This window comes from Emys orbicularis, chromosome 2, assembly GCF_028017835.1.
Source record: "Emys orbicularis isolate rEmyOrb1 chromosome 2, rEmyOrb1.hap1, whole genome shotgun sequence".
NCBI classification, from domain to species: domain Eukaryota; kingdom Metazoa; phylum Chordata; order Testudines; family Emydidae; genus Emys; species Emys orbicularis.
The window spans coordinates 222957470-223029558 of NC_088684.1; positions in this window are offsets into that span (position 1 = coordinate 222957470).

Here is a 72089-nt window from a genome sequence, read left to right on the forward strand (position 1 = left end):
ATTTTAAATAGTTGATAGGGTGCGCAGAATGAGTGCTTTCTGTTTGTTCTAAATTGAAAAAAAGAAACAAAAAGATAACTTTGGTCTCTTGCTTCATCAAGAAGCAAATCCTATCTCCAGTGTCCAAACCTTGGCTGCTTGTGTGGGATCTCTGTGCACTGACACTAGTTTTTTAACATGGAATTATTATTAAATCCTACTAAATTTCAAACAGGGAATGTGTTGATCTTGTTTTTGTCAAATAGCTTCAATAGCTGCATGATTTCTTAATCCAAACTCCTTTAAATATGCTCAGCTCCAGAGAGTGTATAGTAGTGTGTGTTGATTCGTTGTACACTCAGGGCAATTTAGGTTATTTATGAAATCTATTCTGTTTCTTAGATGGTGTATAATATAAATTATATCTGAATGCTTTTATATAGCATATGAATATGATGTGCACAAATTAAAGTTGTGTGTGACTGAGCAAATGTCTTCAGATTCTGATTATAAAATGCTTTCACCTAAACCTTTCTCATGTAACTTTTGATTTTTATGGAGTACTTTGAAGTGTAGTAGTTTACCAAGCAATTGATTTTTGATACTGCTTTTTTACTTGCTCTCTCCAGTGTCCTAATTATATATCTGAAGGAAAACTAGAACTAGAGTTTTGAAAGGAGGAGAGTAAGAACGATGTGATAGTGGTATAAATATGTTGTTAAAAATGTCGATCTGGTGTTTCCCCTCTTCCATTATACAAAAGGCAACTCACCATTGAAAGAAATTAGAAGCAAGTCAATTAATAAAATGAATAAAAATACTTTTTATGCAACATATTAATTAGAGGAACAAATTAATTTCCACAGGATGTTTATTTGTGGCATATAATTGAAGTGACTTAAATTATACAGTCATAGGAATAAGTCCTATCCTGTTATGTTTCCAGGATAAATTTACAATGGCTAGCTAAACCTCATACTTCAGAATATAAGATAGTACAGTGCTAAGGTTATGGTTGCAGTCTCTCCTGAGTGCACCTTTTGGGGAAAGGTTTCACTATCTTTAACCTTCTCTGGATAGAACCATGTGGTCCTCCGACTGTTTGTCTGCATCTCTGGGCTGCAGCCCCCCAGTTTACCAACCATGCTAACACGACAGACCCAACCGGATTTGGCATCTGTAAACCCTTTTCCTGCAGGGATCTGTGACCAGTGAGATGATTGAAGTGGCTTAAACACAGCTTCTTCAAAACTAAGTGTTATTTATTCACACAAAGGTACATAGCACATAGAGCAACAGGTAAAAACAATAAAGGTCTGTACACATATTTCCTCTTCCTTTAAACCTTAATGTTTCTTTGCCAGCTTTATTGACTCCCACTCAGACCAGTTACCTCCATCTCCGAGCTGGGAGATGCAGACTGTTCTCCTGCAGAATGCTCTCTGTGTCCCTCTGAGTCTCTCTTTTTCCCATATGCCAGGGGACCCACCTTTTATCCAGTTCAAATATCTTTGTTCCTTATTTCCCCCAAGACTCCACCCTCCAAGTCCCATGGTTTGCTTTTGGTCTGGGCAGAACTGGTTTATTCCTCTGCATTAGAGAGATTTTCAACGGCCCCTGGGGTTGTTTGCCAGACTTCAGCTGGAGGTGAACTTCAAAAGAATTCATGTGTATTATATTTACAATATAATGATTGGGCTTATCTAAGATTCATTGTCTGCACTTCTTGCATATGGCCATACCCAGCTCAGGTCTGATTTAACTCTTTGAGTGTGGATAGATAGCTGTACAAAATTGAGCAGGTAAACTGAGGCACATATAATAGCTATAATATTTTTTATTATTAACTCCCTCATTCTCTACATAGGGCAAGGAAGGAAGTGTTTTACTTGCTATAGTATTGTGCAATCAGGTGTCTTAAGCATTCAGCATTAGCTAATGTCAGAATACACTGTTTGTTGACTTGTTCTGACATAGCCATTCCTATGGCTTTATATTCTTAAGCTGTCTTCCCAATGCAAATGTCTTTTCCATGATTCATCTGGCATATAAAAATCTTTGCACTCAATGTATTGGTTTTGAACATCCGTCTCTATTTAAATAATGTCCTTTCCCAATAAACAAATGAGATAAAATTGCCAAATATAAATAAATATCATATAGCCTTAATTCCTTTTTTCCCAAGGAAACCTGTCCTTCAAGAATTCATTCTAATTTAATTTTATCCAGACTTGAACTGTTCACATTAAACTTTCTGAGATCTGAACAGCTCTGCTCTCTACAATGCTCTTCCTTTCTTATGACTGAGGTTTTTGTTAATTTATGGTGCATTATTTTGTTTTAAAATAGCTTTAAAATGTCCTTGATTTTTGGATTATGCTGAAAAACATTTAATAAATATATATTTGATGTAACTAATGCACTGTAATGAACTTGTTTTCTTAAACAATAGAAGCCACAAACTTCTAAATCTGATAGTTCTCCTATGCGAATGGATTACATAATGTTTTTGCATAAACTGAAGCAAACAGTTTTGTAAATGAGCAGAGACCACAGGAAGATATCTGACTGTGTTACAGAGATAATGTGAGGTTTAGCCATCTTAGAATTTGTGTGTGAAACAGCACACACACTGATAAATCAGCCCGCATTACGTATGGAACTGCTCATCTTGAGGATGCATAAAATCAGTGGGTTGATTGGGTTTATGATATGAAGAGCAGGGAAGGATGAACCTATACAGATAACATGTCTGAAATCCTTGCCCAAAATTAAAAGTAAGCCTGAACCAAACATTTTTGAGGTTCAAAAAATATATGCCAATCTTTTAAAATTAAACTTTTAATTTCATATAACTCTTCTTAGATCTGGTCAGGATTGGAAGTGGAAGCAAGACTGCTCTTGTAATATGTCTGACTTGAACAGAAGCAGGAAGTACTTGCAGTCTTGCTAGAATGCCTGTTCCCATACGGATTTCAGTCCAGTTTTGTAGATCCAAGAGGTTTATGCAGTTTGAATGAAGTTTACAGAAACACCTTAGCTCCTTAGCTGCTGAACTGAACAGCAGAATTTTCTGAGAAGTATCTGTCACTATTATTTCCTAACTTTGGATAACATCATAAAAATTAGAAATGTAAACACAAAATAAATAATCTGGTCCACTCCATATCTCTGCAAGATTCTCCCTACAGTATATGTTTGAGAAGATTATAAAATATGGGGGAAATTCATTCTGATTTAATTCCACTCAGTTCAATTTAAACACTAAACTCAGTGACTTTACAGAAGGCATGAATTTGGTCCACAATCTTCAATCTCATCTTTCAATATGTAGAAGTTATCAAAACATACTTGTTGGTTGCAGTCAAAATATTTTTAATGCATTTAATTATAGTGACACTAGTAGTCAAATATCCTTTAAACATTTGACAGAAAAAGTTAAGAATTTCTGAAATCTAGACCGCGATTAGTAAGAAGACAGGATCTGTGTAAAATTATTTAAACCTATTTAGTTCAAGTGTCTGACAAATATTTGTCAGAAAAGTGCTGCCAAAGTACCAAACACCTTTCAGTTGATGGTAGAGAATTCTCCCCCTGCCTGTGCTCTCGTCCTCCAAGCAGTCCTTTAGCAAAAAGAGGAAAGCAAGACTGAGTAAGGTAAATAAAAAAGCCAGAAAAATGTAAAAACAAATAAACAAACTTCCATAATGAATAAAATATCAGCAAAGGAGGGCACAAAAGTATTTTTCTTCCTTTGTAATTCACCATTAAAGCAACTCCCTGAACCATCGCTGCTTCAGATACATGCTCTCTCCATAGAAGCTGCAGGTGTGCAGTAAAAACGTATAGGTTTTAGGATCATTTTCTGGGTATTTATCTTCATTTAAAATTAAATAACAGAAAATATAGACGTTAAACATTCTACCTACTATTTTTTGCCAAAAATTAACATTAGAGGGAATAATGATATTAGGAAGTTAAATTGTGTTGTTGCAATAATGCATAGCTTGGTGCCATCTCTGCCAGTTTTCCAGTCTGTCTTGTAAATTTCCATATTTATACACACATCAATTAATACTGTTAATATTTTTAGTGGCAGCTGTTCATAAAGTCTTTCACTTCAAGAAAAATACCACTATCAGAAATAATTCAAAATATTCTTTAATTAAAATTGTTAGCTATTACTATTTTGGAATTATTTAACAATTGTATAAAGTATTTCTCTCCCTTAGCTGTAAAATTTCCTCCATCCCCGTTTACATTTATGTGGCTTCTGTGAGACTCAGATTCTTTTAAAAATAATTTTAAAAGCAGATATGCAAGTTATCTGACCCAGGCTGTACAGCATATGGCTGAAGTGAAGAACATCTCCTTTGTTCAACAGATGATTTCCCTCCCCCTCTCCCCAAGTCTTCTACTTTCCTAGTCCTCAAATAAGGCTAATTACAAAAGAAAAAAAAAGTTGGAACTGCTAGAGAGATATCCTTTAAAGCCATTCCTTTTGCAGAATGGAACAAAGGAAAGTACCAAGGGCATGGATAGGCCTTGGAAAAAAAGAAAAGAGAAAAACCATCTAATGAGGATGTTGAGATAAGTGCTTGTGAAGAAAACTGGCAAAAAAGAGCTTTTAGTCTAAAATCCATAAATAAGTGGGCATCAGATGGGTACTAGAACATTTTTAACAAGAGAGGCCACCAAACTGTATCCTTCTATGCAAGCGCTACAACCCTAAAAAAAAATCTTTATCTTCGCAAGATTCTTTTTTAAAATTAATATCTGAAAGAAAAAAAGTAATACTTGAAAATTAAGGAGTTTTATTCATGTCTCTGAATCCTTTATAGAAGGGGACACCATCAGACCTGCTTTAGATATAATTATGAATGCTGTAGACTTTCTAAAGGTCAAAGATCTCAAGCAGTATGAAGAAATTGTATGCTAGCTCAGACAGGATTTGTCCTTTGATCTCTCTTTGGGTCTTAAAAGCTGGGGGAAAGAAGCAGCATGTACAGCATCAGCCAGATAGGAGTTCAAGAGTCAAATCATTTGCTCCTCCTCCCACCCTTTCCCTTAATACTCCTGGGTAATTGGGTACTCTGGTCTGGTTGGTATCCAAAGATGTGCAGGGCAGGTGTTTGAGACTCAGTCTAATTATCTGAGAACGACTGTCAGCTAAGCATTGTCTGATTCAGCAGTCACTACTGCTCTTGTAAGAAATAAAGGAGAAAAAAAAACAAACCTGAAAGGGAGAGAAGATAAAAGGATAGACAGAAGAAAAACATAGGGCCTGATCCAAAGCCTACAGAAATCAATGAAAATAGTCTTGTTAACTTTCACAGAATCATAGAAGTTTAGGGTTGGAAGAGACCTTAGGAGGTCATCTAGTCCAATCCACTGCTCAAAGCAGGACCAACCCCAACTAAATCATCCCAGCCAGGGCTTTGTCAAGCCAGGCCTTAAAAACCTCTAAGGATGGAAAGTCCACCACCTCCCTAGGTAACCCATTCCAGTGCTTCACCACCCTCCTAGTGAAAATTTTTTCCTAATATCCAACCTAGACCTCCCCCACTGCAACGAAACCATTGCTTCTTGTTCTGTCAAACTTTGATAAGCTTTGAATCAAGTTCCTAGTTTTTAACCATGTGAATTTTCTCTCCTACCATAGTTTGGATCCCCTACCTCACCCACTATTTGTCAAGCAATTGACATGTAGTACAGATGACTCTGTTATGGGACTTATGTACAGATAACTTAGTTCACATGTCAAATATGTGATGCCTAGACTCTAGTTCAACTTCTTCTGTGACAGAGAAATTGAGTTTCATAAAGTTTACTGTATGTGGATGCTTTGGGATGAAACCTTAAAAGCCTGAGTTCAGTATGACTGGTGTAGACATTAAAGGTCAAAAGTACATTTTTCCCCCCCTGTGCTAGATGCAGCCCACTTGTCAATCCTTAACACAGTACAGGGGCTTTTCTTATACCTGTAGACCTTCCAACTTGGAATAGTCTTCGACTAATGTGAATACAGACTGACATCGATGATATAATGCCATTGTGCCCTGGAGAGATGACAAAAAGCAGTATATGTAGCTATGTTATTGATATGAAGATTTTTTGCATACGATGCTTTCAAATTTATAGGAGTCTGCTAGAGGAAGCTGCCATTTTGTATTCTGTTCGGATACACTCTGTTATAGAGTGTTTTCTCATTTACCATTGTTTGTTTTCGGCTTGTTTCCTCTGAGTCTAAAAGAAATCATTCAGACTGAAAGTTTGTGGTGTCCTCCTTTCATATGAATCAACATTTCAGCCTACATAATTGCACCATCATATTGTTATGCTTTCATTCAACACCAGTGTCTTGTTCTGATTCTGATGTCGCCCTTCTGTGAGTAGTTTGACGGGTGTCTGGGGCCTTTCAGGTCAGCTTCCCAGGTCAGTTAGGGTTGCCATGTGTCTGGTTTTCGACCGGAACACACGGTTGAAAAGGGATCCGGGCGGCTCCAGTCAGCACCACTGACCGGGTCATTAAAAGTCTGGTTGGCGCGGAGCTGGCTGGCTCCCTACGTGGCTCCGCATGGCTCCCGGGAAGCGGTAACATGTCCCTCAGCTCCTAGGCATAGGTGTGGCCGGGGGTCTCCATGCACTGTCCCCGCCCCGAGCACCAGCTCCGCAGCTCCTATTGGCCGGGAACCGTGGCAAATGGGAGCTGTGGGGGCACCGCCTGAGGGTGGAGGCAGTGCACAGAGTTGCTTAGCGGCCCCTACCCCTAGAAGCCAAGGGACATGTTGCCGCTTCCAGGGAGCTGCCCGAGGTAAGTGCCATCCAGAGCCTGCAACCCGAACCCCCTCCTGCACCTCAACCCTCTGCTCCAGCCCTGAGCCCCCTTCCACACCTAAACTCCCTCCTGGAGCCTACACTCCAAACCCCCTCCTGCATCCCACCCCCTGCCCCAGCCCTGAGCCCCCTCCTACACTCCGAACTCCTCAGCCCCAGCCCAACCCCAGAGCCTGCACCCCCAGCCAGAGCCCTCCCCCTTCCCCCCTGCACCCCAATCCCCTGCCCCAGCCTGGAGCCCCCTCCACCCCGAACCCCTCATTTCTGGACCCACCCTGGAGCCCACACCCCCAGCCGGATCCCTCACCCCTTCCCATACCTCAACCCCCTGCCCCAGCCTGATGAAAATGAGCAAGTGACTGACGGTGGGGGAGAGTGAGCACAGAGGGAAGGGGGATGCAATGAGTGTGTGGGGGGGTGAAGCCTTAGGGAAGAGGCAGGGCAAGGGTGTTCAGTTTTGTGCCATTAGAAAGTTGGCAACCCTGTAATCCCAGTGGAGGAGAAATCAAAGTTGTAGAGTCTGGGTATATTCTAAATGTAACTTGCTTTATTTACACACATACACCAGTCCTGGAACAAGGTGTTCAAACAGCATGCAAGGCAATCCCTTCTTTCAGGAATCTCAGCTCAACACAAGTGTTAGACTCCCAGAGAAAAACTCTGCCTCAGGAACTAATCAGAGACCAAGGCAGAGAACAAACTCTCCTGCTCCTCACACAGCTCCTCCTACATAGAATCTTGAATAACCAAAAAGTAATATCAACAGCATGTCTTCCAAGTCTAAAAATATGTTCACATGCTAAGAACTTGAAACGCTCTGTGTAACATCAGGACTTGGTGCTGCTTGCCTAACAATATTTTTGCTGCTTGCGCTGCTTTTGCTAGCGGTGTGGTGGCTGAGTGATTAAAGTGTTTGATTATAATAATCAAGGTTGTGGGTTTGAGTGTTGTATGATTTCACACTAAAAATCACCTCTAGTTTACCACACTGCACAATGGGTACCTGAACCATTGGGTTAGGGCAGTCAAAGGTGGTCAGACTTAATGCTGGGTACAGCACTCCCTTGTGCACTATTGGCTATGAAACTGATGTCCTTAACTGTGTCAGCCAGATGAGCCATTAGCTTTGGCGAACTTTGATGCTATTACTGCTTCTTTTGCTGTTGTAGCTGCAACTGATTGCAGGCAAACAACCAACAATAAAATAACATCAAGGGCCTATGAGAAATATATGATGCTTTATGTATTTGCCTGACCTGCTCTCTGGAGCTGGACAAAAGAAGGTAGTGAATGGTATTAAGAACTACATTGTCATGACCCACAGGTCTCAAACATTTAGCTTTAGGGTTTATAGGAGCAGCCATACTCCAGCTCTCTATTTGGTAGCCTGCTGATGCTGGCTCACCTAGTACCCATGAAGCCCAGCCTCAGTTTGAGGCTCTGCCCCTCCAGTCTAATTGGTTGTCTCCTGACTCTGACCCCCTGGTATCCTGACCTGGCCTGACTCGTGGTTCTTTTCTACAGTTTGTCTCCTGCTTCTATCCTGCTAGTATGCTGACTCCTGACTGTGACTCTGACTACTAGGTCAGGCTGCTCACAACCTGGTTGTGATATACACGAGCTACATCATTTCACTAATGAAGAATCTTTGTAGTGCTACTGTGTATGCCCAGAATTAGCCATATTCAGTGAATTTTCAATATCCCTGTTCTCTTGAGGTATGTCATGTGTAAGTGAATTTAATCAGTGTATCATCAGTGCTGTGTATAATAATGGTGCTTTTCCTCTCTATGTATGATATATTGGCATCATTGTCTGATTCAAATAAAACAGAGGACTCAGAGAAATGGCTCTAAGCCACTCTCCACTGTAACTGTTTCCACATCAGATGGAGATCCTTTTCCACAAAGTACTGTATGTATCCTGATTTTAGAGCTAGGCAAGGTAGGAATATCAAACTGGCAGATAATCCAGCAGGCTGTAATGGACATGTAATTTACTACTGACTGCTAATTCTTATGTATGGTACTTTGAAGACCTCTTCTTCCCTTACATGAGACTGTATGATCTTTCATAGATTTTTAAATCTCCCTGCCATAATTTGACTCTATCTAGGATGCAGTTCATTTTGGCTGGAATAAGACAAGTAACAAAATGCTCAGTACTTCTCTTTGAAAACATGTTTCCTAAATGTAGTGTACACTTAGCTTCTTTTCTATTCACCTTAAGTAAAGAAGCTGGCATATGATGCATACTGCAGATGGACCAGCAAAATACACACATCTAGTGCTCAGATGTTTCAGCTTGACTGCCAACTAGCCAGCAGCTTTCATTGTGTTGGAAGATTCGTCCACAGGTGTCCCACACACAGGAGAGTAGTCTCTTGGCACTAATTTTTCATAACTGTCTCCATGCTTGGTCTGCAGCCACTACTCTAGTTTCCTTGGCCCTTTTATCTCACTGACTACAAGATTTTCCACCTTTATCGTCGCTAAGATGACCCAATATGGTACCACAACACTGAATGGCTTAATATAGCTCTTCCAAGTAATTCAGTTGTTTCTTCTCTATGTCACAGGGTGTACTCACCGCTTGCAGCACCTCCTGCTGGTCATCCTGGGGATTAGTACTGCCAGCTTACACTCTCCCTCTAGTGATGTCTTTCCCCAACCTTTCTGACTCTGCAGCCCCGCTCACTCCCTGATCTGCAGTTTCCTCTTCATGGCTTGGCTCTCCAGCCAGGTCACTAAAGTCCTCCCCTTCCAGGGACTGCTGTATGTCTGGTGTCTCCAACGCCTTTTGCCATTCTCCAGTGGCTGGTAGGGGAACCCAGGCCCGCCCGCTACACTCCAGCTCAGGGACCCTATAACAAGCAGCCATACAACATTGCTGCTGTTTCTGTGGGCTTCTTTCTATATCACTGTCCCCCAACCTCTCCGGGTTTGCCAGTGTCCAACTCCCTCCACTCAGGGAATGACTGCAGCCTACCTCCTTGCAGCCTTTCCCAGCAGCAGCCCTTAAACACTCCTCCCCCTTCCCAGGGAGTGACTTTCCTATTTCAGCAACAGCCACCCTTATCTGTAGCCAGCTACCTGACCTTATACAGGCCCTGCCAATTCCTGTACAGGTGACCCTGTGCCTCTAAGTAGGCCTTTCTTTCTAGCCTCCAATCTGCTAGGTTAATTGGCCCATCTGGCCTCCATTTACCTGTTCTACTCCTGTGTGGCATGGACACTCCATCACACTCTACAATAATTCTTCGTTCTTTAACTGTACAATCAGTGAATTTGGAGGATTAAGGTCATTGGTGGTTTTCAAAAATATCACTGGTTTTCTCAGCCTGGGCCATCAGCGCTGACATTTTCAAAGATTCCAAGGCCAGAATGGACCTGTGATCATCTAATCTGACCTCTTGTATAACAGAAGCCATATAACTTCCCCAAAATAATTCCTGCTTGAACTACAGCATATCTCTCTTTAAAAAAGAATCCAATCTTGATTTAAAAATTGGCAGTGATGGAGAATCCACTACAACCCTTGGTAAATTATCCCACTGGTTAATTACCCTCACTGTAACTAGATAAATTCATGGAGGATAGGTCCATCAATGGCTATTAGCCAGGATGGGCAGGGATGGTGTCCCTAGCCTCTGTTTGCCAGAAGCTGGGAAGGGCAACAGGGGATGGATCACTTGATGATTACTTGTTCTGTTCATTCCCTCTGAAGCACCTGGCATTGGCCATTGTTGGAAGACAGGATACTGGGCTAGATGGACCTTTAGTCTGACCCAGTATGGCCATTCTTATGTTATTTCTACTTGTTTCCTTTTGCTTCCTTTATCAATTTTCTACAATTCCTAGCTTCTGATTTATAAGCATTTTACTGGTTTTCAAGTGCATTTTATTTTATTGACAATTGCTGGACACAGTTGAAATCATCTCCAGTTGCAGCAAGGGTTAGAGTAATCTCTATCATACCTATCTAACTCAGGTTTGGCTTGATGTTACACAATCTGCCTTTCCTGTGAGTCAGACAGTTTTTTTGCTCAATGTAATACATACAATATTAATGAGGCATCAGTTGTAACCTAAGTTCCCTCTAAGCTGCGCAGCTGTGCAGCTGCATATTAAGCCGCGGCAGATCCCTCCTGGGGCTGGCGGGGAGGGGTGCCTCTCCCCCCACATGGACTTGCTGCACTGGGGAGAGGCACCCCTCCCCGCCAGCCCCAGGAGGGATCTGCCGCGGCCAGGGGAGAGGCGCCTCTCCCCCCACCCCAGCCCAGGTGCTGCAGCAGGGAGAGAGAGTTGGGGGGGGGAGTCCTCTCTCCCCACCATAGCCCCCGGGCAGCCTGAACCCCAAACCCCTCATCCTCGGCCCTGCCCCAGAGCCTGCACCCTCAGCCAGAACCCTCGCCCCCTTGTACCCCAACCATCTGCCCCAGCCCTGAGCCCTCATTCCCAGCCCCACCCCGGAGCCCTCACCCACCCACCCCACACCCCAATTCTCTGCCCCAGCCTTAAGGCCCCTCCCACACTCCAAATCCCTTGGCCCCACCCCACCACATGAATTTTGTTATGTGCACCAATATGGAGGTGATGTGTCACATCACCTCCATATTGGTGCACATAACAAAATTCATTCCGCACATGCGTGGGAAAAATTAGAGGGAACACTGAATTCATAACTCCTTGAAGCTGTGTTGAGATTTACACTTAAAGCAGGATTATAATCCCCATTTAATAATTGAGTTTAGTCTCCAGATTTGGCACAATAACTCATCAGATGCTGACTGAATTTTCTTTGTAATTTAAGAAAAATATTTACCAACTCTAGCAGAGAAAATGTGTAAAAATACTCCTTTTTTGATTTGTTGCCCATTTTCCTCACATATCTTTGAGTTTCTCTAGCTAAACAATCACAGTCTGCACAGACTTTGCACACTTACCTAAACTCTAAGAACATTTTGGCCATAGGACACTTTTTTTATAAACACTGTTATCTCCCTTATCCATCATAACCTAATCAAGTTTTGCCAAGATTAGCAAATGAAACTGCTCAGCTCTATTAGCTACTTCTGTTTTCTGTGAAAAATGCAGTTTCCATTTTTCATGATAATTTTGTATTCATAGAAGCTTAATGACCAGCTCTGTTCCCCACTCATCAGTGGAGAACAGTATGTGTATGTGTACTGGCGTATTATATTTAGCTGCATGTTGGTTATTCAGGATGAGGGAGAAGATATCTGTGCTGTAGGTAGTGGAAAGGAGGTGGTTGAGTAGTGAAACTGATGAGAAGAGTATAGATGGCATGTTAAATATATTAAAAGCTTATTCCTTTGCTTTTTATGTTTTGTGTTGGCCAGACAACCTTAAATCAAAGTTAGCAAAAAAAAGTTTGCAAAGTATACTACAACTTTTCTTTTGTTGAAATGATATGCTCTTTGTCCTAGTCACATTTCTTGGAGTAAAGATTGGCAAATATTACAGGAGGCTGTGCTGGAATCATTTTTCAATCCCTTTTCTCCTCACTGAGAGAAAAATAATTCATTTTATATTATTCTATTCCCTTTTCTACTTTTGCCAGTGCATAGTCTCTTAATCAGGGATATATTTTAGTGAATCAATAATATGGAACACAACCATTATGTACAGGTAGAAGCTGTCTTGTGAGTCATGCAGTAAAAAAATTCTAAAATACAAGCATAGTCTGTTACTGATATAATCCTCAGTCAATTTGAAACATGTTTTTTCAGCAGCTACATCTTTGTTAAAGCTGGGTATTTAATTGTGATGTATCCCATTGCAAGCTGTGTTCTACGTTTTATGCTACATTGTAGTATGTTTTCTGTCACATCATGTCTTGTTCCCTTCCTTCATCTTAGCTGACATGGTGGCATTACCTGGTGTAATGCAGCATGCTAACGCACACATCAAAGGAATAATGATTCACTCCATCTTTAGAGTGACTTTTTAAGGTCTGACTTGACAAAGCCCTGGCTGAGATGATGTTGGTTCGTCTTTGAGCAGGGGGTTGGACTAGATGACCTCATGAGGTCTCTTCCAACCCTAATCTTCTATAATTCTATGATTTCAGCTCAGATACCTGCTGTCAATAAAGAGATGAGAATCCATTCTGATGTGGAAAGTGAAACTGTATTAATGGAGGAAACTGATAAACTTGGTTCTCAAGACTGTTTAACTTATTTGCTGTTTCTGTTGTAAGCTAAAAAAGAACAATCAGTCCAATGATCATTTTCATCCTGGACTCTGATCATTTGTTTCTGTAAAAATAAATGAAAATGAGTGATAGTTATAGAAACATCCAATTGTTTCTGCTTGGGTTTTATTTGAACTTGGACTGGAATAAATGCAAGTCAAGAATTACTAACTTTGCTCTGATTTTGAAGAATGGGCTTTTTTTTTCTTTTTTGCTTAATTTTTCATTTAATTAAAATTCCATTGAGAGTGTATAATTAGATGACTATTTTAATTCTTTCCCCAGTTTAGCAATTTATCTAAGACAGTAACATTTTGCAAAAAAAAAAAAGAATAGGTTGCCACTGTATAGTGTGGCTACAGCCCTGCTGAGCTTGGGAGGCCCTTCCAGTAAAGCCCTTCCCTATGTCGACCATAGAAGAGAATTCCCAAAACAGTTAGAAATTGCCTACCTTTTTCCAGTGAAACAATGGCATTAATATTCTGTACTATTAAAATTCAGCTACTATTGCGTATTCATTTGGAATTTCACCCAAAGAAGACAAAACGCAGAGATAGAATGTGATTTCTAACTGTGTGTGGACAGCAGAGACACTGTGTGAACACCTTAGATAGTGCTTCTCCTTTTCCTTCTAACTGGAATCAGTTTCCTTTAAGGTCTCTTGTTGGAGACTAGGCTCCTTTTGGTCTGTCGGCTGGTGTTCTGCTGTCTAATACAGAATCCAGAGAAGCACTATCAGCTTCCACCATTGCTGGGAGTGTCTCTTGGAAATGCTGAACTTCTGTCTCAGGCTTCACTCTCCCTAGGTTTGTTCAACGATGAGTCCACTGCATTGGCAAATCCAGTTTCACTTATTAAAAATAATCTAAACTGTGTAGCACACAGTGTCACCTGTAAGATATCTGCAGCTAGTTACCTAGCTGGTGCTCAAAGTATGAACTGGGTTTTCACTTCCTGAATTCAGACTCTTCGAATGGTGCTAAGGGATTTCAATAAGCTTTGTTTCATCAGTGTTCAGAACCAGAGGTAAAGTATCAGTAAGGTAACAAAAATGAAGAAACAAAAACAAAAGAGAAGGGAGCAGAAAAATGATTCTGAGATCTCTCTAATGGATTTATCTCCCAACACACATGAGAGGTAGCAACTGGGAAACAATTGAGCTTTATTTTCTAACTAGTCATCAAGTAGACAGATTTATCCTTGTAGTAGAAGGAGATGGTCACCAACAGTTACTTCACAAAGAGAGGGAGACTTTTCCATGTCGTTAGCATTAATTATAATCGACCTGTATAACAGACTCAGTGCTTGAGCTTGAATCATAATTTTCACCCCTCTCCCCATGCTTTTGAATCAGATTCTGTTCTCCACTGCTGGATGGAAAATTATTTTTGCATTGGTATTAGATAGGCACACGTAGTACCAGCTGCTGCAAGGTCCGTTGTTAGTAGTTCTACAGTATCTCTAGGTCCTGATCTTTTAACCCAGGGGTGGCCAACCAGTGGGTCCAGAGCCACATGCGGCTCTTCAGAAGTTAATATGCGGCTCCTTGTACAGGCACCGACTCCGGGGCTGGAGCTACAGGCGCCAACTTTCCAATGTGCCGGGGGGTGCTCACTGCTCAACCCCTGGCTGTGCCACAGGCCCTGCCCCCTCTACACCCCTTCCCACCCCCTCCCCTGAGCCTGCCATGCCCTTGCTTCTCCCCCTCCCTCCCCCCAGCCTCCTGCATGCCACGAAACAGCTGATCGGGAGGTGTGGGACAGTAGGAGGAGGCGCTGATTGGCGGGGCAGCTGGTGGGTGGAAGGCGCTGGGAGCAGGGGGAGTTGATGGGGGGGCTGCTGACGTATTACTGTGGCTCTTTGGCAATATACATTGGTCAATTCTGGCTCCTTCTCAGGCTCAGGTTGGCCACCCCTGTTTTAACCATTAGTTAAGTGGAGGAGGAAGGGGCAGTGGGCCTGTGATGGAATGAAAACCTATCACAGGTTGGAAAAGGGTTAATTACCTAATTACAGCACTGGTGCAAAAGAGGTACTTAATCAGGTGCTTCTCAGCCGGAAGGGCCGGACAGCGAGGCATAAGGGGATAACTTAATGGACACCTTGACCTCATGAAAGGGCAGGAGACTCCAGGCTGAAAGGGAGAACCATAGGAAGCAGAGGGACTCCTGTGAAGGAGCCTGAGCTAGAGTGTGAAAGAGAGCAGACACCTCAGACAGACTCATGCTGAGGGGCTAGTGCTCAACGCCCTGGGGGGGGGGGGGGAGGGGAAGAGAGAGAAGACTCCAGAGTAGCCGATGAAGGAGATTAAAGACAGAGCCCAGAGACGGGTAGATTTGTTGAGAGACTCTGATTACTAGTTTTGAGCTTTTGTTGCCCTGAAAGAGGTTGGACTCTAGGCCTGGCCTTCACTTACATCTTAAATTGACATAGCTATGGCTCTAAGGGGAGTGAAAAATCCACACCCCTGAGTGCCATAACTATCAGGGCTGGCTCTGGCTTTTTGGCCGCCCCAAGCAAAAAAAAACAAAAAAAACGGGGCGGCCAGAACGGCAAAGCAAAAAAAAAAACCTGCGGCGCGGCTGGAGCGCGGGTGCAGGGGGACCAGCTGGGGGGGGAGGGGAAGGGAGCGGGCGGGAGAGAGAGAGAAGGGGGCGGCCAGGGCTACAGTGGGGCGCTGCCACACGGCCCCTCCCGCTGCGCCGCTGCCTGCCGCGAGGGCTCCGCTCCGGTCGGTGGGGAGGGAAGGAAGAGGACTGCCCTGCAGGGCGCTCTGGTTCTCTGCGCCACCACCCCCTACAGGGCGGCCGGAGCGGAAAAAATAAATAAATAAATAAATAAAAAAAGCGGCCGTGCCAACCTAGGATTGGGCGGAATGCCGCCTCCAACAATCTGCCGCCCCAAGCACCAGCTTGCTCAGCTGGTGCCTGGAGCCGGCCCTGATAACTATGCTGACCTAATCCCTGTTGTAGATGCAGCTAGATCAACATAATAATACTTCCATCGTCCCAGCTACTGTTGCTTGGAAAGATGGAGTTCCTACAGCAATAGAAAAACCCTTTCCATTCCTGTAGTCTGTGTTGACACTACAGGTTTACAGTGATATGTCTATGGCACTGTAGCTATGACATTCTATTCCCCATAGTATAGATGTGGCCTGAAACACATCTCCGCTGGAGGGCTGAATTGCACACAGACACAGACTACTTGCAGGTGGTGCTAGAGACACTGATTCCTGCAACATCACACCCCAATGCAAGGTGGAGCTCTAATGGTGTTCAAGCAAACTATGGGCCCAATTCTGAAAATAGTCAAGTATGTGTGTTAATCTCACTTGCAAGAGTAGCCCGTAGCCCCATATATTAAACACAATGCTGCTGAACAGAAAGTGTTATTCTGAGAGGCTGTTTTCTCCAACTTAGGTTTGGTTGATGACTCTATCTGACCTAGCTCTTATGAAAATAGAAGCATTAAATTAATAATAACAATAAAGTATCTTAGGTGCTTATTGTGCCATCCCTGCCTAGTGATTTACAGAAATGAGACAGATTTTCAGACTGTTCCATGAACAAATTTGCAAAAAAGTGCATGCATTTGAATGCTTTAAATGAGTATGTATTTACTGCAAATACTTGTTCAATTGATGGTGTAGGTGGGTAATTGTCAATTGCACATCCACCTGACTAAATATATTTGCAATTTATCCAAGCAAATTCAACTGCATTTCACATTAATATTTGCGTGTCTAATAGTTTGAAAATCTCACTTTCTATGTACAAGAAACATTTCAGCTGTCACTGAAATGCAGCTACTTTTGGGATGACACAATTCACATCAACATTACAAAACAGAGTAGGATAGGAAGCAAAGGAGAATGGCCTGTCCAATGGCTATGGAGAGCTTTCTTTTCTGTAATTTTCCATGTTTTAATTATGTATGACATATCCGGGAGTGAGATTTGTTTGTAGCCTATGGCAATGAGTTGGTAAGATGAGACATAGCTGAAATACAAAACAAAAATGTGTCAGCATATCAAATTACACAGATATTGGTAGTTATTTTAGCTTAGGTGTATATGCTAGTTCAGAGAGGTAGGTTTGGTGTAATGAACTTAAATAGTTGTCCACTGACTTTAGACAGCAACACCATGTTTAAAAATAACAATGAAGAAAGAGCTGGGATAAGGATAAAATCTGGTCTTGTAGAATTGCTACAAAAAGTAGTGAAATATATAAAACAAATTTCCTTGTCTTAAGCTATCCTCTGCACAGAGCTAACACAATGCCATGAAATGCTACACTACTGATTACACTGTAGTGAATCTCAAAAAGCCAGAAATCTTAGAACTTTCCTTCTCATTCAATAACAAAATGAGCCCATTGTGGTTTTAAGCTGCTGTTAATGTGTTTTCATTTTTCACACCCTTTTCCCTCTTTTGGAAGAGCTTCTCTCCAACCAGACGGCTAACTGCAGAATTTGGAAAAACTCTTTACTCACACAATCCCCAACCCCTTTATCAAAATTAATTGGTTAATTTCACGATATGGTTTTACCAACTGTTTGTTGTTGTGATGTGTTGGTGGTTCTTTTTCTACCCGATACCTTATTAGAAAAGTTGCCTTTCTCACAGCCAGAGACAATCTGAAATGGCTGCCAGCAGAGTTGTGAGATATTTTTAACACCACAACGCTGGAAGTGGTTAAGCCAGTGGGAAATCTTTAACATTCCTACTCTGTCAGTTTGGGTGCTAGCCTCACTCCTCCTGAGGTGTGAGGTTTCCGAATATTAAGATACCCACCTTACCAATAACCCAATTCCTTCTATCACCACTAATACTCAGAGGACTTAATATTTCCCCCACACCCTCTTCAAGGGTTCACATTGCTGTGATCTTTGTCTATTGAGGGCTGCATGGAACTCACATCAGAACCCATCAGTGCCTCTGCTTAGCTCAGCCGAGCGCACTGCAAAGTAATGCAAGATGATCCCTCCCATCAGGGGCTGTGCAGGCCTCCTCTGAAATACTCCCAGTCCCTGCCTGAGTGGTGCTCCTATTTTAGGGGTTATGCAATCCAACAGATCATCTCAAAATGAAATTCTCTGAGGACTGTTTCATTTTTAATGTAGTCAGCATTCCAATCCACACAATACACAAGAAACAATCCAGTTAGATTAACAAGGCAAAGGATTAGGGTAGGTATCATAGTTCTTAGAATACACATGAAGTGTGATTACCAACCTGAAGTCATGTCTGTGCATAATCTGCATGTTTTACAGTTTCTGCTTTCATTGGTACTTCTGTCTGGAGTACCCTAAACTGTGTCTTCTCACATTCAGTGTTGCTTTCAGGAGACCTGCTTAAAGTTTACATAGTCTGTTCTTTTAGTAAGAGTCCTTGAAATCCATGGGGTGACACTAATAACTTCCTCCTTATTGCCTCAGTTTTGTAGCTTTTTTCTAATTAGGCTCCACCTTTGCAGAATCTTCTCCAGGTTGACATTCCTCTTTCATTTTTAAATGTAAATTGGGAAAACTCATCATTACTGCTGATTTTAATTTTTTTTTTACATTTCTAAAGTGCTTCACCTCTTTTTCAAATGCAGTGTATGTTATGGAGATATACCTATCTCATAGAACTGGAAGGGACCCCGAAAGGTCATCGAGCCCAGCCCCCTGCCTTCAGTAACAGGACCAAGTACTGATTTTGCCCCAGATCCCTAAGTGGCCCCCCTCAAGGATTGAACTCACCACCCTGGATTTAGTAGGCCAATGCTCAATTGCATTGTATTGCTTTTAATGGTTATGTGAAAAGTTCACAAGTATTACAGGAACTATCACCACTTTCTATTTCAGTGACTGACTTGCTTTACATTAATCTGTTCTCTACTGTGCACAACACTGAGGGTTTGAATTTATCTTTTCCTCTGTCTTCACCTTACACAGTATTAACCCACTTCCAGCTCATTCATAGTGAAAATCTATACTGAAGTATTATATTCTGTTCTATTCTGTTCTGCTGAGGTTTTTGTACTGCACTCATCATCACAGTATCTGAGCATCTTCCAGTAGGGCATTAAGCAATGTGACTAACATCTGTCACATGTTTGTTCTGTCATCCTTTCCCCAGGGAAAGAAATGTGTGCAGTGGAATGTTTTATGTATATAATTAACATGTCTGTGTACATATTTGTTAGAGAAGGCAAGGTCAAAGAAACGCACCTTGCACTTAGAGCAGAAGATGGTGAGGTTTGTGGTGGTCCTTTGTTCCTTAGATACTTGACTTCATTCCACAGTTTTAGGCTGACCCCTGAGACAGATCCATCTCCTGCACAGACTAACTTTAGCTTTATGGTAGAAAGTCCCATTGTGCCAGAAGAGCAAAGTAGTTGACCTGGAGCTTTATTACATTTTCAGATACCTTGAATCCAGGCTGTTTGAGTGCCTTGAAGATCAGAACCAAGATTCTGAACTTGATTCAAAGTCAGTGTAGGGAGCGGAGGACAGGTTTGATGTGCTCACAGTTAGGGACGTATTAATCTTTTGTGGGCCCTGGTGCCCAGACTGTGGCCCCACCCCGCCTGCACCCTCCCCCAATGCCATGCCCCCGCTCGGCCTCTTCCCCCACAAGGCCCCACCTGCCACTCACATGGGAGGGAGAAGGTGGAGAATAGGGTTACCATATTTTAAAAAAACAAAAAGAGGACACTCCACGGGGCCCCGGCCCCGCCCCAACTCCGCCCCTTCCCCAAAGTCCCCGCCCCAACTCCGTCCCCTCCCCGAACGCTCCGCCCCCTGCTCCTCCCCCTCCCCTGATTCCCACGAATCAAATGTTCGCGGGAAGCCTGAAACCGGCAGGCAGCAGGTAAGCTGGGGCGGTGGCGGTGGTGGTGGCGGTGGCGGGGGGGCGCGAGGAAGCGCGGCCCAGTCCGGCCCCCCCGGCCGAGCGGCTCTGGCCCCGGCATCTCCGGCCTGGCTCGGCTTGGGCCCTGGGGCGCCGGCCCTGGTTCCGGCCGAGCGGCTCCGGCCCACCCCGGCCCCGGCGGCTCCAGCTCGGCTCGCGCCCCGGGGCTCTGGCCCCGGCCGAGCGGCGCCGGCCAGCGGCCGAGCACCCCCAACCCCGGTCCCAGCGGCTCCTGCCCGGCTCAGCTCGGGCCCCGGTTCCAGCCAAGCGGCTCTGGCCCGGCCCTGGCCGAGCAGTGCTGGCCGGCGGCCGAGCACCGCCGGCCCCAGCGGCTCCGGCCCCAGTGGCTCCTGCCCGGATCCAAGCCCCACGACCCCTCCCTATTTTCCCGGACATGCCCGGCTTTTTGGAATTTTCCTCCCGAACGGGCATTTGAGGACCAAAAAGCCGGACATGTCCGGGAAAATCCGGACGTATGGTAACCCTAGTGGAGAAGAGCGAGTGGTAGGGCCTTAGAGAAAAGAGGCTGAGCGGAGGTGGGGCTTTGGGGTGGAGTAGAGGCAGAGTGGGGGGCGGGGCCACAGTCCTGGTGCTGGGGCCATTGGCGCCATTGTAAACCCGGTACGGCTTACAGTAGCCAGCGTTACTGAAGAGACATGCTGCAGTATTATGTACTAGTTGGAGTTCCTTAAGTGTTGAAGACTTCATGCCTAGGTATATTGCATTGCTATAAACCAGCCAGAGGTAATAAAGACATGAATAACTGAAGCCAGGTCATTGTTCATCAGAATGGGATGGAGTCTCCTAGCTAACCTGAGATGATAGAAAGCATTACTCACGGATAGTGCTGTGTGAGAGCTTACTGTCATGAGGAATCCAGAAGCATACCTAGCTATGATCTGAATTGACCAATTGTGGATGTGTACCTTCAACCAAAGCAGCCTGCACCATGACTGCAAACACTTCAACAAGTAGAATGAAATTCCTGAATGGTTTAATTGTGCAAATTGCAATTCCCATTATTGTGGAACTCTGCTTATGAGTAATATTTTCTCAGGAAAAAATTAATTCAATATATGAGTTCCACAGGATTAATCAAATGTATCTATTTTAACAGGAGGAACTGTGTTCATGGAGGAAGGTACTACTCAACAGGAGCAAGAGTGGCAGAATCTGATCCTTAATTATGAAATCTAGCAAAGGAGCTAGGTGAGGTAAGAACAACTTTTAAGCATCTTGCTAAAACTGCAAGAATTTAGGAGTATGGTAAAAATTTTCTGTTAAAAATTCAAACAGTTGCAAATACTGTATGTGCTTTATAATTGTTTTAAAAGACCTATGTATCTTTAAATTAATGTGAAATGAAAGAAAAATTGGGAAAGTATGGCAAGCATCAAGGCATTTGGCAAGCGGATATGATCTCTCACTCTCTCTCTCTCTCTCTGAATTTATACTGTGGTCTGTATTCCACATAACAAATTCCAAAATGGAGCATGTTTTTGTCACAGGCATGTGGGATACAAAGACTATGCTTCTCCATTGCAGAGCTGGGAAAGTGGTTCTTGCTTACTCAGTCTTTCTCGTCCTTTGTGCCCCCAGGAGACACACACTATTTCACTCTTGTTCTCGTGTAGTCTTCCTCCTCTATTACTGTAAATGTCTTCTTGTGGTCTTATCCTGCTATGACTGAGCATTGCAAGATGTTTCATCTCTCCATGCGTAAGTCCATGAACCAATTAGCGCTCAGAGTCAATGATACGTTTAGTTTGCAGAGCACTGGGTTCAGACTCAGGTCAGCATGCTCAGAGCTTTCAGTCAATACGAAAAAAATATAGGCCTGCATTATCAGCCATATTGATTGGGAGAGAGGGTTTTTCATTGTTATTTCATTTTTAAACTTACTTCCTGCTGTGATCACCATTGTCACTAACTTGGTATCACTGTTCACTGCAGAGTTTCTCAATAAAACAAAGGCTGGTTTTAAATAAGCACTTGAAATGTTTAAAAACCGGCATCTCCTATTGACTCTTTATGGAATGTTTTTTTCCTATACATATGTGCATATCTGTTTTTAAAGAACTTGAGTAACGTATTCAGTAGATGAATCTAGTCAGCTTCTATTTTCTCCTAAAGTAATTGCAGTACTTATTTGTAATTTTCTGTTGTTGACCAACCCTTTTCCCCAGGTGATAAGCTTCAAAGACATGTCTAACAAACAAAATTTGTTAAAAATAAAGACAACCAATTAACTTTGTATACGCTATAAAAATTACTTGAAAGCTGGAAAAATAAAATAGGACATTTGAAGTATAAATTACTCTACACCCAAATGGATGTAAATGGGAATCAATTAAATGTATTTAATTTGAAATATGACATTGTTGGCCAAATTATGCCCTTGCTGACATCCAGTGAAGGCTGTGAGGCTATGCAAATTTACTGAGGGTAGTGTGGGTGAGTGTGTATGTGTAGGTGTATCTATATCTATTTATACTGGTTGAAAAAAATTGAATTACTTTTCTCCAAAAATGTGTGTCCTTTTTTCCTCCCTGTTTTCTGTTCAAACAATTTTTGATTCCCCCCCCCCTTTTTTTTTTGATTGCTGTAATCTATATTGTGCAGTATGCAAACAACTCACTTGGTCATGTTTCTGCCTTCTCAATACCCAAATAATCCAATTGAAACCAATGTTAGGGTGGCAGAATGTGGCTCTGTACAAAGGGTGGGTCACATTCATCTCTGTTGCACTGGCTCAACCGTATTGACTTGGAAAATGAGACTAGCCATAAGAATAAGTCATATGATGGATATTTGAACATGTAGTGGGATTAAAAGGTCAGCACTCTTTGTTAAAATCCTATGAATTCCCATTTGTTTTATATGATGATGTTTTACATTATACTGTTCATTATTTGTGAGCCCTCCCTCCCTCTCTTTCTCTCTCTCTCTCTCTCACACACACACACACATTACCTTGATATTTTCTTTTTCTCACATGCAATCTCAGTTTTATTCTTTGTTTATGACCACAGTTAAAACATGGCACAAATGTAAGTGAAAGGAGAATTTATCCCAGTACTTATGATATATAACTATTTTAATTTTTAAGTGTTAAAATCAGCAAACAGGACTCCATTTGCTACTATTATAACAGTGCAAATCCTAAATAGCTCCAGTGGCTTCACTGGAACTATGCCAGATTTACGCTGTTGTTTTCTTGTCTCATGATAATCCTATCAGGCCATGGAGTTCAAGAATGAATTCGGCAATTCGTACTTGGGCCTCTGCGAGAGCTTGATACAAGGTGTCCAATCTGAAAAGCTTCCCTTTCCTTACAATATTACATTCAAAAGCATGGGGAAGTGTTAAAGCCTGCTCCTGACACATCTTGCAGAGTGGATATATCTTGGTCTTATCTCTGTTGATTTTAATTCCTGCAGTGTGCCCCATTCATAATCTCACAATAGCGGATATTATTTTCTGAGATGCTTTGATATCAATCAAAGTCTGTTTCATCTTTTGACCATTTATTTCAGCTAATATTTCTCTTCATAGGGTGTCAATATCCTCAATTGTTGTCATTCCAACCTGAGGGTTTCGATCTTCTGATTTGGCCAAGTCATCAGCTACCTCACTCTTACATACACCACCATGGAATTCAATGAAAAGTCAGTTTATTTGTCCAATTTACTTATTACTTCAGATTTATACTGGTATATATGAGAGCACAATCTGACCTATAATTCCTGAAAGAAAACAATTGCACATAGCTGAAACATATTAATATGAAGACTGTTCCAATGTATGTGACAGTATGCTATTATTTATAATACTAGTGTTTTAATATTATGAGTATAATAAAGATCCACAAGGGGTGAAATCTTAGCCCCATTGAAGCACTGCAGTGACACCAGGATTTTACCTTAGGATGGGAAACTCTTTAAAAATCTGTGATATTTTATTATTACAGTGGTTAGTGTTGTTGTTGTTTGTTTGTTCAGACTGAGAGTGACTTATCTTTTAAATTTTCAGCCAGTGTACCCAAGGAAAATATTTCCTCTTTAAACTGCATGAAATATCTGGGAGCAGAAGTATTACACAGTGTCTAAAATTAATTAATCTAATGTAATAATACCCGTCTGCCACAAGCTGCCAACATTTTACATGGAAGTTAAAATCCTCCATCGTGTGTCCCAAATCTGTGTAATATTGTTGATTGCAAATGTTTGCAATGGGATATCTCCATTAAGAGAGAGAGAGAGGCTTACACATATATTTATTTGTTGCTTTTCATAGTTAACTTTAAAAACATGAGTAGTTCCCCTGGTTTCAATGGGTCTATAGAGGGACTTCAGTGATGCTTGGTTTCAATGGGACTATTCGTGTGCTTCAGATGAGGCACATATCTAAGTACTCTACTGAATCAGAAACTTACTTTGGACTAGGCTTAGAAAGTGTCATCAGAAGACTGGCCAGATGTGATGTTTTCCTCATGTTACAGCCCCTGCCCTTGTTACTCCTTCCTTCAACTTAGCCTTGGTCTACACTACGAGTTTAGGTCGAATTTAGCAGCGTTAGATCGATTTAACCCTGCACCCGTCCACACGACGAAGCAATTTTTGTCGACTTAAAGGGCTCTTAAAATCGATTTCTGTACTCCTCCCCGACGAGGGGATTAGCGCTGTAATCGACATTGCCGGGTCAAATTTGGGGTAGTGTAGACGCAATTCGATGGTCTTGGCCTCCGGGAGCAGTCCCAGAGTGCTCCATTGTGACCACTCTGGACAGCACTCTCAACTCAGATGCACTGACCAGGTAGACAGGAAAAGCCCCGCGAACTTTTGAATTTCATTTCCTGTTTGGCCAGTGTGGCAAGCTGATCAGCACAGGTGACCGTGCAGAGCTCATCAGCACAGGTGACCATGGAGTCCCAGAATCGCAAAAGAGCTCCAGCGTGGACCGAACAGGAGGTACTGGATCTGATCGCTGTATGGGGAGATGAATCTGTGCTATCAGAACTCCGTTCCAAAAGATTAAATGCCAAAATATTTGCAAAAATCTCCAAGGGCATGAAGGACAGAGGCTATAACAGGGACCCGCAGCAGTGCCGCGTGAAACTTAAGGAGCTCAGGCAAGCCTACCAAAAAAACAAAGAGGCAAACGGCCGCTCCGGATCAGACCCCCAGACATGCCGCTTCTATGATGAGCTGCATGCAATTCTAGGGGGTGCCCCCACCACTACCCCACCCCTGTTCGTGGACTCCTGCAAGGGGGGAGTCTCACGCAACAGGGATGAGGATTTGGGGGATGAGGAAGATGAGGAGGAGGAGGGTAGCGCACAGCAGGCAAGCGGAGAAACCATTCTCCCCGACAGCCAGGAACTGTTTATCACCCTGGAGACAATACCCTCCCAACCCTGCCAAGGCGGGCTCCCGGACCTTGAAGGCGGAGAAGGCACCTCTGGTGAGTGTACCTTTGTAAATATAAAACATGGTTTAAAAGCAAGCGTGTTTAATGATTAATTTTCCCTGAAGACTTGGGATGCATTCGCGGCCAGTAAAGCTACTGGGATGCATTCAAGCAACATCCGTTCTTTATCTCTCTGTGTTATCCTCAGGAGAGTGATATCATTCATGGTCACCTGGTTGAAATAGGGGAATTTTATTAACGGGACATTCATTCCCACATGTTATGAAGGTTAAAGAAGCCAAACGACTGTGGCTTACCATGGCTGCCTGCAAGCCAAATTCTGTTGCCCGGCCCTGCGTGTGTCTCTCACACCAAACCGGCAGGCCCTCAATATAAGAGGCAAAATGCGACCTTGTACCGAAAGCACATGTCCTATGTAATGTTAACAGCTTGGTTCACCACCGTGAAAGAGTCTACCCATTGTTCTCTAAAATGTGTCTTTTTAAATACTACTCTCCCTTTTTTTTCCTCCCACAGCTGCAAATGTTTCAACACTCCCCCATCATCTCCATCCCAGAGGCTAGCGCAGATAAGAAGGCGAAAAAAACGCACTCGCGATGAAATGTTCTCTGAGCTCATGCAATTCTCCCGCACTGAAAGAGGTCAGCAAAAGGCGTGGAGGCAGACAATGTCAGAGTACAGGAAAGCACAAAATGAACGCGAGGACAGGAGGGACGTGTGACGGGTTGGATCACAGAAACCCCCTTGGGAGCTGCCACCCAATGTGCAAAGACTACCCCTGCTTCTGTTTTCCCTGCCAGCTCAGGACTCCAGCACCCTGTCTTACTGAGCCAGACACTCCAGTCTGCTCTAACAAAGACTCAGGGTCTGAATCACTTGCCCCAAAGCTGCAAGTTTACCTGAAAACAGCGTACAGTAGTGTGCTTGTCTTTAGCACTCAGATGCCCAACTCCCAATGGGGTCTAAACCCAAATAAATCCGTTTTACCCTGCATAAAGCTTATGCAGAGTAAACTCATAAATTGTTCGCCCTCTATAACACTGATAGAGAGATATGCACAGTTGTTTGCTCCCCCAGGTATTAATACATACTCTGAGTAAATTACTAAATAAAAAGTGATTTTATTAAATACAGACAGTAGGATTTAAGTGGTTCCAAGTAGTAACAGACAGAACAAAGTAAGTCACAAGCAAAATAAAATAAAATGCGCAAATCTATGCCTAATCAAACTGAATACAGACAATCTCACCCTCAGAGATGCTTCAGTAAGTTTTTCTCAGAGTGGACACCTTCCAGGCCTGGGCACAATTCTTTCCCCTGGTACAGCTCTTGTTGCAGCTCAGGTGATAGCTAGGGGATTCTTCATGATGGCTCCTCTCCCTCTCTGTTCTCTTCCACCCCTTTATATATCTTTTGCATAAGGCGGGAACCCTTTGTCCCTCTGGGTTTCCAACCCCCCCTCACTGGAAAAGCACCAGGTTAAAGATGGATTCCAGTTCAGGTGACATGATCACATGTCACTGCAAGACTTCATTACTCACTTGCCAGCACACACATATACAGGGAGACTCACAGGTAAACAGCCATCTGCAGATAACGGGAGTCATCAAGATTCCAAACCATCATTAATGGCCCACACTTTACATAATTACAATAGGCCCTCAGAGTTACATTTTATATTTCTAGTTTTAGATACAAGAGTGGTACATTTCTACAAATAGGATGATCACACTCAGTAGATTATGAGCTTTGTAATGATACCTTACAAGAGACCTTTTGCACAAAGCATATCCCATTTGCATTATAGTCACTTATTATCAAATTTTTTATAAAACTATCCCAGTTACATTATATTCACTTATTATCATGTTTTTATAAAACCATGTAGACTGCACAACGTCACAGGACATGCGAGAGGACAGGTGGCGGAAGCAAGAGAAGAGGTGGCGGGAGCAAGATGATAGGTGGCGGCTGCGTGATGAGAGGAGGCAGGATGCAATGCTGAGGCTACTGGAGGATCAAACTGATATGCTCCGGCGTATGGTTGAGCTGCAGGAAAGCCAGAAGGAGCACAGGCCGCCACTGCAGCCCCTGTGTAACCGACCACCCTCCTCCCCAAGTTCCATAGCCTCCTCACCCAGATGCCCAAGATCGCGGGGAGTGGGGGCCTCCGGGCACCCAACCACTCCACCCCAGAGGACTGCCCAAGCAACAGAAAGCTGGCATTCAATAAGTTTTGAAGTGCAGTGTGGCCTTGTCCTTCCCTCCTCCCGCACCCCACCTGGTGCTTCCCTCATCCCCGACCCCTCCCAGGCTACCTTGGCAGTTATCCCCCTATTTGTGTGATGAATTAATAAAGAATGCATGAATTTGAAACAACAATGACTTTATTGCCTCTGCAAGTGGTGATTGAAGGGGGGGAGGTCGGCTGGGTTACAGGGAAGTAGAGTGAACCAAGGGGGTGGGTTTTCATCAAGGAGAAACAAACAAAACTTTCACACCATAGCCTGGCCAGTCATGAAACTGGTTTTCAAAGCTTCTCTGATGCGCAGCATGCCCTGCTGTGCTCTTCTAATTGCCCTGGTGTCTGGCTGTGCATAATCAATGGCCAGGCAATTTGCCTCAACCTCCCATCCCGCCATAAACATCTCCCCCTTACTCTCACAGATATTGTGGAGCACACAGCAAGCAGTAATAACAATGGGAATATTGGTTTCGCTGAGGTCTAACTGAGTCAGTAAACTGCGTCAGCGCACTTTTAAACATCCAAATGCACATTCTACCACCATTCTGCACTTGCTCAGCCTATAGTTGAACAGCTCCTGACTACTGTCCAGGGTGCCTGTGTATGGCTTCATGAGCCATGGCATTAAGGGTCCCCAAGGATAACTATAGGCATTTCAACATCCCCAGCGGTTATTTTCTGGTCTGGAAAGTAAGTCCCTTGCTGCAGCTGTTCAGACAGACCAGAGTTCCTGAAGATGCGAGCGTCATGTACCTTTCCCGGCCATCCCATGTTGACGTTGGTGAAACGTCCCTTGTGATCCACCTGTGCTTGCAGCACCATTGAAAAGTACCCCTTTCGGATTATGTACTGGCTGCCAAGGTGGTCCGGTCCCAAGATAGGGATATGCGTTCTGTCTATCGCCACACCACAGTTAGGGAATCCCATTGCAGCAAAGCCATCCACTATGACCTGCACATTTCCCAGAGTCACTACCCTTGATAGCAGCAGCTCAGTGATTGCGTTGGCTACTTGGATCACAGCAGCCCCCACAGTAAATTTGCCTACTCCAAACTGATTCCCAACTGACCGGTAGCTGTCTGGCGTTGCAAGCTTCCAGAGGGCTATCGCCACTCGCTTGTGAACTTTGAGGGCTGCTCTCATCTTGGTATTCTTGCATTTCAGGGCAGGGGAAAGCAAGTCACAAAGTTCCATGAAAGTGCCCTTACGCATGCAAAAGTTTCGCAGCCACTGGGAATCATCCCAGACCTCCAGCACTATGCGGTCCCACCAGTCTGTGCTTGTTTCCCGGGCCCAGAATCGGTGTTTCATGGCATGAGCCTGCCCCATTGCCATCAGGATGTCCACATTGCTGGGGCCCATACTTTGAGAGAAGTCTGTGTCCATGTCCTCATCACCGTGCTGCCATTGCCTCCATGCCTGCTTTTGCAGGTTCTGGTTCTGAACATACTGCAGGATAATGCGCAAGGTGTTTACAATGCTCATAACTGCCGTGGTGATCTGAGCAGGAGAGCAGAGTTGCAGCAGAAGCGGTGGCTGATGACGGATGCCACGAGAATAGATATTTATAGAGAATGACGAGAGGACCTGCGAGGTGGATTCATGAGAGCAGGAGAGCAGAGTTGCAGCAGAAGCGGGAGCCCATGACAGCCAACATGGAGAAATTCGCTATCGATCGAGACAAGAGCAGGAGAGCAGAGTGGCAGCAGAAGTGGTGGTTGGAAGACCAGTTTCACAGACCTATTGCACCGTCTGCTGCCAGCAGCACCAGGACACAACAGCGGCGGTGTCCATTAGCTGAGCTGAGTGGGCTGCACACTTGCCGTGGTATGGCGAGACAAGATCAGGAGAGCAGAGTTGCAGCGGAAGCGGTGCATGATGACGGTCATATAGAGGACCTGCAAGGTGGATTCATGGCACCAGGAGAGCAGGAGAGCAGAGTTGCAGCGGATGCCATGAGAATAGATATTTATTCAGAACGATGAGAGGACCTGCGAGGTGGATTCATGGCACCAGGAGAGCAGGAGAGCAGAATTGCAGCAGAAGCACTCATTTGATGACGACGGTTAGCAGTCCTACTGCACCATCTGCTGAAAGCAGTATGGCGTCCGCACGGAAAAAAGGTGCAAAACGATTGTCTGCCGTTGCTTTCACAGAGGGAGGGGCGACTGACTACATGTACCCAAAACCACCCGTGACAATGTTTTTGCCCCATCAGGCTTTGGGAGCTTAACCCAGAATTCCAATGGGCGGCAGAGACTGCGGGAACTGTGGGATAGCTACCTACAGTGCAACGCTCCGAAAGTTGACGCTAGCCACGGTACTGTGGATGCACTCCACTGACTTAATGCGCTTAGTGGGGACACATACAATCGACTGTATAAAATTGCTTCCTAAAAAATCTACTTCTATAAATTCAATCTAATTTCTTAGTGTAGACATACCCTTAAGCTTCTACCGGCTTGAGAGCCAGAGTATACTACTCCCACATCTGGACATCTGTGATGGCACTGTACTAGGCCTTAATCATCCAAGGAGCTCTGTACAGTGGACTCCTGCATGCATGCACAGCCCCACTGATGTTAATGCCTACAAACTGCTCCTGGAAGGACTGGGGTAATCAGTAATTTAAAAGACCAATTTATATATAATATACTTAAGTCTATCCGTTTTTTATAATAGTCTGAGAACAATTATTTAAAAATGAAGATCTTGCCTACATACGTAAATAGGCATTAAATTCAGTTCTTCCTGGTTTATCAAATCATCAGAGCATTTTGATGGTTTTAATCTATTTTGAAATTATTAAAGAAGTTATCAATAAGGTTTTTTTGAGAGTGAAGAATGATATGAATGTGTTAAAATAGTGTAAATGATATTTACTGTGTGTGGATTGCCTGCCCTCCTCTAGGCCCATCAAGGAAGTGAGGTGTTATATCTCGTGAGATTCTCTTGCTGAGCCAAAGTTTTAAATAAATAAAATCTGAATAGAATCCAGCACATCATTTCAAAAGAACCTCAGGCCTCATGCACAACTATACTTTTATAGCAGCCAAGTGGTAAAGATGCCTTTAGAGAAAAAAAGCCCAGACAGTAGTAAATCATAGCATAGCATAAATCAGGGGACAGCTTGTCTAGTTAGAATTAAAAGTGAGCATCACGGTCAGATAAACAGCTAACAAGTCAAAATATTTCTGGAAAGACTTTTTCAATTGCAATTGTATCCACTCATCATCAAATATTAGACTGTTACTGTATTAATGAGTAACTGCAGTGCAAACAGATAAGAGCTGGGAAAAATATAGCATATAAATAAATCATAGACTTTCAGGCTATACACAAGAAGCCCAAATAAGGGCTACATCCATAAATCTTAAAGAAAAATACATCCCACAACTTCCCAAGCCCAGAGCAACATTATCCAGATCATAAGTCCACCAACCTCTCCAACCAGAAGCCCTCTCTCCTTTCCACCTTCTTTGAAGGAGACTGAGATGTTATAAATGAATATAATAAGCCCAGTGAATGTCCTGAAATAGAGATTACCCTGTTTAAATACCTCTGATACTACCTGAAAAATCCATAATTTCCTTTAGTTTATTTTAGTTTAATAAGGATCATCACTAGTTTGGGAGGATGAAGGTTAGTAAAATGCATTCTTTCTTTAAACCTTTTTGGCCAAGATTTTCAAAAAATGGATGCCTAGGTTTAGGGTCATAAATCAATATTTAGGCACCTAAATAAATTACCTGATTTTCAGAAGTGCTGACCACCCAACAGCCTCTACTGAAGTAAATGGTAGCTGCTGGTTGCTCAGTACTTTTGAAAATCAGACCACTTACTTACGTGTCTGCAGACAAACTTAGAAGTTTACCTTTAGACACCTCTTTTTAAATAATGACCGCTATCCCACAAATCTCCCTTGATTTCCAATTCCAGTAAAGTAGGTTGTTGTAACTAGCTTCTCTCCCACCCCTTTGAATATAAAAAACCTTTTCATTCTGTGTGTATCTTCGTTGATTTCAGTGGAATGACACCAGGCCCAGTCTCTTTAAAATCATGCCTATAATTTTGAGCTGGTGAGGGCAGCTTTATGGGAAAGGTGGGCTACAAAAGGTTGGGGAGGGTTTTGTATTTCTTCTTTTTTCTTGGTTTACTTTAATTGAACTATTGACCTCAGAAAAACATCCAGCTTTACATGAGTTAAAGAGTGGCTCTTGGTGACTGAGCTTCGAAACATATATGGTAGAACCCCAGTTTATCTTGGAGGCTGTTCGGTTTTTTTTAACTCACTGTGCTGGAAAACACACCAATCTTGGGAAATCAAGCTAATGTCTCCCAGCTGTGCAGAGAAAGTGTGAACAGCTCTGTCAAATGAGCTACCCCCATCTTTTTTTTCAGACAGCATCTTATACTAGAGCAGTCACTTCACATTTGCCATTTGAGCAGTTGCGATATAACTGCTGTTTTATTGCCTATAGGAGAGTTTCTGTGAGGAATCAGACACTGGTCTTTCAGCTACCCTGGCCAAAAAAGGTTTTAGTCACAGGACTCTATTACTGGTGAATGAGTAAGGAATGCTGACAGGATAACAACAGAATATGCACATATATTTGTTGCCTAAAGGTTGCTAATTGACCAAGTGGTAATACGAGGGGAAGTATTTTCCAGCCTTGAAACTCTTTACCCAGATAAGTACATTAAATGCCATCAGTTAACCCTTTGAGTCCAATGACCCAGTGCTGCCAGGGACATGTCTGGTAATATAGACCCTCATGCTTCCTAATCGGTGGTGATATTTAGAGTACAGTCATAGGTGCAGACAAGTGTTCCTTTGTTGGATGCAAAAGATGTCTCTGGGTATTTAAAAGGTTAAACACAACATTTTAAGTGCATAACTATAGCCACTTAAAACACTTGAAAAATAAGACCTTTTATAATACAAAAGCAAAAGAGCAGTCAAGGAAGAGATTAGAACAATTTAAACTGAAATAAGTACATATTTATGGAGATATACCTATCTCATAGAGCTGGAAGGGACCTTGAAAGGTCATTGAGTCCAGTCCCTTGCCTTCACTAGCAGGACCAAGTACTGTCCCTGACAGGTATTTGGGGGGTTTTTTTTGGGGGGAGGGGTTGTTTGCCCTAGAACCCTAAATGGCCCCCTGAAAGATTGAACTCACAACCCTGGGTTTAGCAGGCCAATGCTCAAACCACTGAGCTATCCCTCCCCCATGTGTTTTAATATCAGTGACATCATAGCAGAATTTTTGGAAGTCTTTGCCATAGATTGCTAACTTTGAGCACTCAGCAGTGACATTCCAGTAGTCTGCCACATACCATCCATCCATCTCTTTTGTGGTTGTCCCCTATTACAATGACTCCCTACCATTCCCTCCATAATAACATTCTCAAGATTATGTCCATCTCTACACTTATGGAACCAAAGTATGTAAATTAGCATCTTTTGATTTCGGACATCAAGGTCTGTTTCTCTCCAATAATACTTCCAACATAAGCATGTCTTTTTTTCCATCCTGGAGATGCACAAAGGTCTTTGACAGCACCACATTTCAGAAGCTTAAATTTTCTTCTTGTCAGCAGCTTTAACTTCCCACAAACAGAGGAATAAAATTCCAGAAGATTAGAGAAATGTACTTTAACAGTAAATATTTCTCATGTTCTATCTAATTCTTTTCACATTGTCACAAAACCACAAAATATATATTCTGAGGCAACTCCTACATAGTATGTAATCCTATACCTACTCTCAGATCATAGCACTTACCAGGTTTAAAAGAAAGATCTCAAAACCATGATACCAAGTAAGGATACATATTTAAATAATAAGATAGGAAAGGTGAAGAAATGCAAGCTATCATCAGACTTTAAGCATTTTCTGTACTTTTTTCTGCAGTATCCATTAGTTCAGTTTGTTTTGTGATACCTGGTATCTTACATTTTAACTTGCAGGCAGGATATTTCTGCTATTGGGATTCTATTTTTTGTTAGGGTTCCCCGAAAACCTCTTCCACTTGATTCCCCAAGAACTCAGTTCAACTCCAAACTCATCATTTAGGTTCCTTTATTTGGCATACAGCAAAGCTATTCTGAGTTGATCAAAGTCAAACATCAGCAGTGGCAGGGCCGGCCCACAACATTTTGGCACCTGAGGCTGGGAGCTCAAATGACGCCCCCATACCCCCTCGCTTGGGCCAAAACTTTGAAAGGTCTCAGTTCTGCCTTCTTCCTGTTCTATTCCTCTCATGGTACTGCTCTGCCACATACCCCAATAAAGGAGAACTAACAACTTAAAATGCCTTATTCAAACATTTTAAGTAACACTTAACTTTCAAATGCCTGAACAGCAAATGTAACTTTTTTTGTCTGCATAGTAAACACTGGCATTTTTATCTGTTTGGTGCTTTCCGTGCCTTCTTGGTTGCAAAGTTTTGAACTGCTTCCTGAAGGTCCACAGTCTGGGCCAGCACATGCTCTATGGAGATGGTTGCAAGGCCGACCAGCCTCTCCTGTGTCATTGTGGAGCATAGATGTGTTTTTATTAACTTCAGCTTGGAGAAGCTGCATTCTCCACTGGCAACTGTTACAGGAAGTGTTAGAAGTAAGCACAGAGCAACAAAAGCATTTGGAAAGAGGGTGGTCATCTTATTTGTGCACATATATTCCAGAACAGCCTTTGGAGTTGATCCTGCTGAAATGTATCTTGAAAGGGCTTTCAGTTCATCACCTAAATCACTCGCATCAATATCGCGCATGTCATCATGTGTCAACACTGTCTCTAGTGCCGTGCATTGCTAGTGTAGGTTTTCTTCAGGTATAGTGAGGAGTTTTGGAATATCATACAACATCCCAAATATACTGCTGTGTTCCTTGAGCTGCATGAAACGTTCTTTAACTGACTGTATTGCACAATCTAGCACCTGGTTAAAGAATTCAACTTTGAATTGTTGTTTGGGGTCTCTTATGGGATTATCCCATGCCTTGTAATCAAAATGTCATCTTCTTCGGTGACTCTTGTATTCTTGAATGGGTGGGAAAATAGCTTCAGTGTGAAGTTCCTCTGCCAACTTCTGTGCACGCTTCAGAACGTTTTGAAATCCCTCATCTGACCGGTAAGACTGTAGGTATGACTTTGCTTTGTCCAGTTGTTCCATTGCTGCAGATATATCAAGGTCAACACCTTGGAGTCTCTTGCTTACAACATTTATTTCAAACAGTATGTCATGCCACAACACTTAAGCCACACAGAAATTTGAAGTTATGTATGTTTCTGGTGATTCCATTTCCCTTTGTCACTGTTCTCCCACAAACAGTTCCTATCACAGCATTATCCTCCTAATGGCAACTATGACATCATCTATCTTCCCAATTTGGTGTTTGATAGGCTTTATCGCCTCCACTCGACTTTCCCATCGTGTGGCACTCAGTGGTTTCAGTGTCAGAGAGGATGCTCCCAAATGTTGCTTCAAAATTTGCCATCATTGAGTTGATGAGAGAAAAATACATAGATGCTTTGAATTACATTAAAAAATTCAGCACCCTCACTAGAAGCTGATGCTGCATCACTGACCACCAAGTTCAATGAATGAGAACTGTATGGGACAAAAAAAGCTCAAGGGTTTAACTCTCAGATCCGTGTCTGCACTCCTCTGTTCTTTCCTCTCACGTTGGCACCATTATCGTAGCCCTGATCTCTCATGTCAGCTATCGCAATTCCCATATCTTCCAGCTTTTTAAGAACCACATTTGTCATACCAGCTCCTGTAGTATCATCAATGTCAATAAATTCTAGAAAATGCTCTCTGACAGTCACCATTGCAGGGACATTTTCACTAGGTTCTGTTGTTGTTACAAAACGCACCATTAAAGTCATTTGTTCCGTATGGCTGATGTCAGGTGTGCAGTCCAGAATAACAGAGTAATATCTTGCTGACTTCAGATCTGCCACAATCTTCTGTTTGACTTTTGTTGCCAGTAACTGTATGATCTCATTTTGAATTGTTTTTCCAAGGTAGTGGTGTGTGTACATTTCTTGGGTGGTGACTCTTCTTAGATGCTCTTGGAGTACAGCATCAAACTCAGCCATCAGCTCCACAATTTTAAGGAAGTTTCCACTGTTTGGCACATACAGCTGATCTGAAGTGCCATGCAGTGCTAGGTTTTGGGTAGCAAGCATTTTCACAATGGCAATGAGCCTTTTCAGAACATTTTGCCAGTAAAGAGACTCTGATGCAATCTTCTCTTGATGCTGATCATCTATGGTGGCCTTTAACCTTAGTCTCATCTCAAGCTCTTTCCACCTATCGAATGCTCTCTGGTGATTTGCTGCCTTCTCATGGCATCCCAGATTTCTAGCCAGATTTTTCCAGTCCTTTGTTCCTGTAGAACCCAATGTGGCTGGAACATTAGACTGGAAGAGTTTGCAACAAAAACAGTATGCAGCATTCTGGGTTTTTGAGTACATAAGCCATGGCCTCTCCACTTTGACAGCATTGGGGATTTCACACCAGTAATGTGTTAGATGGAAACTTCTATTTTCATTGTCTTTGGGGAACATGAAGTTTTTCACTTGCTGTGGCCCATGCAGTATAAGGAAGTCCCTCAGGCTACTGCTCAAGTGGGTCCAGTCCTGGATCATCTAGACTTAAGGAACTAAACTCAGCAGCAGCTGTTTCTTGCGCCTCCACCACACTCTTCTCTGATCTACACTTTTCTTCAGGAATGTACATGGTTATATCCATTTGAGATGGAGATATGGATGCTGCAGTAGCTGCCAGGTCACCTGCACTCTGACTAACTGGAAGATCAGGCATCTCCTCCTAACCACTCACATCCTCACTGGGGCCGGAAGGCTCACCGTGAACATTTGTGTCTATGTATCTCATGAGAGCTCCTTCCTGCTTAGATAGAAAAGCTTCCTTTGCTTTCTTTCTTTTTCTGAATGCTGCCCCAGAGGGGCGTTTTCTTCTTTCACTCATGACTGCTGTTCTGTGCCAGCTATAGTGGCTCTCAACACTCAGTTGAAGGGGACAAATAAGCAGGCTGGTAGCAGGGCCTGAGTGAGGGAAGATATCAGCGTCTTAAGGGCCTAACTGGCTCCTACTACTTCAGTTGACTGCCTGTTCTCCTCAAGTGGGTTCAGGGAAGCAGCAGGAAACAGGAAGCTCCCTGAGAAGCTGGTATTAATCAGTCCAGGCTCCTGGGGGTGCTAGAGAGGTACATAAGAGGCTCCTCCTCCTCTCTCTCCCTGCAGCTCCTGCTGCTTTCTGTTATTCCCTCTCACCTTTTCTTCTGCCTGCCTGTTATGTCTCTTGTGCCCTCCTTCCTCCAGCACAGCACTCCACCATCTCTGTGCATCTAGAGCAGAGAGAATACCTATGCACCAGCAGCAGACACAATTTTCTACACTCTGGGTCCTAGTGGTGCCCCCCCCACAGTCTGGCGCCTGAGGCAGCCGCCTCAGTTCGCCCCATGGTAAGGGGCATATGGCTATAGGGTGTACCACACATCCAAAGTCACATGGCAAAACTTTTCCTTGCATACATTTCTACCAATACTAAGAATATATGCATTCCTAACTATGCATTATATCACACACTTCATTATTGGCTTGGTTATTTTTCAGGAATCAATCCTGTACAGCATGCTCAGTCTATGCGCTGTTCATATTTCAAGTTTATTTTTTTCATTGTCCCTAATACCAGGGTGTTCCCCCTTATCTCAGCTAGTACAGACATTCTGTCTCTAGCCTACTGATTCATGTACCTTCCTAAACATGCCCACTAAAACATGAGGCATGTCACTTATGGCAAGTTACTTATGCCCAGGCCTACATCGCTAACTTTCTAAATCTAAGAAATAAGAAATCTGCACCAATGTGTACAGAGAAGAACATATGATCATCATGTGTTCTTTGCTTCTTGTTGTCTTGGAAAGGGTCGTCAAAAGACCAGCCAGCCACTGGAGGAAAGCATTACCACTCAAGTGTATCAAGGCCAGATTCTGCTACCCTAACTTACACTGACCAGTACATTATTCTATTGTTAAATTCCACTGAAATCAATGGGATTACTGATTTAGTAAGGTACTAAGCACATGTAGTAAGAAAGACAGAATGTAGTCTTATGAACGTTGTGATCAGTTAACAAAGGCTTTGTCTTCAGTGACCCAAAGTTAGGGGGGGGGGTGCATTTTAATAGTGAGATAACTAATTCTGGTGTTTAGAAGCAAAGTCTTAGGAACAACATATATTAGGCTATCGTGAAGCCATCTCAATAGCCCTAGGGCACCCATTACCATAGTATTTATGGATAAAAAGTGAAAAATTGGTTGTTTTCCTCCTACTCCCAATGAAAATCTCGGAAAATGACATTTATTACAATGCTATAGTGTAAAAGGGGATTGCCCCTATTGAAAATTATTGCAATTGAAATAGATCACAAATTTTAGGGAGAAAACATCATTTTAAAATTACAACTTAAATTTTAAAGGTCTTTCTATTGAAGCACCAAGTTTGGTAACCTTAAAAGCCAGCAAGTTTTAAGTTACAACTTAAAGTTGCTGAACTTTAGATGTTTGTTACCCATATGTTCATCCAACACCATGATACTTCCAGTGGCGTAGCCAGCTTCTCAGTGCAGGGGGAGCAACCATAAAAAAGGCGCCCCCCCCCCTTGGCTCCTCCGGCCATGCTGTGGCCATGCTGTGCCCCCCCCCCCTCGGAGGGGCTCGGGGGTGGGGAGGCCGGGCGCGGGAGAAGGGGTGGCGAGCGGGCGCTGCTCGCTTCTCCCGGGGACTGGGGGGAGCAGAGCAGTGGGGTGGGCAGCAGCTGGCGGGCAGATCCCCTTTCCCCGGCAGCTTCCTGGTTCCCTCGCCCGGGCAGCCCAGCAATTTTTTCAAAAGCGGAGCCTGCCGGGCCGCCGCTGGGCTCCTGCAGGCAAGGGGGGGGGGCAGCACGGCCAGACTCCAGAGGAGCCATTTGGGGGGGGGGCGGCGAGCGCGGCCGGAGGAGCAAAGTGGCTGAGCTCCTCAGCCGTCACACCCCACGCTCAGCGCGGCCGCCGCCTGTGGCGGCTCAGGGCTCAGCGGCCGAGCGCTCCGCAGCTGGCGGGCAGATCCCCTCTCCCCGGCAGCTTCCTGCTTCCCTCGGACCGGTAGCAAGAAGCTGCCGGGGAGAGGGGATCTGCCCGCCAGCTGCGGAGCCCTCGGCCGCCGAGCCCTGAGCCGCCGCAGGAGGCGGCCGCGGCGGTGATGTTGGGGCCGCGCTGAGCGTGGGGCGTGATGGCCAAGGAGCCCGGCCCCTTCGCTCCTCTGGCTGCGCCCGCCGCCCCCCCCCAATGGCTCCTCCGGAGTCCGACCGTGCTGCCCCCCCACTTGCCTGCAGGACCCCAGCGGCGGCCTGGCAGGCGCCGCTTTTGAAAAATGTACTGAGGGGAAGCGGCTGCTTCCCCTGAACTCCCCTAGCTAAGTTACTGGATACTTCCCTAATTGAATTGTTTTATAGGGCCAAATCCTGGTCATCTGTGCAAAGCTAAAGAGAAAAGGTGGTGGTCATGAGTATAAGAATTCTCCTACCAACCTAAATGTAGGGCATAAGACACCATATACTTGGATGTAGGTACTAATAGCTTGTGGGAAAGAATGACCACTATGGCCCTTTTTCTCCTTGTCTCACAGGCTTGGCTATGCATGGGTACTGCTGCAGCACACCCAAAACACTCGCTCCGTAGTCCTTCATAGAGCCATTCTGTCACATAGGGAGTTATTGTGTGTGTCCCATGCAGAGGAAGCATTGTGCTTCTATTGCATTTTGGGCCTTGCCTGCCCCCAAGGGAGGGATGGGACCGTACTGTACAGATATAGTCTAATGCCATTTATAATATTTCCTATCATATTGTTATTTGCTATGGATTGCTTGTATTCATATATTATTAATCCAAATGAATTATATTATTATCCACCTCATCTGAAACTTCTTAGGTTTAGATATCTTCCAACTCTTTACAATGAAGGCAGTTAATGTGCAAGTAAGCTTCTGCTTTTGCCTTTAGTCCATTAATTCATTTGTAACTTTGCATGTAATAAATATAAAATTGGCAGGGCTCTTATTTCTCGAAAATAGTGTTAATTATCCCTCTTTTGAAATACTGCTATTATGTTTAAACAGGATAAAATATAACTTTGTCTTACATATTCCTAATATTATAGGTTTATATCAGTTCTCCTGAGCTGCTGGGCCTTCTGTAATGCCTGTATATATTTAACTTGGGTCCTTTTCTTTCACCGGGGCTTCAGAACTGGTCAGTCGGAAATCATACTTCTTATATTTGGTTTAATTGGTTTTGGTTTCTACATTATAATAAATTTAATCAGATTATGGTCACTTGACCCCCAGGGGCTCAACTCTAATTTGCTTCTACTGCCTGGTTATTGGTTAACAAGATCTAGACATGAACCATTCCTGGCAGAGTTCCCTACACATTAGTTTAAGAAGCCATCATTTGCTATATCCATCACCTCTGTCTTCATTCAGTCACACCTCCAAGGTTTCCTAATTATACAGGAGGTAGAAATTCCCCATATCCAATTCCCCTTATCCATGTGTGCCATCTTTATCCCATCATATATTGCACATCACTCTCCTGTCCCTCATTTCTCCTTGGGGGAAGGGAGGTCAGTAACATACTATGCTCAGTATAGTTTGCTTGCTATGTAGTGTTCATCACCCTAGTTATAAACCTGTTCAATCACTATCTGATATTTATTTACATAAACTCACAAAACTTACACTCAAATAATGTTAAGAGTATGGCAAATAGGCAAATTAAAAAATCAGAGGTGTTTCTGATGTCTTTTTATTTTTAAATACTGCTGTTCTTTACTATTGCAAAAGAAGATAAATGTAAGATCGATCAGGAGTTCTAGTCCTACTTCTGCCACAGCCATCTTGTGTGATCTAGAGCAAGCGCTTTAATGGTGACTTAAATTTGTTAGTCTCTAAGGTGCCACAAGTACTCCTGTTATTTTTGAGGATACAGACTAACACGGCTGCTACTCTGAAACCTGTTAAAAAGGGAAGAAATTTGTCTCCCCCAGCTTGCTTTTAGATCCTTTTTTCTCCTGGAAAACATACTGTACTCCAAGATTGGTCACTCCAGCTCCCAGGATCCTTCAAGGAGATGACCAGCAAAAACAGGGACGAGATTAAACAAAAGTATTACTAAAGTTAAAAAGCAAATACATTCAAAAACAAAAATCTCTACATATGAAAAAAACACAGAGGTGGTAATGTGGAAGGCTAGTTGACATAGATATGTTTGAGCAGGATGGAAATGTAGGAATGAGGAAGTCAGCATTCAAGAATATAAATATCAGCAGGGGTAAAGATCAAAATATTGATTCAAAATGGTGAATGAACAATTTAAAATGAGTGATTTTTCATATGAAGTGATAAAACCTGACTTTTCTGAATTCTTCACATATTCTGTGTGCTTCTCCCCCTCTCACGCTGGAAAACACATTTTCTAATGTTAACTGTACTATTGTTTGGGTTTTTTTAGATGTCTCTGCCTTGCTAATTATATACAGTACTAGGCTTTTGTAGATTTCATTCCTACTCCTTAGCTCCTTATGATTATCTTTCCTCCATCACTGAGCACAATTTTTTTTTTGTTTTTCCAGGTTTCATTAAATATAATTCCAGACAAACGGTGGTGGTGCTCATCAGCTAGTATTTGTATATGAAATACTGTATTCTGACCATCATGTATAATTATGAAACTAATTCTGTCTCCTTTCAGTAGATTAAGCATCATAAACACAGCTACACTAATATATAAAGCAAAGCTAATCTTCACAACAAAAAATAGTGCTCCAAATCACTGGATCACCCCCTGCATGTAGAAGAGCCAGAGCTGCAAGGAAACATGGAACAACGGAAACATGGAATGATTTTAGGACATCCTTCCTCCGCTAAAGCCCTTGACAGCCTTGTCTGTGGGCTTCATGGGGTGTAGTTGAAGCAGAAGGGGCTGAAGGCAGCGAATGGTCATTCTTCATAGTATTCTCTTGTGTGCAAACCTGTTGCATGGCAATCTCTTCTTGGGGGATTTGGAGGTGACTGTGGGGATCCCATGACCACACAATTTATAAGGGAGCAATGCTAAAAGGGAAGGAGGTCAATGGAATATTCTTTCTCTATCTCCTCATCTGTGCAGCTCAGGGTGTGTGGAAGTTTCCTATGTAATGTAGAGCACTTCCCCTGTCTTTATCGTAGCCTTTTGAGGTGATAGATCTGCTTTGTTCCCCTGTGAGGGAATTCCACTAAATCCCTTCTACCCCAGAAAGGATAATCAATGAGCAGTTCATGAGTTGAAATTCAGGATTTTCAAATGTCCTGTTTTGTTTTTTTAATCCATGCAGGTGAGTTAGATGCAACAGAATTCCGACATGAAAAGTTTTATTAAGGTGGAGGTAAAGTTGCAGGCAAACAGTGCTGTCTTGCCATCACCATGCTCTTTCTGAATGTGAGTTTCAAATCCCAAACTCAGCAGTTGGAAAACAGTGAAATGCAGAGTTCAGGTGCAACTTGTTACACATAGAGACCTTAACTCAATCCAGTTTGGAGTAAATGTACTACAATGACAACTTCTCTTGGACTTTATATTGTTTGGGACATTTTTGGTTTTTACATCTGTTTGTAACTTGGTGCAAACCCAACACTATTTTATGTACAATTTCCTGTCACTGACAGGTGTAGCTGGATTGGGAATATTTTAGCAATTTTAATACCCTGCCAAGTTTAAAAAGTTCCATAGTTTCTTTGTGCCCTCATGACTTTCCCATTAAATTATATAATAAAGGCTAAATTTGGTGTTGCAAGTCATGTACCTCAATCTTTACTTCCATTTGTGGCTACATTCATGTAGACAATGAAGTCATCATATAATTTAGTTCTTCAAAGAAGTTCTGGCAATCTAACACTCATTTATTCCTTGCTTTTTTGTTGTTGTTGGTGGTGGTGGTGTTGGACTGAGTAACTGCAAGGGAATCCTTGAGAACATCATGGACTGTTTAAAGTCACAAGACCCAAAATTGCAAACCATCATTTATGCCTCAGTCACTAGAGATGCAGGTAGACCCATTGAGCTTAACATTTTCAGAATCAGGCATAAAACTGTTTCTGAAACACACTTCTGCAATAACACTGATTTTTAAAAATTGCATTGAGTGCATTAAAATTGTGTTGCTCTTCTTTGAGCTTTATCGACCATCATTGTATATTATAGATTTGAGAAAGTGCTAGAAAAAGTGAAGACAGAACTGACCTCTTCTAGCATTTCTGTAACCATGGGGCTCACACAAGCAGCTTAGCATCTGCCGGCACATCTTTAGCAAGTTGGCAGCGCCAGTGCCCTTTGCAGGTTGCAATCAAACCTGCCTTCTACAGCAGCCTCTTTCTGGCTGATTAACTTTAATGTAATTTTAATTAAAAACCACAGTGTCAAAGGGTTTAGCTGCTCGAGAAATGAGCACAGATTGTGGCACAGTGGCAGCAGTCACTTGGAAAATGGAAATGCATCTTGACAATATTGTGTAGGGGCCAGATAAACAAAGCTGCAGCTACTGTACCTTGCAAAAAGCTGAGAGAGACCATCATAGAAAGGAGTCTTATTTACAAATAAAGTATTCAGCTGTTCTATGACCTGCCTATAAGCATTTTGAAATACTTTTAATCATTGTTTTAGATATCTAAAAGAGAAATAATTGTCAAGAATTTATTTCAACCTTTTCCTTCCCAATTGTATTATTTGTTATACAAATAATACAAATAATTGTATTATTTGTTCAGTACGATTAAATATATACATGTAAATTATATTTAGCAGCTTTTTTTTTTTTACACAAAGTATTTGCCTCACAGTCTAAACTAATAGAACTTTTCTCCTTAGGCTATAAAGAAAAAAAATCTAAGACGAAGTTTTTCTCAAGGCTGAAAGTAGGTCTCATTTTAGGGAGTGTTTTGCTTTTATTTGCTTCTTGTCCCTTGAAGCAAATCACAAACATATTTCACTACTTTAAATTCTTCAGATCTTGATGTACATTTTGAGAATGGAAAAAAAAAGTCCTTTCTTTAGCAGCAGGCTGCATGAGATATTAGAGAATTTCATCCCACTGATCCCAAGCATAGATATATTCGTTCATAGTGATTTTACACTGAAGTATCTGTGAAGCATGTTTATTTCCTAGATGTGCTATGCTCTTTGAGTAAACAAAAATGTTCTAGAATTATTAAATGTCTCCATCTTGGGAGAAGGTTCTCAATTTTTAAATCTGTCCTCTGAAAACTTCTCTCCTGTACAGACATAATGAGGGCCTGATGCAAAGTCCATTGAATCAATGGAAAGATTCCCACTGACTTACATGGGCTTTGGATCAGGCCCCGAGTGACTATGTTGTGCAAGGGAGCAAACAGGTAAACGTTCTGGTAACATTATTAACAGGAATTGCTTTCAGTGAGATGTCTTTTATTTTTCTTACATGCTACTGATTCTCCAGGGCAAAACCCCCAGGAGAATTCTACCTAGTGACGTCAATTCTGTAGAGAGAATTTCCTCTGTCCCCTTTTAGGTTTGTGGGATGTTTTAGAACAGATGGAGCCTATATAGGTGGGATAGGTTCCATCTGAACAGAAGGGTCACAAATGCACTGACTGAGAGGATAGACAGAGCTATGGGGGAGAGTTTAAAGGAGTGGACGGGGGGATGGGAACTCGATCTATCAGAGGAAGAATCAGCTAAAATAAGCAGATGGGTGGGTAGACAGGGGAAAATAATATTAAGTACTGAAACATGCATCACACCTACAGAAAAAGAAGAATGTTAAGGAAAAAAACTCATGAGATAAGGCTAGAGCCACAAACAATTGGAAGGTCACATGCTGGGAATGTTTTTAAAGTGCCAGTTAAGAAGTATGACAAAGAAAATAGGAAAGGGGAATGAACATTATATAATAATATACACAGAGGAGAACTTTAACCTCATGGACTTCACATGATGAATGCAAATATTAGAGTGTATTTAGATGGATTCAGAGTGCTTAGCAATGTGGGATGTAGGAAGGGGGAAGCTCAGTGAAGCTGACCCTCAAAGAGATAAGGAGGATACATTTAATAACAGATGAACTTTAATAAAAGTGTCATGAATTCTTTGCCTCCGTGTTTACAAATGAAGATTGTTAGAAACAGACATACATCTTCAGGGAGGAAAAGGGAAGAAGGAAGAAAATAAAATCCTGTCAAAACAATGGATCTAAAATTGAGACCAACTCAGGACCGACAAATTTGAAGGCCAGACAGAATCCATCCATTGCTGAGCTATGAAGTGTTAAAAGACAGAAATCTTAATAGATAATTAAAAACATAATGTAATCTAAGTGCATAGGAAACATCCAGCTAACCACAAACCAGAACGCTGGACTTCATCAATGGAAGTATGTTGAATAAGGGAACTTGTGGGTCCTGGATACATTGGCTAAAGATCAAGACAAGAACAGGGTTTTTAAGCCTGGCTCTATCGCAACTTGGTCTATCTGCAAAAGCTAGTAAGTGTTAGAAACTGCTTTAGCTAGAGCTGGCTCCCTACCCTCTCATTCTGAGCTCAACTAAAATTTTTAAAAATAAATCTGCTTGCATTTCCCTATGTTTAATACATTCTGTTATGGTCATGACACGTATGATGATATCCTCTTACTAATAGATGTTAGATGATGATTGATGATAAATAGTTTTGTCGAACACTACATTTCCCCCACAAAACAGCAACAAACCCTGTGTTCCAAATTTACAAGCATAACTATGCATTACACCAGCTATTGCTATTTTTAAAATAAATATAGCCTTTTGTTTTCATAGCTAAATGCATTTGTTTTCCTCAAAAGCATATAACTCTTGAATAGAGATGAGCCTGAATCAAAGTCCTTGATCTGAAGACACCCAACTTTTTGAGGCTTTACAATTCAAACCCAGAGCCAGATGTGAATTTTATGGCTGGCCATAATACTTATTATGGGCCACACTGAAACCCTAGATCTGAGCAATGTCTAGTCTTGAAGAGTAGTTAGATATCCCCCTTTATTTATAACACAGTTCTTTGTATGCAGAGAACATGGCACTCATGATTATGAGTATTATCTCAGAAATCCTTTGGGCACTAGAACCACTCAGCTTTGCGTCTCAGTTCTCTCTGAGCTTTTTGAACAAGGTTCTAAGGCTATTCCATATGGAAACATGTAAATAGTGCTTTTATGATCACCAAGGGATGATGTTTTCCTGAAGCCTTTATGTTTTCAGGATAAATTTGAGCATCTGCCTCAAGCCCATTCAAATCATATATGCAATTCACCTCCGTAACAAAGTTTCACTATAAATCTAGAGGAAAATGCCCAAGGGTCTATGCCACACAATAGAGAATACACAGCATTTCATCAGGCCTTAGGTATTTAGCATAATGGTGTAAGTATCTAATTGCATACAGTGAAACATTGCACTAATATGTCACCAATAAGAGACATTTAAGGACTTATAAAAATCAGCTATATAAAAGTGAAATAAAGTATGACATTTAAAATTTACTTAAGAGAACTACCATTTTTAAATGTGCCTTATATTGCTGAAATTTAGCTTAAAGTATATCACTATTCCTTTCTATCTATCTCTGATGTCTAAACAGATATCATGCAAGTGCAGACAGAAGGACTATTAATATAGATTGACACCAATGGACCAGTGTTGATTAAGCACATAATAAACTGCATATTGTGTTAAGTTCCTTATTTTTGTCTGAATTAATACAGATACTTAGCATTTAACTTTGCATTTCCAAAGTACTGTACAAACTAATTATCCCTTACAATATCCCTGTGGTCTAGGAAAAATTAATTCTCCCCCTTTTGCTGTTTGAGTAATTGAGGCAAAGGGATTTTAAGTGAAGTTAAGTGAGTGGTTATTTAAACACCCAGAAAGTTATTTAACCCCATATTAATTACATAGAATGGGCAACCCACAGCAAAACCAATTTATGTTGGCAGTCCAGTTCTGCATAAAGGTTGCTTTAAACATATGTGGTAGGATATAAAGTAGTACAAATCTTTTGATAAGAGTTTTTTAAAAACCCAATAATTGTTGTATTTGCCCCTGGGGTTTGGCACAAGTCTCACGCTGTACTATTTTTAATACATATGTAGAGTGTATGATTATATAAGCAAAATAATCCATGATGTGCAAACATGACACAACATCTTTTTGTGAAGGAATATTTGCAATTTTATTCCTAATGTTCTGCAGCCCAAACATTTAGCTTTAGTGCATTATTGTTGCATAGATGGACATTAAAAGGATTTGTGCCCTCTCAGTGGTGACAAGTTCAAGCACAGTAGCTACTAAAAATAGCAAAGCTTGGCTGAAACTGCTGGTTTCCTGAAAGCTTCTACATTGATTGGGACTTCTATGGAATCCCAAAATTCTGTACTGTGGTTTTAGTTGTCAAGTGTAATAAAAGCACACAAAATTAGTGAAGAAGATTAAATCAAAGATTGTTTTTGTTATTTTCTTTTCCTTTCACAGGTGTATTGAGAAACAGTTTCTGTTTTGGGGTAGGCATAACAAATATATGGTATGGGGTCCTTCTCTAAACTGAGGAGATTGTCTGCCTTGTCTGTATTATTATATATTTGTGTGTATGCATTTTATAAAGCTATTGTGCTCAGATTTTCTTAGATCCATTATCCAGTATCCATTTTTTCTCATTACGATGACAGTAACAAAAACTGGTAGAAAATCTGGAAGAAGTATATACTTTATACAATTTCATCAGCCCTTCTAAATTAAATTCCGCCCAACGTAGCAAGAGAGCCCTCAGGCATAATTCTACATAACTACTAATTTGCAGCATTAAATATTCAATATTTTTCATTCTAAAAGCATAATGTTACAATTGTAATAAATTTTCATGCTAAGTCATATTCAGGTCTTCAATTTGACCTCAGCCTAATTTGACCTTGTTTTTTCCAGGCTGTCAACACCAAGATTTTCATACTCATCAGGCTTTCTTGTATATGAAAGGGCAAGTAGATTGATGGAATTTTTCTGGGTACTGGTTTCTTTATATATTATACTTTTACTCAAGAGCCTTTCCAGCATAAACCTGCTATGTGAAAAAAAGGAGTAAATGGGTAAATTGGCTCAGGCAGCTGCTATAGCCCCATGTACCCAGGAACCATTAGTCCTTCTATCAAGGGCCATTAGCTGTTTACCTGTTTTTACGTTTTAGGATCTATGTTGACAGACATTCCTCTCAAGTCTGTGAAATAAAGGTCAGAGATTTATATCAGAGTCAAACACAGATACATAGAAATATAATAAAAATACAATTACATGTTACAATTTGTACTCTTATTTATGAGTCAGATTCTGCCCGTATGTAGGTGCATATCTCCTATGAACATCAGTCAGATTGTAAGTACAGAATTTGGACCTAAATTTCTATTTGATATATTTATCTCTGAAGGTACAGTACAAGTGGGATTTTTAGAGGCAGTGTAGTACTATCTGAGATATGCATTTATTACTGTTATCTTTAAAATGAAGGACTAACACACAGAGATATAAACTCAAATGTACTTATTGTGTAAGGGCTTGTCTACATTACCCGCTGGATTGACGGGCAGCGATCGATCCAGTGGGGGTCGATTTATCGCATCTAGACTCGATAAATCGACCGCCGAGTGCTCTCCCGTCGACTCCAGTACTCCACCAGGGCGAGAGGCGCAGGCAGAGTCAACGACAGATTGTCAGCCGTCGACTTACCGCAGTGAAGACACCACGGTAAGTAGATCTAAGTATGTCGACTTCAGCTACGTTATTCACGTAGCTGAAGTTGCATAACTTAGATCGATTTCCCTCCCGCCCCCCAGTGTAGACCAGGCCTTAGACTGGAGTATATACTGTGCAGATCGAATGTTTCAGAGATTTTATCTGCAAGCTTCTAACATGATGTGCATGCATTGCTGATGATTCTCAGAGGGTTATAACTATTCCAAATCTGGGTGGATTCTGACTCAGGGTTTATCCCTCTGCCAAATTTCAATTTCCAATCCAAAGCTTGTAGGCAAAAGAATTATTTTTTAAAAAGTTGGATTTTTTTTAATGTTCGCAAAGCTACCTATTTTTCACTAGTATTGTTCTCGTAAACAGGCACAGTGTACCCCAGCCAATATTGCCCATAGTTTGGAAATGGACCCACTGGATTAGAAATTGAATTTTCTAATCTCCTAATAAATTTGTTTGACTTTGGCATATATTTTTGACATTTTTAAGTGACTCGGGACCTGACCCTGCAAGCCAAGATACCTTGCTAGTATCAAGATAGTAAAGTTAAGTCCATGTTTGCAGGATTGGGGCCTAAATTGAGTTTGGTTGGATCATGTGATAGTAGGTGATAAAGGCTATTATAACAATAGGCAACTGGCTGGATCCTTTTCTGTTCGTTCCCAGACTTTTCATGTTTGGATTTGTAATGGAGCAGGATGCTTTTAAAAACAATAATTTTTTGAGGTGTCTGCTGGTCTCTGTTGAAACGAACTTTCAGCTCTTAAATACTTTTTTGTTTGGGTAGTTCTGTGTTTCTCCCCACTCTGCAATCACTAAATGTATAAATTGGGTTGATACCAGAGGTGAAAGTAAGCCGGTATGGTACGGTACGGTACGGCGTACCGGCAAGAGCCAGTACACCATGCTGGACTGCATCAGCTTCCACGGCAGGGATTTAAAGGGCTGGGGCTGGGATTTAAAGGGCTCGGAGCTCCCTGCCGCTGCGGGAGCTCCGGGCCCTTTAAATCCCGGCCCCAGCCCGGCAAGGCTCAGGGCTCCCCGCAGCCGCGGGAGCTCCAGGTCCTTTAAATCCCCGCCCCAGCCCGGCAGCCGGGCTGGGGCGGGGATTTAAAGGGCCCAGAGCTCTGTGGCGGCTGGAGCCCCGGGCCCTTTAATTTGCCCCTGAGCCCCGGGGGCTCCCAGCCACCTGTGCAGCTGGGAGCCCCGGGTTGATTTAAAGGCCCTGGGGCTCCCAGCCACAGCTGGTGCCCCAGGACCTTTAAAACTTGAGAGGCCCCGCCTCTTCCAGTTGAGGCCACGCCTCTTCCGGATGAGGCCACGCCCCCCAGGACTCCAGCAGTACCGGTAAGTCCTGTAGGTTACTTTCACCCCTGGTTGATACATAAGATGCACAGCAGGGAGCCATGTTCCATTCAGTCTTCAGAGGCCCACCAATGCAGGGCTTGCCTTGTGCAGACTTTCACGGGGCCATAGAAGATGTGTGTGGGTGTTATATCTTGGAGGGATATGAGTGTAGTGTGTCTAGAAGGAGAATGGAATGGGGAACGGTTTCTATCCACACTGAAAATTTTAAGTCCAGAGGCCTGTTCATTATTCCACTTTTATGCTGGTGTAACTCCTTGTATTTCACAGAGAGGGGAATGTTGCCCAGCATATGGAGCTTGTTAGTCTGTTCTTTTTGAAAGGGGCCATGGTATTGCCACCTTATTCCTTGGCATCAGTTGGCAGTGGTGTGACGTTGTGCAGTCTACATGGTTTTATAAAAACATGATAATAAGTGAATATAATGTAACTGGGATAGTTTTATTAAAAAATTGATAATAAGTGACTATAATGCAAATGGGTTATGCTTTGTGCAAAAGGTCTCTTGTAAGGTATCATTACAAAGCTCATAATCTACTGAGTGTGATCATCCTATTTGTAGAAATGTACCACTCTTGTATCTAAAACTAGAAATATAAAATGTAACTCTGAGGGCCTATTGTAATTATGTAAAGTGTGGGCCATTAATGATGGTTTGGAATCTTGATGACTCCCATTGTCTGCAGATGGCTGTTTACCTGTGAGTCTCCCTGTATATGTGTGTGCTGGCAAGTGAGTAATGAAGTCTTGCAGTGACATGTGATCATGTCACCTGAACTGGAATCCATCTTTAACCTGGTGCTTTTCCAGTGGGGGTGGGTAAAAACCCAGAGGGACAAAGGGTTCCCGCCTTATGCAAAAGATATATAAAGGGGTGGAAGAGAACAGAGAGAGAGAGGAGCCATCATGGAGAATCCCCTAGATAACACCTAAGCTGGAACAAAAGCTGTACCAGGGGAAAGAATTGTGCCCAGGCCTGGAAGGTGTCCAGTCTGAGAAAAACTTACTGAAGCATCTCTGAGGGTGAGATTATCTGTATTTAGTTTGATTAGGCATAGATTTGCGCATTTTATTTTATTTTGCTTGTGACTTACTTTGTTCTGTTTGTTACTACTTGGAACTACTTAAATCCTACTGTCTGTATTTAATAAAATCACTTTTTATTTAGTAACTTACTCAGAGTATGTATTAATACCTGGGGGAGCAAACAACTGTGCATATCTCTTTATCAGTGTTATAGAGGGCGAACAATTTATGAGTTTGCTCTGCATAAGCTTTATGCAGGGTAAAACGGATTTATCTGGGTTTAGACCCCATTGGGAGTTGGGCATCTGAGTGCTAAAGACAAGCACACTCCTGTGAGCTGGTTTTCAGGTAAACTTGCAGCTTTGGGACAAGTGATTCAGACCCTGAGTCTTTGTTAGAGCAGACTGGAGTGTCTGGCTCAGCAAGACAGGGTGCTGGAATCCTGAGCTGGCAGGGAAAACAGAAGCAGGGGTAGTCTTTGCACATTGGGTGGCAGCTCCCAAGGGGGTTTCTGTGATCCAACCCGTCACAAGTGGAAAGAAGGTATTTTGGCTTACAGTCTTGAACCAATAATCTTCTACTCCACAAGCAAGAGATCTATCAACTATCTGCCTTGTTCCATACTAGGAAAAAGCCAAATATAATATATATGTATTCTAAGATAAAGAAAATGCATTGAAATCTAGTTACAGTTGAGAACATGTATCAGTGACTTACTGGTACAAAACATTATAGGGATGTTACAATTATCCCAAAACTAATATTAAACCTAGGAAATTCAGAGTTATTCTTGGAGTGATTTCTCACATGGATTCCACTTTTGATGCACATGTGGCCCTTGTGCACGAGATCAGATTATTTTTGGTCAGCAATGTCCATTTGGGCTGTGCCTGTGCCGTAGATGTCCTTGCATCCCTTCCTCCCTCCCCACCCTTTGGTGGCATAACAGGCAGAGCAGGCCCACCCAACCATCCTTCAATTCCTTCTTCTCGCCAACGTCTGCGAGACAGAACCTCTGCAGTGTCTGCTTACTGTGTGTGCACAGTGCAATCTCTTCTTAGGCTAGTTAGTAATAGTAGTTAGTATAATTAGTGAGATTAGTATAGTTAGTCCACTGGCAAACAAACTAAATAACTTTTTAATAGGTTGGGGATATTCCCGCTACAGCACCCAATCTCCTTTGGCTGAATCTATGTCCCCAGGATTTGAAACTTGCTCCTTTTGTGAGTCTGGTAGCCTGCTCAACGATGATCACTCCAGGTGCCTCTTTTGCTTTGATGAGGGGCACATCCCTGACAGATGCTTGATCTGTTGCTCTGTCTCCAAGAGGACATAGAAAGCTCTTTCTTCTGGAGTGCTCAATCAGGGCTTCTTCAGAGCCCAAGACAAAAGATCCTGCCAAGCCTGAACTATCACTTTTGGTTATTGCTCCAGTAAGCAGTGGTCCTATTCCAAGCTCGTTCTTCATTGAAGAGATTGAACCCTTTGACTACTGAGTCAGGCAGAGCACTCAAGACCTCTTCCACTCAGTCATCAGAAGGGGGTAGGAAGAAGCATCGTTCCCAGGATGAGTTTATGCATAAACCACCCTCTCCAGTGTTTAGTAAAATGAGACAAAAGATTCATCATGCCTCTGTATCAGCTTATGTGCCTCAGCTGAAAGGTAGGCTATGGCCCAGATTTGGTCTCTGTGGTGCCTCAGACTGGGTGGTCACTGGCCAGTGGTATCGCCTGAAACTAAGTCTGTACTTCCCCTGGTACTGACTTCTTGGTGCTGATGTCAGCACTGGCGCACTTGGTGCAGATAACCTTGGTGCCCATGACTGCAATATTGACATCCATGGTGCAGACATTTGTGGCACCAAGTTGGCACCAAGTTTCTTGGTACTCAAGAAATTCTCAGTACTGAGTGATCTCACAGTGACCGCACAACCAGGAGAGCCCTAGCTCTCCTCATCTGTTGCTAGAGGTGCTTCTGCCTCAGTACCAATGAGCTCTTTGCTCAAGCGTATATGGGATTTGACAGTGCCCTAGCTCAGCAGTTCTGAAACTGTGGGTCGGGACCCCAAAGTGGGTTGTGACCCCGTTTTAATGGGGTCACCGGGGCTGGCATTAGACTTGCTGGGGCCCAGGGCCAAAGCCGAATCATAGAATCATAGAATATCAGGGTTTGAAGGGACCTCAGGAGGTCATCTAGTCCAACCCCCTGCTCAAAGCAGGACCAACCCTCAATTAAATCATCCCAGCCAGGGCTTTGTCAAGCCTGACCTTAAAAACCTCTAAGGAAGGAGATTCCACCACCTCCCTAGGTAAACCATTCCAATGCTTCACCATCCTCCTAGTGAAAAAGTTTTTCCTAATATCCAACCTAAACCTCCCCCACTGCAACTTGAGACCATTGCTCCTTGTTCTGTCATCTGGTACCAGGGCCGGCTCTAGCGTTTTTGCCGCCCCAAGCAGAAAAATAAAAAAATAAAAATTTTTTAAAAAAAGCTGCAATCGCAAGCGGCGGCAGCTCTACCGCCGCTTCATTCTACGGCGGCAATTTGGCAGCAAGTCCTTTGCTCCGAGAGGGAGTGACAGCCCCGCCGCCGAATGGCCGGATGTGCCACCCCCCTCTTCATTGTCCGCCCCAGGCACCTGCTTGCTAGGCTGGTGCCTGGAGCCGGCCCTGTCTGGTACCACTGAGAACAGTCTAGATCCATCCTCTTTGGAACCCCCTTTCAGGTAGTTGAAAGCAGCTATCAAATCCCCTCTCATTCTTCTCTTCTGCAGACTAAACAATCCCAGTTCCCTCAGCCTCTCCTCATAAGTCATGTGTTCCAGTCCCCTAATCATTTTTGTTGCTCTCCGCTGGACTCATGCCCGGGGCCAAAGCTGAAGCCCCAGGGCTTCAGCCCTGGACAGCGAGGCTCAGGTTACAGGCGCCCCCCACCTGGGCTGAAGCCCTTGGGCTTCGTCTTTGACTCTCCCCCTGCCCCCCCCCCGGGGCAATGCGGCTCAGGCTTTGGCTTTGGTCCCCTCTCCTGGGGTTGTGTAGTAATTTTTGTTGTCAGAAGGGGGTCGCAGTGTAATGAAGTTTGAGAACCGCTGCCCTGGCTCAATAGACAGGGTAGTTCCCATGTTGGATGAAGTATATTCTTTTTTTCCCCCCTTCTGTGCTGAATATTGTCAAATTTTACGAAAGGAGAATCTACAACCATACTAAGAACAATGTCTCATCTTTGGATAATTTTATATCGCTATTACATGACACCGATGGCTTATAGGACAAATGGCATGGTCAGAACAGGGCAACATGTTTTCTTTGTTGAATGCTCTAGAAAGATTTCAATTCCCAACTTGCTGAATTATGCTGAGCCAGTCATTTGAGTTTTCTAGTGAAAGACCAAATGTGTCTGCTAAATTTTCACCCCAGAAGTCAAAATTAGCAACAGCAAACTTTTTGGATAAGTTCTTAAAACAGAGGGCAAAAAACACCAATAGTACTGCTGGAGTTGAAAAATTGAAAAATGAAATTCCTTTGGAAGCACATTGTTTCTACTGATGGGACAAATGCAGTTGTCAACAAAGAGGAAGAAAAGTGAATAAAACCACATGCCAGAACACATGATGTGGGTAGTGTTTTATCAAGCTGAGCATGCCATTTGGCTCAAGATGCAGCAACTGGTACAAGTGACTCAAAACCTTATGGAAATTTCTGAGGGCAGCTTTATTCTCAACTTCTTTGTCTGGTTTCGTAAAGACACACGCATGGTAAAGAGCAGGTCATCCATTAACTAGTACAGGATGAATGCCAAAGAAAAGGCTCATCAACATCGTGGAAGATAAATCTTAAAGCCCTCCCATCTAAATGTTCTGCTAACATACATGCGCGAAGAAAAATCAAATGAATGTTCTTGTAGTGAGGTGGAGTGGTCTCCCACTGAGTCAGAGGGGGAGGGACCACTCTGTGAACCCTGGTGATCGGAGCCAGTCTGTGCTTGCCCCTCCCACTGGAAGTCAGGGGCAGAACAGAAAGTATAAAGGGTGGGGCGTGGAGTTCAGTTGGGCTGCAGCCACCGAAGGAGACAGACACCTCCAGCCTGCTCCCAAACTGGGAGACTACAGCGGACTCCCACCGAGATGAGGACTGGCCAGAGCTGCTGGAGCCACCCACTGACAAAGGCATCAAGGAGTCGCTGGGACTACCGGCCTTCTACCCAGATGAACCGGAGGACCCCCCTATGGATCCAGGTACAACTCAAGGGGAAGGTATGAAGTGGCCCGGGACAACTGACCCTAGTCTGGCTGCGTCGATGCTGGAGACCCAGTCAGCGTGTTGTGGCTGGATTCTCCACTGACGCACTGGCGGAATACTTCGCCACTGCTAGGGCCCTGGGCTGGGACATGGTGAAGTTGGGAGGGCCCGCATCCCCCTACCCCTGGGGTGGCAGTCCCCCCTCTCTAGGCCAAGGAACCTGCGTTTGTCTGCCATCCACCGGAGCTAGGATGCCCGACCCTCTTGCTGCTCAGCCCTGAATATAGGCCTGAGCCATTGGCCCTCTACTGCCCCACCCTGACCAAGGGCTTGGCTTAATAACTGTTTGCTGCTCGGCTCTGAGTCCCGGGCCACAGACTCTTTACTTCTCTACCCTGACTGCGGGCCTGGACCCATTACTGTCTGCTCCACTGCCCTGAATGCAGGCTAGAGCCCCCAGCCAACTACCCTCTGCCCGGACTGTCGGCTGTGTGTTGCTCAGCTAATTCCCTAACTGTGGGTGATGCCCAGTGATATAGTGAGACGGAGTGGCCTCCTACTGACCCAGAGGGGGAGGGACCACCTCTAACGCACTACTCTTCTCTTTTGTGGGAACCATATGGCCAACCTTCACATCATCTAAAGTGCTAGCTGCCAATGTATTTGTTGTGTTTGGCTTGCAGTTACTGCACACACTGTGAGGGAAGGAATAAACTTTTAATTTCTGTCAGAATTTTGATTTTGGTTGCAAAAACTCTTCCACTGGAGGAAAGTCCTCTGTTATATATAATCAGTGACAAATTTTCCCTTTGTCAGGAGAAAACTCTTTCTACATTTATTTATGCTAAAATGTTGGTGTGAACTGATGAGACATGCTCAAGAGAATGGACCCCAGTTGGCCTCCTAGGGTGCCAAAGTTTTTAACTTCAGAAAAGTTTCCAGTTGTCTTGTACTTTTGGCTGATGCTGTAGCTGATTTGCCCCTTGCTTTTTTATTTCCTTTTCCTGCTGGCTGACCCTTAGTATATGCCATCTGAGCTTCCACTTTCCACCAACCCAACATACTAGTTGACATAATTGACAAATTAATTATTTTTTCTTTTGGACCTCATCATGTTAGGCACTGTATAGACATTAGGTTCCAGTTTTTAAATAGTCCCATATCACCAGCTCCAATGGACCTCACTGATAATGGGATTCAGGGTCACTCAGTCAACACTTTTTAGATTTTCTTTGTCAAATTTTATGATATTCCTACTAAGATGGTGTATCTTTTCTTATTCTGGGCTAGCAGTAGAGCTTGCTTCTTAATTTTTAGACCATACTGAATAAGTGTGGTGCTGTATGCTTCTTGGGATCCTCAGCACTTTATCATGGCCAGGTTATTTAGGCCACTTTGATTTTGTCTCTCTTTTTTGGTTGAGCAGTTTAATTCTGCCTTCAATTCTCAACTGCTGGCCTCCAGAATTTGAAGGGGTGCTCCACATTTACCTGTTGATTGAGTGGTGTTTTTCTTTCCTTCAAAACAGTCCCACATTTGTGATGGCAGATCTCCAAAGAGGGCAGTGAATAGATTAAAAGTAGCAGGATTTAGCAAAATTAATACATTCATATTCTACTGATTGGGGAAGACAGGATGGATTTGTTTTGAAGCCAATATAGTTAGTATAAATTACAGCCAGTCTGCCCCACAATAACTTGTGCATGTGACCCTGCACTGTGTGGCCAATAAGGAGCTGTCTGAGTACAATTATTATAAGTCATTGACCTTTCACCTGTCTGAAGTGGTAAGTGTGAAATCCACTAATAGTTTCTCCAATTTCTCTTTGGTGCAATTTGAAAACATCAGGATCATGGCAAGAGATGGATGAATTGAATTGGATAAAATAAGAATCAGTCCCAAAGCTTGAAATTCAGACTAATTGTAATTTCCTTGGGAGAAGGACCAGCTTAGTTTTGAACAGCACTGCTGTTGCTCAATAAATAATAATATAATACTTTTGTACTTCCAAATTAAGCCTCACATCATCCCTGTTAGGTATCTATATATTATTGCCATTTTACAGATGTGGAAATTGAGTCAGAGAGATTGAGTTGCTAGCCTAAGGTCTACGGCACAGCTCAGGTAGAGAAAGGGGAGATTTCTTGATTCCCAGGCCTGTGTTGTAGCCAGAAGTCCATCCTTCCCCTAACACAAAATAAATGTTTTTGTAAATTCAACGTTCATTTTCACTTTTATTTTTTTCTGTCCTGCCTGTGAAGTAGCAGTACTGCAATTGCATAAGAGCCATGCTCATGGGATTGGTGGCCAGAATGGAACCAGGAAGTACTGGAAATCTCAAAGGAAAGCCTTTTCTCATAAGATTTCTGAGCACAATTTCCATACCAAAGAGCTTGAAAAATTCATGTAAGCTCTGGAGAAGCACTGAAACTAAACCAGTTTAGGTCTCTAAAAGGTTCCCACATTTATTCATCACTGAAAGTGGCTCATTTTAGTGGCCAGTTTCTGACAATAACCCTCAACTTTGTTCAAGTGCTCACTGTTTCACAATGAGGGCTCAGCATATCATCGATTGGATCCTCTGAGTGTAAGGTCCTCAGGACAGGGTGCTGTCTTTGTTTGCTACTGATCCAGGAAGACCTGAGCAGCGCCCTCAACTCCTGAAGATGCATAGTACCTAGAAGAATCAGGCCTTTTGTTTGTAAAGTTCCATGCAAACCCACGGCACTGCAAAATTAACAATACTAGCTTTATATAGAAGCACAGATGCTTCCTTAAGGACATTCTTGAATGAGCTGTGATGAGTTTTCTATGGATAACAGAATAATGAAATTAATTAAAAAAGTTGGGCCAGATTGTGTGTCATTTTACACCCAGTGCAATCCCAGTGAAATCAATGGAGTTGAACTGGAGGTAAATCAGAGCAGAATTTGACCCTGTACATTTAAAGAACCTTATAATTGTAAGACAAATTCAAAAGTCAACACAATTGGACTAAACCCTCTATATCCGTTTGCAGTGGGGTGTCACTTTAACATTCACAGCTTTCTGCTACACACTATGTGATGGTTATATTTAAAAGCATTCCATTTGTTTTAATGGGTTTGTGTCAGAACTATAACTTTTTTCAGCTTGGTTTTGTTGGATGAGCTTTTATTTACACAGAAAGACTTTTCTTCCAAGAACAAAACAGGCATCAAAAGTATCCAGCCATATTTAGCCTGTCCACAGAGACAAGAGAATGGAGAATTCAGTGTCTGAGTTTCCATCCATCTAGTTGGGATTGTCACTGAAATAGTACAGACCAGTAAGAGGAGATCAGAAACAAATTTGACCAAAAAACAAAAACCCAGTCCCAAAGCACTGGTTCTCAACCTTTCCAGACTACTGTACCCCTTTCAGGAGTCTGATTTGACTTGTGTACTCCCCGTTTCACCTCACTTAAAAACTACTTCCTTACAAAATCAGACATAAAAATACAAAAAGTGTTCAAGCACACTATTACTGAAAAATTGCTGACTTTCTCATTTTTACCATATAATGATAACATTAATCGATTGGAATATAAATATTGTACTTAACTTTCACTTGTGAGCCTTGTCTGAAGCCCGAGCTCCACCATCCGGGGCTGAAGCATGTAACTTAGCTTTGCTGGGCTCCCTGTGACATGGGGCCTCTGGCAATTGCCCTGCTTGCCACACTCTAATGCCAGCCCTAAACCTTACCAACTTTCCTGCTACCATCCTTGTCAAAGGCTAGGCCTAGATAGGTATGTTCACCTACAGGGAAAGGACAGTAAGCTGTGCTATTGCTCCAATTGATTCTTGTCACTAGGAAAAATACAAGGATGGGGGAGAGGAAAGGAATAAAATGAAAGTGATAGATTTTTCCAACCTCTCACCAATTCATGCACCTAAAAGCAAATTAAAGGTATTTTCTTTCAGCTATCTATATATTATGTGGTACCGTTGTATTTAATAGGCAAACAGAGCAAAAGAACAGGACAAATTTGCATATACATTTCCATCAGAATTATGGATATTTAAACCCATGTTGCCTGTGTCTACAGACTAAAGAATGCACCATTATAGACAAGGCTGAGCGTGTCACTGCACTTGACATGTCTTGGTTTTGTACTCTGCATATAATATTTTGAGAGCCATTTTTTTTCAAGCATAGAGTAATAGGCTTTAACTTTGCTAAGCTTTTCTGCCAGGCCCCCAGTGCCCTGCTGTTCTATTATATTGAACTTGTAAGCAGGAGGCTCTGCCAGGCTCACCCAGATTACTGCTGCAATAAGGGCCCTGCTGAGTGACTAGTGTCATGATAAGTGCTAGGGAGGGAGCTCACCATCTTGGCATACTGTTCTCATCTTATTAAATTCAGCTTTGTGGAAGCAGGGAGTCTGCCGCTCAGCCTCACTGGCTCTGGCTCAGTCCAACTGCTACTGTCAGACAATATGAAAATAGGAACCACCACAGCTAATGGCAGGTGCTGCACCACAGCTGAGAAAAAAGAGGGATTTTTTGTTTTTGTTTTAGAGGCACTTGACCGGACTGATTCAAAACCTTTGGTTTTTTTAATGTTGTTATAGCCTTCATACCCAAAGACACTTCATGAGACTCTGTGCCATTAAAGATGTTTACCTTTTGCAGCAGCATTCATCATGATTTAGCTATAATTGGAAAGTAGCATGTAGTAAAAAAGACCTTTGAACAAGTCTGACACACCTTGGACTTAAGTAAGCCTGAAACATTAAAGGCCCAGTCCTGCAGTCCTGACTGAAGCAAAACTCCCAATGACATTAACAGGAGTATTTTCAGTGTAAGGATTTTAGAATTTGGCCTGGAGGCTGGGATTTTCAGAGGAGGTAAGAGAGTTAGTCACCCACGTCTCATTGGAATTCAATAGAATTTGGGCACCTAACTCCCTTAGGCGCCTTTACAAATCTCCCCATTAGTCCCAGAGTGGAGGGATCAGAAAGATGATTTGCCACACAGATGACTAGCTGTATCCTGGGCTGAAGTTCCATAGCTGGAGTGCAACATTCACAGAGAGGAGGGAGAATAGGGGATCAACAAGGAAGAAAATAGGTGGGCCAGAATGCAAGAAATTGTGTGAAAGCCATTTCTAACAGCTTATTGTCTTGGATTGTTAGAGCTGAGAAATGTTGGCCACTTTGTCAGGGTTGCATAAGGCTACAAGGAGTCCCTGTGCAGATAAAGAAAAAAATCACTCCTTTTGTAGTATTAATTTTCAGAATATTAAATTATTGTTTTTGTAAATATCAGTCACCAAAATGGAGTTGTTAGGCAAAAATGTGACCTTTTGAGCATATGGGACTGGCCCCTGGGAATGAAAATGTTATTCAAAAGCTGTTGTAGAAAGATAGATAAATGGCTTCCACCTTTACATGTACTTCAGCACTTTCAGAGCTGCCTTGACATCAGCAAGTGCATCACTTACCATTGTTAACAATAAAGTTTCAAATAATCCACATATTCTCATGTCAACATGTCTGTAAATTTTACATGATCGACTCATGATCGACTGTTTGCCAGAAACTGGGAATGAGGGACAGGGGATGGATCACTTGATGATTACCTGTTTTGTTCATTCCCTCTGGGGCACCTGGCACTGGCCACTGTCGGAAGACAGGATACTGGGCTAGATGGACCTTTGGTCTGACCCAGTAGGGCCATTCTTATGTTCTTATGTTCATGCAGGGTAACCTTTCTGAGTGAAATATTGATGCAGTGCAGCTACAGAAGATATTGTGTAGCAAAGCCAAGTTGGGATCAATACAAAATCCAGATTTTCAAATGCTTTTATGGTAGGAGTCGCTAAGTCCAACAGGTTGCAGTTCAGCAGCACACTTGTTGGCCATGTCAGTCTTCATAAGAGTGACAGGCCTGATGAGTCTCTCTTTGAGAGTGACTGATGTAAAAATTCAGACAAAATGTGATCTTTCTGCCAATTTGCGATATCACATTCACAATCCATTCCAGACTCATCAAAGTTACAGAATAAAGGACTTAACATTTTAATCCTATGTGAGAAAATGAATAAGAAAATTATATCTCCAACAAGTGTGACATTTTTATACTTGAAAAATAAGAATGGAGAACTACTGTTGAAGCTGACTGTCATGTAGATTGTGTCACAGCCGTGTCACATGACAGGCGGTTTGCATGTAAGGGACTGCTTAACAAAATTAGAGGGCAAATAAAAAGGAAAATAAAAACAACAAATCTATCTGGTCAGGCCTCTATGGTGGACAAACCCCTTTTGCTTATACATATTCTCCATTTTTTCATGATATTCAAAAATGTCTCAGGTTTTATGACTTTTATCTCATTTCCCTCCAAACCTCACCATTTCTCTATTCTTCTGCAAAACCTTTAACTCTTTCATTCTGATTTGCTGAGTTTTTCTTTTTGTTCCTGAGCTATTTTCTTTCTGAGCTCTTTCTTTCTCTGCTCAGCTCTCATAGTGACATCATCAAAATACTTCTATAATAACCTGGTTCTGCAATTTTCCCTTCTTGCCATTCACTAGTGTTATTTCAAAACAAAACTTCTCACAAAGAATGTTACCCAGCACCACCACTGCTTGCTAACTGTCTTCATCCTTATCTTCTCTCATCCATTTTCTCTCATTCTTTGACTTCCTGATGCATCTTGTTCACATGCCGCACTCTGTTTAGCAGAGGGCAAATTGCTAAGAATTTAGAAAAGGAGAGATGATGTGGAGATAATTGTTTTAACGCTCTTCTTTTTTTGAACTACCCCTTTCACCAAATAGTGAACATTTTGTCTGCCCTGGAATATCAGAAGAAACACAGAGAGTGAGCAACAGTGGGAGTGGTGGCCTAGAATGTGGGAATCCACTGCTAGGAGCAGTTGCCACCAAGAGGTAAGGAAATTTAGCAGCCTTCGCTGAAGTTTTTCCTTATTTGATGGATGTTTGCTGGGAGAAGAAATATGGATCTCAGGACTGGAGCTAAGGCATCTTTGTCATTCAAATCTGAAGACTATCCGATTTGTAGATCTGACTTGGAGCCAATAAATGGATTGCTTATATTAGTTCTGTCTAAAGCCCTCTAATTAGAGAATTACCTAGGATTTACTCCGACCTGCAGATTACACTGAGCCCTAGCTCAGTTCTTTCTCTAGTACCTACAAATATCCCCTCAATGGAACAAATGAGGTGTCCATTCCGAGGGCTCTGGAAGTGCAAACCAAACTTTTATTCTTGGTGCTGAAGCGCTAATCTGAGTGTCCCAATACTGAGAGACCAAATCACCTTGGGACATACCCAGCTCCGGAACTCTTTGTTAGGAATAGAAAGCAGTCCCATATATCTCAAGTTAGAATACTATTTGCAAACCTTAGAACTCAGTTGCTTCAGATCTTTCTTCCTTTTTAATACAGAAGAAAGAAGCATCAAGGATTCTCAGAATTCTAACCAGATCATGCAGATGTATCTAACATCTTCAAAGGTGAAACTAAATCATACAATCCAATCTCGATGTCATCTTCAATTACTTTGAACTTAAGACTTTGATGCTTGTAAATTTAGAGAGTCAAGTGGACAAGACTTTCTACGTGAGGATGACCTATAAAAATATATATACACTTGTCCCTGGCCTACAGCATAAAAGTAGCATCAACTGCATTACCCAGAGTTGAGTGCTCCTTACCAAAGTATTTCAGGCACCTTTTATGCTAGCTGGTGATCAACATCTTTTTACTGCAAGGTGCACATTTGTCAAACTTAACAGGGTACATCCTCAGCAGCGTAAAGTCCAGGGTATTACAGTGATATGGCCAAGGGAGTAATTAACATCTGAAATTGTGAGCATGGAATAATTATCCAATAATTTTTATAAGGTCAAGTTATTTAGGTTTTATTTTTTTAAAAAATAAGTAATTTTAAATAATGTTTCAGTGAAAACCCGGTGGCTAGGGATGGGAGGGTTGGATGTAAATGTTCCCCAGCGATGCTTGCCACAGAAACGCTGCATCATTGGGCTAACGCATGAGAGCGAAATAGACTAATCTAGTTTCACTGTTCAACTTGAGTGAAATGTGAAAAATAAACAAACAGCACAGATGGTGAAACAGTTTACATTTTGAATATTTTTTCAGTGCTAATCATTGCCAATGTTTATAGCAACATGAGAGCAACATATATTTTAAAATATGCATAAATGGATCCTTCTAGGTTAAAATAACATATCAGTAGTTTATAATTTTCAGCTAAGTAATATTTAAGCTCTTTTTTGGAAAAAAATCTTTGAGATGTTAATCTTATACAATAGACAAATATTGAACATTCTGCTGAAATGCTGTATCTTTGGGGCACTATATCTGTCTAGTTTGGATAATATCTCACAACATTTTACAGTTTGTATGCACTTATTTTGTAATTTATTCATTTGCAAAGTCCAAAAATGTAAGCATAGATGGGCAAACGTAGAGTTATCATAAAATTTCTTGGTCACTTTTCATAGTCTCAATAACAGAAAGCAAATCTTGGAGGGATTCCCAAGTGGCAGGTGCTAAGACTAAGTAGGGACAGAAACAGCCTTCCTGTTAGCATATTAGCCACTGATCACCTACCACAGCTCTGTGTACAGAATTCATTGACAGTTAAATCTAAATGAACTATTTGAGAGCTAAGCAAGTACCTTTACAAATACTTCAGACAGCTACATACACCTTACTATAAGCTAACTACAAACTACAGAATTCATTGACAGTTAAATCTAAATGAACTATTTGAGAGCTAAGCAAGTACCTTTACAAATACTTCAGACAGCTACATACACCTTACTATAAGCTAACTACAAACCAGGCAAATAAGCTCTCAAACACTATATGTGTCTTACCATGTTGGGTAACATCCAAGCAACTCTATTTTCCTTTCAGAACAAATTTAAAGTGTTCTTTGCAAAATCTGATGCCCTGGATAGATGAATAAGGAAAATGGAAAGACAGATGGAGGCAAGCAACTGAATTAAGTATTCCTGCTTGTGTAAGGAAGTGGATGAGGAGAGCAAGTAGGTGGAATTGCCTCTGCAGATTCATATTGCTATGCCACAAGAGCCATTATTAGTAATAAAAAGAACAGGAGTACTTGTGGCACCTTAGGGTATGTCTACACTACGGGATTAATCCGAATTTATATAATTTGAATTTGGGAAACAGATTGTATAACGTCGAATGTATGCGGCCACACTAAGCACATTAATTCGGCGGTGTGCGTCCATGTACTGGGGCTAGCGTCGATTTCTGGAGCGTTGCACTGTGGGTAGCTATCCCATAGCTATCCCATAGTTCCCGCAGTCTCCCCCGCCCATTGGAATTCTGGGTTGAGATCCCAGTGCCTGGTGGGGCAAAAAACATTGTCGCAGGTGGTTCTGGGTACAGCCTCACCCCTCCCTCCATGAAAGCAACGGATGGCAGACAACCATTTCGCGCCTTTTTTCCTGGGTGAACACTGCAGACTCCATACCATGGCAAGCATGGAGCCCGCTCAGCTCAAGCCAGCAGTCATGAACATTGTAAACACCTCGCGCGTTCTCGTGCAGTTTATGCTGAGCCAGGACCAGAAAAACGAGGCGAGGAGGCGGCGGCGATGGCAGCGCAGCGACAAGCGTGATGAGGACATGGACATGGACACAGAATTCTCTCAAACTGCGGGCCCCGGTGCTTTGGAGATGATGCTGTTACTGGGGCAGGTTATAGCCGTGGAACGCTGATTCTGGGCCTGGGAAACAAGCACAGACTGGTGGGACCGCATAGTGTTGCAGGTGTGGGACAATTCCCAGTGGCTGCGAAACTTTCGAATGCGTAAGGGCACTTTCATGGAACTTTGTGACTTGCTGTCCCCTGCCCTGAAACGCCAGAATACCAAGATGAGAGCAGCCCTCACAGTTGAGAAGCGAGTGGCGATAGTCCTGTGGAAGCTTGCAACACCAGACAGCTACCGGTCAGTCGGGAATCAATTTGGAGTGGACAAATCTACTGTGGGGGCTGCTGTGATGCAAGTAGCCAAAGCAATCACTGAGGTGCTGCTACGAAAGGTAGTGACTCTGGGAAATGTGCAGGTCATAGTGGATGGCTTTGCTGCAATGGGGTTCCCTAACTGTGGTGGGGCGATAGATGGAACCCATATCCCTATCTTGGCACCGGAGTACCAGGGTACCCAGTACATAAACCGCAAGGGGTACTTTTCAATGGTGCTGCAAGCACTTGTGGATCACAAGGGACGTTTCACCAACATCAATGTGGGCTGGCCGGGAAGGGTTCATGATGCTCGCGTCTTCAGGAACACTACTCTGTTTAAAGGGCTGCAGCAAGGGACTTACTTCCCGGACCAGAAAATAACCGTTGGGGATGTTGAAATGCCAATAGTTATTCTTGGGGACCCAGCCTACCCCTTAATGCCATGGCTCATGAAGCCATACACAGGCAGCCTGGACAGGAGTCAGGAGCTGTTCAACTACAGGCTGAGCAAGTGCAGAATGGTGGTAGAATGTGCATTTGGCCGTTTAAAAGGTCGCTGGCGCTCATTACTGACTCGCTCAGACCTCAGCCAAACCAATATCCCCATTGTTATTTCTGCTTGCTGTGTGCTCCACAATCTCTGTGAAAGTAAGGGGGAGACCTTTATGGCGGGGTGGGAGGCTGAGGCAAATCGCCTGGCTGCTGATTACGCGCAGCCAGACACCAGGGCGATTAGAAGAGCACACCAGGAAGCGCTGTGCATCAGAGAAGCTTTGAAAACCAGTTTCATGACTGGCCAGGCTACAGTGTGAAATTTCTGTTTGTTTCTCCTTCATGAAAACCCGCCCCCTTTATTGACTCGTTCTCTGTAAGGAACCCACCCTCCCCCTTCCCCCAGCTTGCTTTCAAACCAAATAAAGTCACTATCGTTTAAAAATCATTTATTCTTTATTAATTGATTATAAAAAGAGAGAGGGAACCCGGGTGGGGTTTGGGAGGAGGATCGGCGGGAAGGAAAAGGCCACTAAAAAAAGGTTAAAAAAATGACAGCCTTTTGCTTGGGCTGTCCACTGGGGTGGAACGGGAAAGTGTACGAAGCCTCCCCCCCGCGTTCTTACACGTCTGGGTGAGGAGGCTATGGAACATGGTGAGGGGGGAGGAGGGTTATACAGGGGCTGTAGCGGCACTCTGTTATCCTGCTGCCATTCCTGAAGCTCCACCAGACGCCGGAGCATGTCTGTTTGCTCACGCAGCAGCCCCAGCATTGCATCCTGCCTCCTCTGATCTTCCTCCCGCCACCTCTCATCTCGAGCGTCTCTCCTCCCCTCACGTTGGTCCCTCCTGTCCTCACGTTGGTCCCTCATGTCCTCACGTTGGTCCCTCCTGTCCTCACGTTCACTGGCTTCTTTCTTATACTTTGAAACCGTGTCCTTCCACTCATTCAGATGAGCTCTTTCACTGCGGGTGGATTCCATCATTTCTGCGAACATATCGTCTCGCGTCTTCTTTTTCCGATGCCTTATCTGAGATAGCCTTCGGGACAGAGGAGGGAGGCTTGAAGAATTTGCAGCTGCTGGAGGGAGGGAAAAAAGGAGAGAATTTTTTAAAAAGATACATTTTGCAGAACAATGCTTATACTCTTTCACGGTGACCAACGCTATTCACATTACATAGCACATGTGATTTCTGTGCAAGGTCTCATTTTGCCTCTTAATATTGAGTGCCTGTGGCTTTGCTGCTAGAGATCACAGACGCATGTCCGGGCAACAGAATTCGGCTTGCATGCAGCCATCGTAAGCCATTGTCTTTCGGCTTCTGCGCCCTCCTTTCCCACATACCAAGCAAAGCCCGTTGAGTGCTGCGGTTTTCCTTTAACCTTCAGCAGCAGAAAACAAACTAACCCCCGCCATCCAATTCTCTGGATGATCGCTTTATCCCTCCCCCACCGCGTGGCTGGTATCAGGGAAGATCCCTGCAGGAACCAAACTAACAACCCCCACCCCGCCATGAATTCTCTGGGATGATTGCTTTACCCCTCCCCCCACCCCGTGGCTGGTATCAGGGAAGATCCCTGCTAGCCAAACGCGAAAAGCTCTGGGCCAATTCCCCCCCCCCCCCGCCCCCCGCGCTTGGCTAACTGCAGGGAAGGATTTCTTTTCAGCCACAGGCAAACAGCCCAGTAGGAACGGCCACCTCTGTCCCCTTAATTAAATTCCCATATTTCAACCAGGTTACCATGAGCGATATCACTCTCCTGAGGATTACACAGCGAGATAAAGAACGGATGTTGCTTGAATGCCAGCAAACACCGGGACCATACGCTGCCATGCTTTGTCATGCAATGATACCAGATTACTTGCTGCAAGCATGGCGCGGTCAAGTGTCCTACCATGGAGGACGGCATAAGGCTGCACTGCCCAGAAACCTTGTGGCAAGGCTTTTGGAGTACCTCCAGGAGAGCTTCATGGAGATGTCCCTGGAGGATTTCCGCTCCATCCCCAGACACGTTAACAGACTTTTCCAGTAGCTGTACTGGCCGTGAATGCATCCCAAGTCCTCAGGGCAAAGTAATCATTAAAAAATGCTTGCTTTTAAAACAAGTTTTATATTTTAAAAGGTAAACTCACCTGAGGCCCCTTCCATGGGGTCGTGGTCTTGGATACTGGGTTGGGAGGGTACTTCAGTCAGGCTGAGAAAAAGATCCTGGCTGTTGGGGAGAACGGAGTGCTGGGTGCTCTCCGCAAGCTCGTCCTCCTCCTCCTCCTCCTCGTCCCCGTCCGCAGAATCCTCAGGTGTAGTTGATGAGATTATCCCCGCCTCGGAATCCACGGTCAGAGGTGGGGTAGTGGTGGCAGCCCCCACCAGAACTGCATGCAGCTCGGCGTAGAAGCGGCATGTCCGCGGGTCTGACCGGGAGCGACCGTTTGCCTCCTTTGTTTTTTGATAGGCTTGTCTTAGCTCCTTGACTTTCACGCGGCACTGATCTGAGTCCCTATTGTGGCCTCTCTCCATCATGCCCTTGGAGATTTTTTCAAAAGTTTTGGCATTTCGTCTTTTGGAACGAAGTTCTGCTAGCACTGAATCCTCTCCCCATATAGCGATCAGATCCAGTACCTCCCGTACGGTCCATGCTGGTGCTCTTTTTCGATTATCGGCCTGCATGGTTACCTGTGCTGATGAGCTCTCTGTGGTCACCTGTGCTCTCCACACTGGGCAAACAGGAAATTAAATTCAAATGTTCGCGGGGCTTTTCCTGTCTACCTGGCCAGTGCATCCGAGTTCAGATTGCTGTCCAGAGCGGTCACAATGGTGCACTGTGGGATAGCTCCCGGAGGCCAATACCATCGAATTGCGGCCACACTAACCCTAATTCGAAATGACAAAATCGATTTTGGCGCTACTCCGCTCGTCGGGGTGGAGTACAGAAATCGATTTTAAGAGCCCTTTATTTCGAAATAAATGGCTTCGTTGTGTGGACGGGTGCAGGGTTAATTCGATTTAACGCTGCTAAATCCGAATTAAAGTCATAGTGTAGACCAGGCCTTAGAGACTAACAAATTTATTTGAGCATAAGCTTTCGTGGGGAGTGGATGGGTCATTACACAAAGTAAAACTATTTCCCCATGTTTCGTGGGTTTTAGCCCACGAAAGCTTATGCTCAAATAGATTTGTTAGTCTCTAAGGTGCCACAAATACTCCTGTTCTTTTTGCTGATACAGACTAAGACGACTGCTAGTCTGAAACCTGTTATTAGTAATAAAACTATTAGAGAGTACATACACAGAAACCATAGATCCAAATATTTACATGCAGTTATCAGGAGCTCAGCTCTTCCAACTACCATCTTCCATTCCTCGCTTTCAGCCAGCCAAGCAGTCATCACACCAGCTCTGTTTATTGCTCTGTTTATAATTTACCACATTATGAAAAGAAGAGAAAATTAGAGAAAAGAAGTTAAACAGTTGAAAATAGTTAAATAGTGTTTTAACAGCTTGCCAGAGTAGCTTTGCTGTTGAATAGCAGTAGTCAGTGTTCAGTCACTGTCACTAAAATGGCAGATACTGAGAAACACATAGGTTTCAAAAATTACAGTGGCAGGAGCAACAAAAAACTAAAGTGTCCATCTTGGGGCCATGTGTTTGGTAGCTCCCTTTAAATTGGAACCAACAAGAACTATTTTAAGGCCTATTGTTCTTCTACTCCACAAAGAGGCCAGATTGAAATTCCTCACACTGTGAGCTGGTTAAATGGGGATGAGGGGAAATGAAAATTTCTGATAAAACTTTTATGGAAATTTTTAATTAAAAGCAATTGTTTGTTTTTGAAACGTGTAGCATGAAAATGACATTGAAATGTTTAATGAAAAGGATTTTCCACTTTTCAACTGTTTCTTGCAGAAAGGGACAGGGTCCTGTTTGGTGCACTGCCTCCATCTCTTCCAACAACTGCATCCTCCCACTACACTGAAAAATTAGCCACCTACTGTGCCAGTCGCAGGTGTAAACTGGAGAGGAGAGGAGCATCTTGTTCTGTCAGATTCTTACCACTGTACCCACCTTCTTTCATTGTTTCCCAGTTCCTATTGCCAACACCCAAATCCTGTCTGTACCCTGGTGGGGTGAATTTGTCTTGCTCACTGTTAGAGACAGTTACGAGGGCAGCAACTATAAACAACAGTATTTCTATTCAAAGGACCCCAGGAAAGATAGCTTCATCACATTCACCAACTAACCTGTCAACTGAATGGACTTCCTTTTTTCCAGGGATTGGATTTTTATAGTATCCAGCTGGATAAAAGCTTTGGAGTTATTGGTAAATATGATCCAGGTTTTGCCATTAAGGCCATACTGCAGAGCTGCATTTCCCCAGTGGGAGTTCCAGAAGGCATTAGTGAGGAAGAATGTCCCTGTAAACTCTGAGGTTGGGCAGCCACTGTGCCACTCCATTATCCTTCATACCCCTTTTGGAAATGCCAATCCTTGACGGGCTATAATCCTAAGCAACCCTTGTTCTGGGGGAGCACTATGGTTGACTCTTTGACAGGAGGCATAGGGGACAGAGCTGCTTGTACCTTCTCTAAGTTTATGAACATGCACAGAGAGCCAACCACAACCTGGCTCCACTGCCAAGATTTTCAAAATTTACTAGTGATTGTGAGTGCCTTGGTTTTTGGGTGCTCAACTTGAGACACCTTTTAAGGGGCCAGTTTTTCAGAAAGGTGACTCAAGTTTGGGAGCCACACACACTAGTCACTTTTGAAAATACTGGTTATATGTTTGACTGTATTCCCTCTTTTAATTGTTTCCATGTGTAACAATCCCCACTTTTGATTGTTACTATGGACTGAACCCAAGACCTCCAGCACTAAAAGCATGAATCTCTCCCAGTTAAGTTAAAGGAGTAACTCTACTGTTTAGTAGTTGTATTAGATTCACATCCTCTGTGGACCAGCCACTAGAGGGGGATGTGTAATATGCATGGAACAGGTTTCAGAGTGGTAGCCCTTTTAGTCTGTATCAGCAAAAACAATGAGGAGTCCTTGTGGCACCTTAGAGACTAACAAATGTATTTGGGCATAAGCTTTCGTGGGCTAAAACCCACTTCATCAGATGCATGGAGTGGAAAATAGAGTAGGCAGGTATAAATACACAGCACATGAAAAGATGGGAGTTGCCTTACCAAGTGGGGGGTCAGCGCTAACGAGCCAATTCAATTAAGGTGGAAGTGGGCTATTCTCAACAGTTGACAAGAAGGGGTGAATACCAAGGGAGGAAAAATCACTTTTGTAGTGCTAATGAGGCCAATGTAATCAAGGTGGCCCATTTCAAGAAGTTGACAAGAAGGTGTGAGTATCAGCAGGGGGAAATTAGTTTTTGTAGTGACCCATCCACTCCCAGCATGGAACAGTATGTTATATGTGCACTATTTCTTATAAATGTCACTCTTATTGGTAAACCCTCTGATTTTTATTACAAGACCACATTTAACATGAGGCCCATGACTTACAGAATTGGGAAGTACCCATACAGTGACCTAGGCTCTCTTATTTTCCTGGAGGACACTACTTGCAAGGACCTGAAGAAGAGCTCTGTCTAAGCTCCAAAGCTTGTCTCTCTCACCAACAAAAGTCGGTCCAGTAAAAAATATTACCTCACCCACCTTGTCACTGCTTGTAAGGGTCTATTTTAAAATGTAGTGAGGAGGAATCTCTAAAGGTTGATCAGAAGGGAATATTATGTCACCTGAACTTGACCTTCGTTACTCACTGAAACACCTGACAAAAGAGTTACAGTTGCTTACCATTTTCAGTGAACTATGAATAAGATCTCTTCTCCCCACTCAGAAGGGTTAACAGTATAGTGTGAGTTTTTCCAACAAATAATTTCTAATTGATATGTAGGTACTAATCACAGGGAACCCAATTTACAACATTGTGACGGGTTATTTTGGAAGCAGTGCTGTACATACTGTAGAAAATTTGCACATGAGGGGAAAATGGAATAGACAATTGCTTTTGGGGACTGTGCAGATTAGTACATCATTGCATACTAACAAAGTGCTAATTGCTCCTTTTGACCACGGGCCCAGTTTACGAAGCTTTTGCGCAAATGTGCTCTGTGCACTAAATTACAAAACTAACACTGCATTTTTTCTCAGTACAGCTTGTAAATTCTTGTAGGACAGTATGCATTAGCATTAATTGGATGCAAAGCAAAAGGACGGCACAGAGATATTCACTTACAATTTAGAAAGAACAGCCCTGGTTCTAATTACTCAAGTTACAAATGTTGCACTTGCTTTGAGACGATGCTAGTAAAAGGAAACAAATATATGGGTTTAGGAAACAAGATTTTAGAATTATGTTTTAATATAAACTAGTGTATTTAATAGATAACCACATAAGCAATAATTGGTCTCAGCTTGGTACATTA